Below are 72089 nucleotides of genomic sequence, written 5' to 3'. Positions count from 1 at the left end.
GTCATTCCATGAAAAGCGGCGTATGGCCCCCAAGTAAAAGAATGCTTTTGCCCTAAACGAGAAAACAATGGGCGGAACTAAATAAAATGGAATTTTGAAAAGGGATCTGAGGTTATCACAGATAAGACGTCAAAAGACAAATTTAAAAAAGCAGGCAACATATCCTAAGGGTGATTATACAGTATTCAAGTAGGAATACTGGAACCACCCAAATTGAAAAAGGCCAAATACAAGAAACTATAAATACCATCATATATGTATACACGAACGATCTTCAAGGATCGAAAATATAACATTGATTAAATGTACGGGGAGACTTTTTACAGCCGCCACACGGCACAAATAACACGGATATGACAATGAAATAGTGAAAAACAGAATCCCTAAAGAAAGCCCAACACGGCAAAATTGTAAAATGTTGCAGGCTCGGTTTGATTGAGCCTGTTCATGGACGGTACTGGAAAGTGCAAGTTACCGTCCACGCCCCCTAGCACCGGCGTAAGCAGAATTCAACATTTAAAAAGATAAAAATTTCAAATAAAAGTATTTAACAATTAAATGGTAATTGAATAGTATCAGGGGCGGGTACAGAACAGGGTTTCCTGTGGGCTGACATATGTGTGGAAGATTTTGACATAAACAAAAGAAATACAATGCAACAGGCGAAACGTGTGCATGTTTGAAGATAGGCCCAGCATCTTGTTCATGTGAAAAAAAGTTTTACAGCTCATCTTAAGAGTGGCAATGTACTTTTTTTATATGTGTGTATACTACTGTTTTTGTAAATATTGATAGGAATATTAAGACTGGAATTAAGAAAAAAATATGTGATTGGGTAGGCCTGGGAGGGGTGTCCCCTTCCATAGACGGAGAAAATTTTGAAATATGAGGTTGAAATGGTGGTATTTCCATGACTTTCTTGTGCTGTTCATGGTACCTTTTAGATGGATTAACATCACATTGTATTTTGTATAGTTTAGTGTTTGCAGGGTCTTTCATTCCCCTGTTGTTAAGTAGTAAGCATTTACAAAATAACAGCACACTTACCAATGTATGCGCGACCGTTGATAAAATTAATTTCAAGCACTCAATCAATTTACTCATCTAAATAGTAGACGATTTTCCTAAATAAAGTGTGATTAACATACTGCCTTTCTATTGTACAAACAAAATTCAAACACTAATTTTCAATCAGATTTTATTCCATCAATGAATCCATTATAGATTATGACTAAAAAGGTCAGCACAGTTTAGATTTGATTTAAAGAAATATAACTGTCATAAAAAGTCATTAAAAGCAAATGACCAGTCATTTCATCTAAATAAAAATCTTAGTAAAACTAGTAATTAAAACGTGATTTCTTTTTAAAACTCGCCACCTTTGTAATATACAAATCATAATTTCAATTTCTTAATTATAGGACTTTCCCAAAGAAAATGGAAAAACAAAGATTGTTAGATATGGTGTACTTTGTAACACATCTATTTGACACTATCTGTGACTATTAATTTCATTAGACCTTGGGAAAGTAATCAACCAATCAATTATGCAGTTTAAATATTGAAGTCATTCAAGCATGTTGATAAATAAAGATCTCTGCCAAGCCCCCAGGCAGGGGATTAACAACTGGATGGCAGCAATAAATGTTTTGGTAAGGGAGTACACTACAGCCAATAAAGTTTGAAACTGACAAAAATATATTCCAGCCCAGCCTGTAAACGTATCTTTGGGCCAAGCTGGGGTGGGGGGGCTGAAGCCCGGGCCTGAATCCGCCACTGAGTATTTTCGTATCATTATCTTGATTGAGATCAAACAGTGAAACAAATTTAATAGAATGAATTGATGTAAACGCATTTTAATTGAATTGAATCAATGACGGAGGTAACAGTGAATTATATTCAGCGGTTTGTTATGTGTACACTTGAGATCACAGGTCCCTCACCGCTGTAGGTTCGATCCTCACTCGGGTCGAAATCTTTCATGTGAGGAAGCCATCCTGCTGGCTTACGGAAGGTCGGTGTTTCTACCCAGGTGCCCGCTCGTGTCTGAAATAATGCCCGGCGGGGCACCTGGGGTCTTCCTCCACCAATTATAGCCGGAAAAAAATTGACGAAAAAATCTCGGCGGGACGCTCTAGGATGGCCCGACTTGAGTGTACGGTCGCCCATATGGGCATTCCGGCGGCGACCTTAAATAAACGCATTAAAAGAGTCTACATTTAATTAATTGGTAACTAACTTCCAACTCACAAAATAAACCATTCTTTGTAGAGAAAGATATAAAATGGTATACAGATAAAAAAAATTACAAGCAATCAGCACCATAAGTTAAAATTTCATTTTGACGGATAAAATCATTGGGCAGTAAGCATGCATCAATTAAAAGAAACACACTACATTTATTACATTGACACTTTTAAGTGATTCATTAAAAATGTTAAAAAATAATGTTCAATTTCAGTTAAGCCAAATATATACCAGTCAAAATTCTATACTTCAAATAAAAGTTCCTAGGGTTCAACAACAACCGAACAGCTACGACTGTGGATTGTTTGCAATAGCACATGCGGTGGAATTTTGTTACAATAATGGTCAAATCAATACTAGTGTATCTTTTACTGTAGAGGAAATGCGCAAACATTTGGTTTATTGTTTAGAAAATGGTAAATTTTATCCATTCCCAAAAGAAATTTAAAAAACACACACAGCTGCATACACCGGCATCCCTAAATTATTTAAAATTAAAACTTTCTAAATGTAAAAAATCAGTAAGTGAATAAAAAGATGAATAAATCAATACATAAATGGGGGCAAAAATAAATATAAGATGAAAAAGTTTGAAATAACAAAATAAGTATAGTTAACTTAATAGATAAATATATAAAAATAATTTCAAAGATATTAATTAATTGACTTTGATGCTCTTGTTTGTTTGGTTCTTGTCTTTTGCATTGTATTGTAATTGAATATTTCGTTATATTATTAAAACATTATGATAGTCATTATCACGTTACATTGCGTTTTTTGTTTACATTTTGTAAATGATAAAATACATTTATAATGTTATTTTCAACTCAACTCAACTCAGTTGAGTTGTATAATGTTATATTAAATGTATATTATATAATGTATGTATGTCATTATTTATAATTGCATTTTGTGCATAATGTTGATGTATATAATTATGTTCTGTGTTGTTGTTAAAATTATAAATGATTGACGATATTTCATGCCGATTTTGCCAAAAGAATTAAGCAACAGTCTTCTCTTTTAAATTATAACAGATTTAATTTATACTTTTTTATGTTCATCAATGTAATATCGTGATTATCAATGGCAACGGACATATACAATAATTTATAATCCATTTGTGTAACACATGATCAACACCACACTAATTTATTGTCCCTTATTATGTAACCAACATCACACTTGTTTATTGTCCCTTATTATGTTGCTCAGTATTGTATTGATTTGTTTTTTCTTTATGTGTAATTGTAAAATATGTGACCTAAAATTATATTTCAAAATGCTTGTTATAACGATGTACCCATGTGTGTACAAGTTATGAAATAAACTCTGTTCTGTTCTGTTCAGTAATCGCTTTTAGGGAAGTCCTCATTATTAAATATCTTAAGATACCTGTTCACACTTAATTAAAATATGACACTGATTAAATTACCATGTTAAGCATAATTGTTTTGATATACAGTAATTCTAATATCTGTTTTAATATGTCTTTTCCTTCATTTTTATAAAAATGTTTTCCTTTTTTTGTGTTTTATGTGCTATTTTATAACTGAGTTATTACGTTTATTACTATTTTTTATTATTATATAAATTTTAAAAATTAAATTGTTATGTTGACCGACGATTATGAAAATTATCTGAAATTAACTGGAAAAAGTCAGAAAATTATTATTAATCGTTCAATATATTATATTCATAATTCTTAAACCATTTATTTATTTTATTTGAAAAATAATCAATTATATAATTCATAAAATGTACTTTTTAACTTACAATCTCTTTACTTAACGCGAATAGAAAATTAAATCAAAATGCTGCAGCACTGAATGCGACGGACATGCAACCGGAGAGACATTAAGGCTTCTTTTAGAAAAAAAAAACAAAAACAAAACACAAAATATATAACAGAGAAAATTTGTTCCATACAAGTTCGAGATTTGTAGAGCAATATATTTTGTGTCCCAAATTGATATAATTCAGATTTTCTACTTTCAAGCACTTAAATACAGAATGAAATTTATGCCTAAAAACTCTGGTCAAACTTGTAAATCAGTGTCCTTATCGATTTATTCTAAGAAATGATATGTAAATAGAAAAAAAACTATCAACGAAATATTTCTAGAATAAATCCAGGCAAATAAACTTCAAACATAACACATTATACATTTGAGAATGCTATTTAGAATTGCTTCGTGTTATATCATAGTGGGCATACAGTCAATAAAATATAAGTCATTTGTATTTTTATTTCTCTTGGATATGTCTCATTAAAAAAAAAATTGGTTAAAATCATCAGCAATTAATAGTGTATTTCTTAGATTTTTTTATTTACAAGGTAAAGATGTAGAGGCCAGAGCACATCGTTTTTATTTTAATTTAAATGTCACTTAAGCACTACAGTGTTTAGTTGTCCTTTTCAACTTCACACTAAATTCCATTTTCAACTTGTTTGCTTCTTACAATTGTATAGAATTTCTTAAAGTATTGCATGTAATCCGCTGGTTTATTAATTACATGTTTAATGTGTACTTCCTAATCGCCTGTCCAAAAATCAGAACCGGTGAAGCAGAATCTATTTTTAGAATAGCGAAGGTTAACTCATATCATGACCTAGTAAAATATGTAAACAAACCACAAGAATCGGAAGTAGAACTGATATTATAACTTCCTTACCATGAAAGACTACATGGCGGTAAAGTGTCTTACATGCATTTTCAAAAATAGATATTTATACTAGCCATTGTACTGTATCTAATATATTAATCACTGCTGAATATTCAGCTAAACCCGCGGTATGAGTCACGAAAATAGTTCTTCTTTTATTAATGCGCGAGTTATCCTTGAGTCAGGAAAACTTTTGATTTGTTAATAATAATGTTTTGTATAATGTAGAAATATTTATTTCCTACTAATAATGTCTTGGAACTCAGAGGTTACACCTTTATTGTAGTATAATTTGCTGTCCTACTTTTTCGACAGCGGTAAATCGTTTCAGCAGTAATTTGCATATTGCGCAATAATACTACGGGACTACAACGTTTTTATCAATAATATACGTTCATATTTTAACTTGGATAACTTAATTTGAAATTGAAAAGGCTAAATATGGAAGACATTAAGATATCCAGACAAAGTATGGGAGTTTTGAAGGATCAAATTCATGAACTATTTCTTGGGCTGTTAATTGGTTTAGGACACATTGCGCGAGTGCAGCCAACGAAATCCCATGTGTAGATGACTTAGCTCTGAACGCGCCTGAGGGCGCGTTCGTCGCAATAAAATGATTGATCAATACCATAAAAACGTACCTTTTTATTCAATGATTGTATGTATTTATTGTTTTTATCATACATAAATAAAATGAAAATGTTATTATTATTTTTAGAATTGAAAGTTTATGTATAGTTATAATAATAGATCTAATAAATAAATAAATTTGAGAAATGATCTGTGTTAATTAATTATTGTAACCAAGTGACAAACATTCAATTTTGGAGAAAAAACTTATTTATTTGTCACGATATCAAATAAAATATCTACTCCTAAACCGGGAGAGAGCGGACAATAAACGTGTGATACTATTCGACGGTCTCTAGTAAAATCCGGTGAAAATAGACCGGGAGAGACTGGGATTTACCGATAGGAGACCACCGGAGAATAGTACAGATGAACGTAAAGACTCCAAAGGCCGACAAAGACCAAAAAGACCAATAAATACTACAAAGAGGGCACAAACACAAGACTGCATTTCTATTTTTTAAAAGTGAAAATTTTATTTAGTGAGTGTGTCCGACTGTTAGAGATTGTTATCGGTTCTATGATATTAAGGTTCTACTACTATAGTAAACGTCTAGAATATATATACAGTAACATAGATGAAAACAATATGAAACCAGAGAGACATTCATTTCTCAAATAACAATAGTCAATGAGATAAACTACGAATTAATCTTTGAATTTCTAGGTAGGTTTTCATAAAAGATTTAGTAGATGCAAGTGGAAAAAATACTCACTGGATTTCAGTATCTTAACACTTATATGCTTTATTATCACAGTAGTTTTTGCATTATCACTGAAAAGGGAACAAGAAAAACATAAGATGACTAAAAATATTATATAATTAGGCGTACATATGCACTCAGTAATATAAAAAATATAAAAACTCACTTCGATGTTGTGCAGCCCAAAGATGGCTTTTAACAAAGGTTTTATATACAGTTGGATTTGATATACATTTTACATTCTCTGATCTTTAATACCATTGTAGAAAAAAGTGCCATTACATGTCTTATTACAATGAGGAATTGAAAATTTAACTTATTTGATCTAATGTTGTATTTATGTATATCAGACATCCGAACAAAGTTTGTTTTCATATAAGTTGGACACTTATTATAAAAAAATCTTATGCATATGATCAAGTCTTCGTTGTTTTACTCTATTTTCAATATTAAACATGTTAACATCTGTAAAATCAGAAGGAGTTATGTTAGTTCTTGAATGGTAATCTTTTATAAACCCTATGACTTTGTTTTGAGCTACTTGCAGTTTCTTTTTCAGACTTTGATTTAAACTTTCGTAACAAGATGAACAAAACTAGTCAAAATGACATTGGATTCAAGCAGAACAAAGCAGTTTTTTACAGTTAAAAGATAGACATTTACTATTTCTGTACAACAATTTAAGCTTAGTGTTTTCTTTAGATATAACTGTATTAACGATTTCTTCTCCAGACAGAGCATTTTCAATTTTCAAACCAAGATATTTGACTTCTATAATCTGACCAATACAAACAATGTTAAACTTATTAATCTTTCTAAGATTTTTCCTTGGACCAACAATCATACATTCAGTTTTTCCTAATTGGAGAGACAGTTTATTATCAACCATTCAATCTGAACAAGATTCTAGAGCATTACATAATTTATGTGAAATAAAATCAGGATCATGATGAGAAAAAGTATAGTGCAGTCATCAGCATATAAAATAAGCTTACACTCAGAATCAATACTGCATATGGTGATCATATCATTTACATAGCATAAAAAGAGCAATGGACCTAAAATACTTCCCTAAGCAACACCACGATTTGCTATTGATTGAGATGAAGAAACCTCTCCAATATGTACAACTTGTTTTCTGTTACTAAGATAAGATCTAAACCAGTTTGTATTTTTAATTCCCATAAGGTGAAGTTTTCCACAAAGAATATTATGATCAACAGTATCAAATGCCTTTTGCAAATCTATCATAATAATTCCAGTAAATAAGCCTTTAGACCTATTCAGTCTGATACAATCTAACAAATGTATAAGACAAGTATCAGTTGAATGTGAACTTCTTCTGAAACCAGATATTTGTTCATACAATAAATTATTTTTTAATTGATTATATACAGCTCTTCCTAAAATCTTAGATATATTATTTAATATACTAACAGGCCTATAATTGCCCACATAAAGTTTACTATTTTAGCTCGGCTATTCGATAAGAATAAGAAGAGCTATTGTAGTCACCCGAGCGTCGGCGTCGGCGTCGGCGTAACCACTTATGTTAAAGTTTTTGTAATACCTCAAATATTTTCAAAGTCCATTGACATGTGACTTTGAAACTTTGCACACATGTTCACCATCATAACCCCAACCTATTGACAGGAGGAGATAACTGTATCAAGCATTTTGACAAAATTATGCATCTTTTTCGACTAAGAATTTACGTTAAAGTTTTTGTAATACCTCAAATATTTTCAAAGTCCATTGACATATGGCTTTGAAACTTTGCACACTTGTTCACCATCATGACCAACCTATTGACAGGAGGAGGTAACTGTATCAAGCATTTGACAGAATAATGCCCCTTTTTCCACTTAGAATTTACATTTAAGTTTGCATTCCACCTCAGATATTTTCATATTCTATTGACATCTGGCTTTGAAACAAGTTGAAATTTTATACTCTTCTTTGAGAGCATAATAGGACTCTCTTCAATGCCTTTAACTGTAACATGGATTTAAAGAAAACATTTGCCCTTTTGTTAACTTTTGTTTTAAATCGCCCGGACAACATTTTATCTGATAGACATGTTTATTACGAAAGCAACAGGTAATTTAAGATAGCTAGCTCCATATTTTAAAAAATCTTGCAGGTATTCCATCCAGACCTGTACTTTTACAAACATTTAAACTACAAAGTTCTTTAAATACAAAATTTTTAGACACAGTTTTAAAAAGAATGTTTCACTATGTGAGTTGCAATTGGAGTAAAACTGTTTAATAATAGTGGAATCAAGAGTAAATTAATTCTTTCCAGTTGGCAGTGTTTCTACAAGTTTGCTGCAACAGTTGTAAAAAAAATTGTTAAAATGATTTGCAACAAATTCGTTAAAATGATTTGCAACAGAGACTGTGACTCGTGTGAATTTTCACCGTTAATATTTAAAACAATTTTTGTATCAGATTTCTGTTGATTTTTATATCCGAGGGATTTAAAATTCTGACAAAGCCTTTTGGGATAAAATTTGTTTTCTCCAATTTTATTAGAAAATATTCAGATTTAGCTTTTCTGATTTGCCTTTGTACATTATTTCACTAAAACTTTCAAAATCTTCCTTGCAGCCATTTTTCTTAAATTTAAATAGGTAAGAATCTCTTTGTCTAGTCAGTTCAAAAATTTCAGAAGACATCCAAGGTTCAGAAGATTGTTTAAGTTTGATTTCTTTTATATATTTCTATCTTTAGGTAGAATGTATCATTTCATTTTATATTTACGTAGAATATATCATAGATCTAAATGAATTGGATTTTTCTTCTATCTAATAAGTGATTTTTCCCAAAACTGTTTGTCAAAGATTTATTTCAAAATATCCAATTAAAATGTCATGTTTTAAATTATTTCCATTGTCTACAGTTTTGGGTGATATTTCAGAGGAGGTTTCTAGTTAAGACCATGCAGTGTCATATGATCATCTCCAAAAATGCAAGCATGGAAGGAGATGTGTCACAATATTTAAACTTACAACTTAATCTGAAGATGTTGACACATCTCTCCTACTTCCAACAGTAAATTTGCCATATGAATATATGATAAATGTCAGTATATGGGATTACAACATTTTTAATTGACTGTGTAAAAAGAATATAAATATACATAGTGGTCAAATATAATGATTTAAAAAATAGTTGTCTTACCATAAATTTAATGTATTCATTATTCACAAGATCAAATTTATTGGCAGATGCTTTGCGATTACGCGTGACAGTTTTAAAAGTATTAGCATAATCATATGTTGCTTTACTAGAAGTCGCAGAAAATTCAAATACCGTGATATCATAGAACCTTTTCTCCACCAACGGATTAAATATAAAGTAGAGAAACGTATATACTTATAACTATAAAACTCTATTATGATTGTGTAAATGTATCTCCTAAGTAAGTACACGAAACGTATTTTAATTTAATAAGCTTCCTCGATTTTATATTCGATATTTATATTAAACGAATGTCTGACTGTGCAAATTTGTGAAACTTATATGATGTCCCGTATCACGAGTTAAAAAAAAGTGCTGAAACTCGCTGATGCCCTTCCCAATAAGTCCTGCACATGTTTTCCTTGAATTTTCAGTGCTCTAGGTACATAAAAACACGAGTTTAGTCGAAATATAGAATAGCTTTCACAAAAGATCGAAATTTAAGGAAGGCAATCATTAGAGACACACTCAAATTGAGTGACATTGGTTGCTAAATCTTTTTTTCCCGGGAGTTTATGTACAGTCTTTCCTGTTGTGATCTTGATTTAAAGATATCTGTGATATATAATTTACTTTTCGGTATTCTTAGAATGTGTCATAATATGATTGAAATTTTTTTCTTTGCTCATGTTCCATGTTGAGTATATCTGTTGTCCTTTTTACCGACCCATTACATTAAAACAAAGCATGGTAGAGATATAGGACTATTTATCGATGACGACTACGAAATGTATAATGGAATAAGCATTTTAAAATTAGATTTTGGAAACTGCTTGATGTACATAATGTCACAAAAGGTATACTAAGTTTTTAGGCATAACATGTTATAAAAAGCATTTTGCCATAACCAAAACAGAGTTATTCTGGTTAAAAGGTATTTGTACTACCTGAATTGAACGTCATATAAATCTCTTTTTTCTTTTACTTGTACATTGAGCGCGTACAAGACTGCGCCCACCAGTGCTTTCAGTCTTACAGGCACTTATTGATTGACGGCATTGCCATCTGGATTTTTTTCACGGTCGTACAACATATTGTGTTGGAAGGCAGCGTTTCCATGTTTATATAAGTTTAAGTACACACGCACGCACACACACACACGCGCGCACACACACGCACACACGCGCGCGCGCACCAACACACACACATACACACACAAAACTAACATAAAATGCACAAATTAAAAAATACTAAAAGATATTTAATATTTGTAATGTAATTATAACCTCAAATGTATGTATAGTCTGCAATAACCTCGGACATATACTTACTAGAAGATACAATAAAATTAAACTGAAAGCAATAATAAAGATTTTTGTGAATTGGAAGTTATCATAAAGTATACTAAACTATATACTACATGTATTTATTTACTTCCTTTACATAAGATAAAAAAGAAAGAAAAAGACACGAAGACTGAGATCTAGTCAAACAACAGCAATTAACCTTTTCTAGTAAGTAGATCTTTACAAAGCTTTTGAAATGTCCAATCTTTGATTATTTTATTATATTGCGACCACAAAATTCTTAAAAATTGTAACCGAAAGTACACGATAAAATGTGCATGTTTCTTAGATTTCATGCTTTTAAGTAATTTATGGCGTATGTTTAGTGAAATGATTACAATTTTCCTGCCACGCGATCGTGTTATCTTCAATTTCCAGTGACATGTTTACAGGCATACAATTGCCATCTTCAATTTTCAATGACAATTTTATCAGAATACAAAATATATATGGAGGTCTAGACAAAGTTATTAGACGTGGAAGATCATGATTTTAGAACTGTTTTTACAGAGAAATATTATAGTTTAATTTATTTATTTTTTGCTATTTGTGCATCTCCAATAAAGTCATTTTTGACGAGTTGCATAAGTCGCTATCATTATTTTACACTTTTAAACATTTATTTAATAAAGAAATTATAAAACAAACAATGCAGTTTGTAAATATTTATATACAAGGTCGTAAAATATTTTTCCAAAATTTTCATCAGTTATTTAAAATTGTTATAATATATAAAGATTGATTGAGCAAATCATTTTTTCAAACAGTTGTTGAACTTGCACTTTAATCCTGCACCGTCCATGAACAGGCTCAATCAAACCAAGCTTGCAACAGATTAACTTTCAGATTAACCTTCAACTAAATATTTTAATAGAGAAATATGCCATACAGAACAAAACGCAACAATTATTTTTTAATAAGCATGCGTAATTAACAGTCTACGATATAAAAATGCTCATTGAATATGAGTTTCGATCTATTTTTAGACTGGGAAAATCAAATTCAGCCACTTCACCCAGGCAATATATTTTTTATAAAAAGTTCCGTTGAAAACTGTTTGGACCAATGAGATTGCAGCTATATTTAGAACATATAATAAACACAAAAATGTTTTGGGTATATTGCCGTATTGGTAGTGAAGAGAGTGTGTTATTGCACTATTTGAAGTTATTCAGGTAGAAAATTTTCACTGCGAAATAGGGTGTAAAGCTTTGTGTGATATAATATTACATATCTTTTAAGGCAAAAAATGAAAACTCATAGTGTTCATTGTATTTTTGAAACATATCTTGTACAACGAGCGTTATTGTCAGAAACGTCTTAAATCAACACATTTTTGAAAAACTTAAATGTTTTGAGTTATTCACATAGTTGTTGTGATGTATGGTAAGATGAATAATTCACACCATTTTTTTATATATCTAAACTGTTTATTGGTAATTCCCTAATGTATAAAAGATGCGAGTACAGGAATTATTTTGCAGCAAAGTACATTGCGCAATGATGAGGACATTAATTTCATTTACAAATGTGTTAATTGTTTATTAATGTAATCGGTCGCTCGCATGTTATGTCTGTGTAGGCGGACTGCCCCAAAATCACACATTGTTAAGCAATACAAGTGAGAAATGTTAACTAATGTACGATTGATTTAAATTGATTTAAATCATGATCTTATGGATAATGTCCTGAACGTCAGAAATATAAAATTGAAATTAGGTAAAACAAATAACTTCAGATAAAATATTTTATCAAACAGCTTTTATTTGTTTCTAAAAATAGATCAATGGTCTTATTAATGAAACATAGTCTATGTAATGAAGTTCGTCTGTTTCGAAATAACCACTTCTAATGAATTTGTTTCAACTCAATATACATATAGCACGAAGTTGATACTCTAAATGAATCACCAAATGTACATTTATCTTATATATTACAGGCGGTGTATTTATGAAAGGAGCGACAGCTGTTCACAAATGATAATGGAAATATAGCTGCATGTACAGATTGTTTTGTCATTATGTTCATGTTGATATAAAAACCTATATTTTGTTTTACATATCACGATTTAACATCGCCATGGCATAATTATTGTTTTTCGTATTTTTCGTAGAAAAAAAAAAACAAACTGTTGTTGATATAGAATCGCCTATTATGGAACGCATGCACATGAGTCCAGTGGTAAATTAATATTTGATTTGTATAACCCATTGAATTAAGGTCGATTTTCAGAAGAAATGTTTATAGCCAGTACATGATGGGTGTAACAAATAACGGGTCATTTGAGGAGATTTTATCAACGTCTTCAAAAATGGAAAAGAGTAAATCTTTATTTTCATATGTGTTAATTGGATACGTACTCATGAAACAAAAAAATAAGAAACAGAAGATACAGAATGAAAGTTAATTTTATCTCCAATTGTACCAATTTCTGTTGAATCGCATACAAACTGTTGACAAATAATGAATACGAGACACAAGATATCTTCTATCATTATGCCTTAGCAGTCTAAAGTATAATCGAGTTTGATTGTTCAGTGACATTTATAGAGGTCGTTTGCACTTTTGTGTGTGTGTGTTTGGCATCACTCGTGGATGTGACATCATTTTATGTATTTACCGGTTGGTGGCATCTTTACCGCCATACCTGAAGTCAAACATAGTGAAATTAAATATCTATATCAGACATTTGCAGTGGATGGATATATTCATATATTTTTCAATTTTGACGAAATCGTTAGATATTTTATTTGTTTATGCTTGGCCTCAAACGAAAGGACAACAGGCTCATAGTCATTGTAATTCACTTGCCATAATTAGACGGTATGCTAATAATTTTGAGCTAAAACTTATTTAGTTATAATCAGACTTGAATATATCCGTTAATTTCTTGATCTTATTAATAATGATCTCACTGATTCTACAGTCAAAGTGGCTTTAACATTTTATTTGAAATAATTTACAAAGGTGGTCAGGAAAATAAACAATAGTTCATGAGCTATTTACCTTTCTGTATGAACATCTTGATTTTTTTTCGTTTTCTATAATTTTCAAGCAAAGCAATGCATTTTTTACTATACTAGGTATTAATATGATATTATGGTAACAGACGAAATTAGAAAAGGCTTAATGATGTTTTTGTTGATGTTTTTTGTCATTGTATTTAGATGCGAATCTATTACATGTCAGGAGAAATAGGGAGATCAATTAAAACAATGTTGTACAGAAAAGTGCTTGGAACATTCAATAATTTTTAAATTGCACTTTCTTTTACATGTTTAAGATTTATTGACATCAGATATGTATAAACTTAATGAATTATTTCATACTTTAGTTTTTAAAATAGTGAGTCAAAATACAACGAAAAAAAATAAAACTAAAAAACGGTTGACTTAGATCATAGTCAATTTTGTTTGTGTATTTTTGTCAAAACACTATACATATAAGCATATTGAATTCAACATTTCATAAATATTTAGAAAAATTGTATAATCTTCGAACACGATAACAAAATATCATGATAAATCTCTATTTCAAACAAGCTTTCAAGATTGGTTTTTGATGTTACAAATTATCTCGAATCATTTTATTTTCTAATCCCTTACGGACAAATCTGTTCCATGGCACATGCTTTTCTAATGGCGTATCTATTGTTTCCGAAAATACTAGTGATGTTAGTACAATTAAATCGCTCCAAAGGGAATTTAAAAGACCACTATCGACTTTATTTTACTTTACTTTACTTTTTGAAATGATAAATTATGTCGCCGCCGTCATTATATGAGAGACCTGACATTCACATTGTCATGAAAGCTATATATTTTATATGCTTGAAGATTCCCGAGATACCAGTGTGACAACTTTGTCTATTCCGAGCAATTGAAAATATGTGATTTCTCCAGAATATGACATTATTCAATTAACAGTTCAGTTTCAGAAACTTTTTCGGAATGACTCCAGACATTAATGTTATTGCCTCACATTTCATTTTCATTTCGTATGTGGAGAAATATTTCCTAAGATAAAGCAAGACAAATAAATGTTCTCTTCTAAGTTTTAATCATAATGGTATTATTGATGAATCCGTTTCTTAAAACAGAAATGAAACAAACATTAGAATGATTTATTCATTTTGTAGGATTAAACAATTAGAAAAAGCGTTTCCAATTGCCATAACATATTTTGTTCAATTCAATACTCATACAATGATGGATGTAACAAAAACTGAAGACGCCATTTAGACAATAACGGGTTAATCTTTCCTGAGTAGACAATGTTTTCATATGAACAGTTGATAATTAGATCCTATTCGGACCGCCTCATGAATTTTTCACGGAGGAAAACATCGTTATTAGAGTTCCTATTGACATTATCTAAGAAACAGACGTAAATATGCCTAAGTGAAACATATGGACTATTTGAGCTTATTCGTGGTTTATTATTCAAATGGAGTAATGGTTTCTTATATTAAAATAGTTTGTAATTAAGTATTGTTTATCACGTGAATAAAAGGGAAAAGTATTAAGAAAGACACATTAATACATACTGTATTCGGCTGATTTACAATGAGTTTTCCATCTCTTATTTTAGCAACGGCCTCCGGAGAAAGGTCTGCAGCTAAGGAATGTGCTAAATGGGAAAATGAACAGTTATGTGCTGAAATAGACAGCTTAGGGCGTGAAATTAAAAAGCTCAAACAAATTGTTGACCATTTGTCACGAGACTATGAAGATTCTAAAGGATATGATCCACTTAGACGGTATGAGAAATTAAAAGGAATGATTAAAAGGACAATAATGCATTTAAGACTAAATCCAGAGGGACCAAATACGGTTCAAAATATTGGTGTTGGAGGATTAGTCCAAGGATGCAAGGACTTCAGCCATCAAGCCGAAAGTGCCAGGCGAAGAGAAAACAAATATGCCAGTTAGTTTACTTTGATATACTCTTGTCCTTACTAAATTGTGATATGTTAAGATATAATTCTTAAACTAATTAATGTTTTACCACAAATTTATCAATATTCAATAATCTAAACTTAATATTTTACAACATAATACTGCATAAGAATGTGTAGGACGTTTTCATATTTTCATAAAGGACTTGTCTTATTAACTTTAACATTTGACATTGGCGATTTTGAATGTCCTATAGAAATATTCTTATTAAGCATTTGTCTGGAATCAATGAAATCTAAAGTCGTTGTAAATAAAATTTATGTATTTTTATTTACTATCAAAAGCCATTTCCGAGACGTGAACTTGTTCTTATATAAAAGACTGCTTCTTACACATTTTCATGAAATATAGCCAATAACACGACAGTCAATTACTTTTACGTCATCAAAATAGACACGAGGATCAGCTATCGGTTGATAAAACGTAGTTTATATTCATGTTTATATGAACACCAAAGAACGATTGTACTATATCGATGGGAAACATGCTTATATTTCTACAGCCAAAAGTAGTTATTAACACAGTTGCTGCTCTATTATATACTCTAGATGAAGGCTTATAATTCACAATTGATGACTTATTTCACCACCCATTTAATAACATATCATTAGATCTAAAAACTTTGGTCTTTGCAAACCAATATCATCGGTATTGTTACTTATGTTTGAAATTAGTTTCAGTTTTATGGAATAATGGTCATAAATAAACTAACTTGTGTTTATATATCTTAATTAAATTATAGGAGTGTTGTGGTTATTATTACAAACTATTTAAAGCACGGAAGGGCACCTAAGCTCTTCCTCCACCAGTAAAGCTGGAACGTCGCGATATGACCTTTACTGTGTCGATGTGACATAAAACCCAAAACAAACAAATAAACTATTTATGATTTAAATTATTCTGAATATTAATGTTGTGCTAAATACAAGTCTTTACACATTCAAATGTTCACATGATTTGGAAAATTTTACAGAACAAAAGAGTTTATCAATTAAGGCAATAAGGAATCCCACAATTTGGTTCAGACTGCAGACATTCAAACGTCCATTACAAAATGTATCAATGTCATTGCTTATTGGTAGCTTGTACAATACGTGGAGTCCAATCAATAAAAAAATCTCGATTAATACAACGCTATCAAGTTTCTTTAATAAGCTCAGTGTCTTATCTTTTGTAAGTCATTACTAAACCTGACGTGTCCTTATATGTCGGACTGAGACAAAATAACGGTATGTTTATATCAGATTGTTCACATCAAAAGGTTAGGATATACAAATATGCGTGATGCATAAACTCTTAGAAGGACATTAGCAAACTAGCAAAGGATAGTATTCAGATTTATCAGATCTGTACAATTTCTAAAAACTTTCTTTGATAGATAATCAATACGTGTAGTTAAAGCAACATTTCCTATGCAGAAAAAAAATGTTTCGTTTGTTCACGTTGTCCAAAATAACTTGAAACAGATTCATTCTTTGAAATAAATGAAGTTAGAAAAAAACTTACAAAGTTTGTTGGCAAGAATGGTAAACTCATAAATTGTAGTTTGCATGTACAAAAAACCCGTTAATATTCATACAAATTTTGTTGTAAAATTGTTTTACAATGTGCAAGTACATGTATCATTATGCAGTGGCTTGTAATATTTCCACAATAAATGATCAATGCAAGTGCCATTCAAATCCGCGTTATATTCTTTATTTTAGAGATGTCAAGACAAGAGTTACAAGATGAAAATATCCTTTTTTCAGATCAAGTTCGAGAACTACGTCGTAAATGTTCTATTATACGTGGCATTATTGATACACTTTACAAACATTATGAAATGTCAAAAAGAGCTCCTGTTAATCAGCGATATAACATGCTTAAAGTTATGATAAAGAAAGTTATACATGAAGAATTGATATAGTTGATGATCCAATTTTATGTCATATCTCTTGAGAATGTCAGTGTCGTTATTAAACAATTCATTCTAAGATTACAATCAAACAAACATGCCGAGAGATTTATGTGTATGTTGCTGAATTGTACTTTAAATATTACCAATATATTGTGAATATAATTAACTTAAATTTTGAAGTAGTTTTGTAAATGACGTTTTAATTAAATAGTGTATATGTGTACATATGTTATCTTGTCTGGGGTTATTCATTTTATATGAATATGTAATAAATTGCAAGAAGAACACAACCCAGTTGCAATTATGATATACTTTTGTTTCAAAGCTGTACAGACAAAGTGTACCAAGGAAATATGTTTAGATATAATAGTGTACAACAAGAATAAGTTTATAAAAAAAAAACGTTAATAAGGTGATGCCTTGGAAAAAACCCATAAATTCCATGTAAAATTGTAACAGGACTTTAGTAAAACTACCCCGGGACATATATTTCAAGATATTTGTCCATAGGGAATTAAAAATTGTGACTGGATGTCGACAAAAAGCAATGCAGATGCACGATAATGCGAACGTAAATATATTGGCAATGATAGAATATTTTAAAATACTCATTGATAATAAATTGAACAGGCAAAACATGCATGGTACCATTAAGTATTGCAGATATGACTTACATATTATTTTGAGTTTTAGTCCTTGTGTATATCGTGCTTTTATCAGGTTATTATGTAGTGTGTTTATAGATTGATTTATGAATGCATCATTAAAAACATTATTTGCATGCTCTTCAACATGTGTTAGTTCAGTTTATATCACTTATCTTGATCAATTGTTAAATATTTAACAAAAGCTACCGGGATTTTGATATTGCCTGTAAAATAGATGTAAATATTCTTACAAGTATTTCTTATATAATCTAATTTATATTTCGTCCATTTTTTGCTTTGGTCAAATTGCTTCGTAATTTAGTTCAATAAAGAATTCATATACCTTAACCAGACATTTCTATTAAACTAGCTTAAAGATCCTGTATGTTGTAATTAAGGAGGTGATAACATTTAAGTGAAATTGTTTATATGTATATAATTATTCTTTTAAAACAATTTCCAAACATCCAAGAATATGTTAAATGTGTGCTGCAAATTTTATTCGCGTTAAAAGTAATCATTAAAATCTATGCGTTCATTTGTTATTGATAAATTTGGCTTAGGCTTTATCGAAAATAGATTTCTAATAACCTCCTTTTATTTACATGAAATGTAAATTCGGTAATATCTTTACAAATAATACTTTTTTGAACTTACAACATTGATAAACCCTTAAAGAACATACAATACAATTAACAAAAATAAATGTAATTAAAGCAATAATGAGGATTATGTGAATTGGAAATTATCTGCTGATATCTATTCAAACATTTTCTAGTAATTAGGTTTCATACACTTTATGTTTTTTAAGTTATTTAAAGCGTATGTGCACTGTAATAATTATAGTTTTTCTGCAACGCGATTGCGTTATCTTCAATAACCTGTGACATGTTTACAATCACACAATTGCCATCTTCAATTTGCAATGACAATTTTATTAGAATACAAATTATATACATGTATGGAGATCTAGACAATGTTATAAGACGTGGAAGATAATTATCTTAGAAGTTTGTCTGTTGTTTTTTTTCAAACACTATAAAGTTGATATTTGATTCATTAGTTATAAACAACTACAGTTTTTACAAAGAAGTCTTATAGTTTTCTTTTATTTCTGCTTTTTTTGCGAATTTCACAAATGTCATTTTTGACGAGTTGCATACTAAGCTATCATTATTTTACAGTTTCAAACCTTTATTTAATACAAGATTATAACAAACAATGCAGTTTGTATTTATTCATTTAAAAGGTCGTTAAAATATTTCAAAAATTTGCAAGCCAAATATTACATCAGCTATTTATAATTTTTATAAAATATAAAGATTGTTTAAGCAAATCATTTCTTCTTTAATTCTTTTCAAGCAAAACATAGAACTTAAAAGTGACATGAAACAGCCGTTGAACTTGCACTTTCCTGTACCGTCCATGAACAGGCTCAATCAAACCGAGCCTGCAACATATTTTCTTTTGCCGTGTTTAGCTTTTTAGGTATTCTGTTTTTCTCTATTTTGTCGTCAGTCATTACGTCAAATCTTGTCTTATTTTGTAAGGAAATTATTTCGACCTGTTAATAAAAGAGATTTCTTTAATTCTTAAATCTAAAATCTGTTGTCACTCCACTCATATTTTTGGACAAAAATTAATTGTGTATATTGCGCATGTTCGTGGTGATGGTCAATATACTCAAATATGTATTGAGTATATTGCCAAATGCTCGTAACGATGGGCAATATATTTTATTTGTAGTGAAGATGGTTTGATATGCCACTGTTTGAAGTTATTAAGGTAGACAAATAGGGTGTAAATCTATAAATCAATGTTCGTGTTTGATATTATAAATTATAATATATCTTTCAAGACATAAATGAAAACTCATTGTGTTCCCTGTATTTTTAAACAAATCTAGTACAGCGAGCCTTATTGTCAAAAACGTCTTCAATCAACACAGATTAGAAGAGCCTACATGTTTCTAGTAATTCACATAGTTGTCATGATTTATGGTAAGATGAATAATTCACAACGATTCTTTTTTAAATCTAAACTCTTTTATTGGTAATTTCCTTAAGTACTAAAAGATGCGATTAAAGGAATTATTTCGCAACAAAGTACATTGTGCAATTATAAGGACATTAATCTTCTTTACAAATGTGTTAACTGTTTATTAATGCAATCGGTCGATCGCATGTAATGCCTACGTAGGCGGACTGTGCCAATATCGCACATTGTTTAGCAATACAATAGCCTTATATTTTGCTTCATAGCAAAGAGACAAGTATAAAATTCAAATTAGGAAAAACAAATAATTTCAGATAATACATTTTGTCAAAAAGCTTTTATTTGTTTCAATATTCTTACTTATGATACATAGTCTATGTAAAGTAGTTCGTCTGTTTCGAAATAACCACTTCAAATGTACGCTTATTTACGTATAACAGTATATGTTATACACACGATGCCTTCAAAGAATTAAAGAAACAAATCACGTCCGAGGTCCTACGGCCAAATATTGTCCCGCGAAATGTTAAACAACATTAAAACGTTCAGTCCAGTTGAAGAAATATGACATTTCAGATATGTTCAACATAGCCAATACATACTAAACTTAACATTGAATAGGTTTCTGTTAACTTCATATTTCACCCAATATTGTAAGACATTGACCTGCTCTCTGACCGTTTCTAACAATCTAACCTTAATACAAGCATCGTTTAATTAAACGTATAAATATATTTATTTCAACTCAATATACATAGAGCAGGAAGCTGATACTGTAAATGAATCACCTCATGTACATTCATGTTATTTATTATAGACGGTGTATTGATGAAAGGAGCGACAGCTGTTTACATATGATGATGGAAATATAGCTGCAGGTACACGGTTGTTTTGTCATTATATTCAGGTTGATATAAAACCTGTATTTTGTTCTACATATCACGAGGTAACATCGTTATGGCATAAAATTAGTTTGTCTTAGAAATCAAAACTGTTGTTGATATAGAATCGCCTATTATGGAATGCATACACGAGTCCGGTGCTAAAGTAATATTTGATTTGAATAACCAGTTGATTAAAGGTTAATTTTCAGAAGAAATGTTTATAGACAGTACAGGATGGGTGTGATAAATAGTGGGTTTCATCTGTACAATATCAAGGAAAACGTCATTTGAGAATATTTTATGATGACCAACGTCTTCAAAAATGGAAAGGAGTGAATCTTTATTTTCATTATGTGTTAATTGGATACGTACTCGTGTAACAAACAAAGAAGAAACAGAAGATACAGAATGTAAGTTAATTTTATTTCCAATTGTACCGAATTCAGTTGAAACGCATAGAAACAATTGAAAAATAATAAATACAAGATACAAGATATCTTCTATCATTATGCCTTAGTAGTCTAAAGTAAAAGCGTGTTTGATTGTTTAGTGGCATTTATAGAGGTTGTTTGCTTTTTTGGTTGTGTGTGTTTGACCTCACTCGTGTATGTGACATCATTTTATGTATTAACCGGTTGGTGGCATCTTTACCTCCATACCTAAAGTCAAATATAGTGAAAGTTAATATCTATATCAGGCATTAGCAATGGATGCATTTCTCAATCAAACATCTTGATATTTTTTCGTTTTCTATAATTTCCTAAATACAAGCAATGTAATGTTATTGATATGATATTATGGTAACAGATGAAATAAAAAAAGGCTTAATGATGTGTTTATTGATGTTTTTGACATTGTATTTATATGCGAATCTACTTCATGTCAGGAGAAATTACAAGATCAAGTAAAATAATGTTGTACAGAATAGTGCTTGGAACATTCAATAATTTTTAAATTGCACTTTCTTTTACATGTTTAAGATTTATTGACATCAATTATGAATAAACTTTATAAATTATTTCATATTTTAGTTTTTAAGTTATTGAGTCAAAATACAACGAAAATTATTAAACTAAAAACGGTTGACTTAGATCATAGTCAATTTTGTTTGTGTATTTTTGTGAAGAAATCATACATTTAAGCATATTGAATTCAACACTTCATAAATATTTATAAATTGTATAAATCTTCGAACACGATTACAAAATATCATAATAAATCTCTTTTTCAAACAAACCTTCAAGATTGGTTTTTGATGTTACAAATTATCTCGAATCATTTTATTTTCCAAACCCTTACGGACAAATCTGTTCCATGGCACATGCTTTTCTAATGGCGTATCTATTGTTTCCCCACATACAAGTGACGTTAGTACAATCAAATCGCTCCAAAGGGATTTTAAAAGACCACTATCGACTTTATTCCCCTGTACAAATTTACTTTTTGTGATGATAAATTATGTCGCCGCCGTCAATATATGAGAGAACTGACATATTACATGAAAGCAATATATTTTATATGCTTGAAGATTCCCGAGGTACCAGTGTGACGACTTTGTCTATTCCGAGCAATTGAAAATATGGGATTTCTCCAGAATATGACATTACTCAATTAACAGACAATTCAGTTTCAGAAACATTTTCGGAATGGCTCCAGACATTAATGTTATTGCCTCACATTTCATTTTCATTTCGTTTGGGAGAAATATGTCTTAAGATAAAGCAAGACAAATAAATGTTCTCTTCTAAGTTTTAATCATAATGGTATTATTGATGAATCCGTTTCTTAAAACAGAAATGGAAAAACTGACGAATGATTTATTCATTTTGTAGGATTAAACAATTAGAAATCGCGTTTCCAATTGCCATAACGTATTTCTTTCAATCTAATACAACACATACCATGATGGATGTAACAAAAACTGAAGACGCCATTTAGACAATAACGGATTAATCTTTCCGCAGTAGACAATGTTTTTCATATGAACAGTTGGTAATTAGATCCTATTCGGACCGCCTCATGAATTGTTCACGGAGGAAAACATCGTTATTAGAGTTCCTTTTGACTTTATCTAAGAAACAGACGTAAGTTGCTTTGCAAAAATATGCCTAAGTGAAACATATGGACTATTTGAGCTTATTCGTGGTTCATTATTCAAATGGAGTGATGGTTTCTTATATTTATATATTTTATAATTAAGTATTTTTACCACGTGAATAAAAGGGAAAATATTAAGAAAGACACATTAATATATACTATAATATTCGATTGGAATACAATGAGTTTTCCATCTCTTATTTTAGCAACGGCTTCCGGAGAAAGGTCTGCAGCCAAGGAAGATGCTAAACGGGAAAATGAACAGTTATGTGCTGAAATAGACAGCTTAGGGCGTGAAATTAAAAAGCTCAAACAAATTGTTGACCATTTGTCACGAGACTATGAAGATTCTAAAGGATATGATCCACTAAGACGGTATGAAAAATTAAAAGGAATGATTAAAAGGACAATAATGCATTTAAGACTAAATCCAGACGAGCCAAACACGGTTCAAAATATTGGTATTGGAGGATTAGTCCAAGGATGCAAGGACTTCAGCCATCAAGCCGAAAGTGCCAGGCGAAGAGAAGACAAATATGCCAGTAAGTTTACTTTTATATATTTTTGTCCTTATAAAATTGTGATACGTTAAGATATGAATCTTAAACTAATTAATGTTTTATCACAAATTTATCAATATTCAAGAATCTTAAGGTAATATTTTACAACACATACTGCGTACGAATTTGTAGGACGTTTTCATATTTTCATAAAGGACTTGTCTTAGAAACTTTAACATTTAATTACTAATCTAAACATTGGCGATTTTCAATGTTCTATAGAAATTTTGTTATTCAACATTTGACTGGAAACAATGAAATCTAAAGTCGTTGTAAATAAAATCTATTTTTTTATTTACTATCAAAAGCCATTTCCGCGACGTGAACATGTCCTTATATACATCACATCTCACATTAAAATTAAAACTGCCCTCACTTCGCATATGATTTGGATTTCATAGACTGCTTCTCACACATTTTAATGAAATATAGCCAATGAAACAAAAGCCAATTACTTTAACGTTATAAAATAAACACGAGAATTAGCTATCACGTCGTATATATTCATGTATTATATTAAATATTAAAGAAGGACTGTACTATATCGATGGGAAACATGCTTATATTTCTACATCAAAAGTAGTTATTACCACAGTTGCTGCTCTATTATATACTCTAGATTAATGCTTATAATTCACAACTGATGACTTCATTCCCCACCCATTTTATAACATGTCACTAGATCTAAAACCTTTGGTCTTTGCAAACCAATATCATCGGTATTGTTACTTATGTTTGAATGAAATAAGTTTCAGTTTTATGGAATAATGGTCATTTATAAACTAACTTTTGTGTATATATCTTAATTAAATCATAGGATGTGTTGTGGTTAATATTACAAACTGTTTATGGTTTGAATTATTCGGAATAAAAATGCTGTGCTTAATACAAGTCATTACACATTCAAATGTTCACGTGATTTGGAAAGTTTTACAGAACAAAAATGTTTATCAATAAAGGCAATAAGAAATTTCACAATTTGGTTCAGACTGCAGACATTCCAACGTCCCGTTACAAAATGTATCAATGTCATTGCTTATTGGTAGCTTGTACAATACGTGGAGTCCAATAAATAAGAAATTCTCGATTAATACAACGCTATCAAGTTTCTTTAATAAGCTCAGTGTCTTATCGTTTGTAAGCCATTACTAAACCTGACGTTTTCTTATCACTCGGACTAAGACAAGATAATGGTATGTGTATATCAGACGATTTCACTGGCAAAAGGTTAGGATATACAAATATGCGTGCTGCTTAAACTCTTACAAGGAGACTAGAAAACTAGCAAATGTTGCACTATGAAAAAAGATTTTATTTAGATTTATCAGATGTGTACAATTTCTAATAAACTTACTTTGATAGATGATAAATACGTGTAGTAAAAGCAACATTTCCTATGCAGAAAGGATGTTTCGTTTGTTCATGTTTTCCACAATAACTTGAACCACATTCATTCTTTGAAATAAATGAAGTAAGAAAAAAACTTACACAGTATGTTGGCAAGAATGGTAAATTCATAAATTGTGCTTGCATGTATAAAAAACGTTAATATTCATACAATGGAAATTGTGATGTATAATTGCTTTTTAAATGTACAATACATGTATCATAATATAATTGAGTGCAATATTTCCACAATATATGATGTATGTATATACCGTTTACACCCGCTTTATATTCTTTATTTCAGAGATGTCAAGACAAGAGTTACAAGATGAAAATATCCAGCTTTCAGATCAAGTTCGAGAACTACGTCGTAAATGTTCTATTATACGTGACATTATTGATACACTTCACAAACACTATGAAATGTCAAAAAGAGCTCCTGTTATGCAGCGATATAACATGCTTAAAGTAATGATAAAGAAAGTTATACATGACGAATTGATATAGTTGATGAACCAAGTTTTATGACATAACTCTTTAGTATGTCGCTGTATTTATAAAAAAATTCATTCCAAGATTTCAATACAACAAACATGCCGCGGGATTCATGTGTACATTGCTGAATTGTACTTTAAGTATAACGTGTCGATGAGAAGAATATCTGTGTCAGAACAATCGTCTTACTATCCTTTACAAAACATAAGCAAAAGCCGTTGTTTTGGTTGCAAATCATTTATTAGCTAACACTGACATTGAGACAATGACATGCAATATTTGACAGATAATTCACTAATCAGTATTTCAAACATTTTGGCAAATCGGCAAATTCAGCTGCTGCTTAGAACTGGCCGATGCATTAATTGAACAGCCACAATGTTTAGCTTCATAAAGGGACGAAATGTTTGCATATCAATTAAAGAGAGAAGAGAGGAGCTGATAAATTCAAGTAAATAATAATCTTTATAAAGGAAATAATAACCATCTGCTATCTGAATATGTTCAGAGGATCTTAAAATAAAACACATATCAGCGGATTCGTTTCTACTCCCTGTGCTTGGAAACCTGGATAATGTGTTCTTTATTTGTTTCGATTCCTGGATTTTATGACACAATGAACGTTTCCATTGGATGTTGTGTAGCTATATTCATTGTGTTAACGGAATAATTCGTGTTTTGTCGAATAGTGCATAAATAAAGGGTCCCGTTAATGCCACATAAACCTTTGGCCCGACACTTCTTCATAATGTGTAGATTTGTTTATGTAAAAATTATGTGTTTTATGTATGAAATAAAATTTTACTAAATTTAACTTAATACCGGGTAGTATGTTTTCTTTTTTCTGTAAAGAGTGATTAAATAGAAAAAAAACCTTCTAGCAAATTATCAGAACAAGTTTGATTTGTTGGTTAGAATTATTGATATGATAGTTGTTTTGAAACGAGCACAGATGATTCAGAATATCAATTTCAACAAACCTTGTTTTCGTAATTACTGTATGCGTGTGATATTAACTTATTTGTTTGTCTACATAAATATAATAAAAGATAAAAATAACCAATTTGTTGTGAATATAATTAATTTTAATTTTGAAGTAGTTTTTGTAAATGACGTTTTAATTAAATATTGTATATGTATAGATATGTTTCCTGGTTCGGCATTATTTTGCATATGAATATGTAATACATTGCAAAAATTATACAACCTATGTACCACCTTAAAGGGCAATTAAGCTATTCAGACATTGTCTGCTTTCGGTTTCGGTAGTGCACATCATATTAAATTATAGTTTTTAGATATTTTGAGATATAATATTGTTTACATGAAACAGTTTATAAAACAAAATATAAAAATATATAAGGTGATTGTCTGCAAAAACATATATTCCATATAAATTTATCAAAATTTTAGTATAATTATCCTGGTTCATATATTTCATAATATTTGTGCATACAAAATCCAAAATTATTATTGGCTGTCGCTCACTGGATTGTTTTGTCGAAACGGTAAATATATTTTCAATGTAAAAAAGTTTGAAATAAATTATTTCAACTGGTAACATTTAATATTCCAGATATAACTTACCTATTATCTTGAGTTTTCATCATTGTGTGTACCGTGCTTGTATCAGGTCATTCTTTAGTGTAATGCATCATAAAATATAATTTGCACGCTTACAGCTGCTCTTCAAAATTCGTTATTTCACTTTATATCACTCCATCTTGATCTATTGTTGAATATTAAATAAAATCTCCTGGGATTACGATATTGCCTGTAAAATTGATGTAAACATTTATTAATCTATTGTATTGCTAATTAAATTTTATTGTATATTTCATACACACTTAAATTTAATAAAATTTCAAATTGCATGGCAATTCAATTCCATAAAGAATTAATATACTTTAACCAGACATGTCTTATGATTAAAGTCTCTATTAATAACTGGTTGCTGACAACATTATTGCAATTACAAAGAACTGCAAAGACAAGTATATTTTAATTCAACTCAATTTGTCATTTAAAGTAAGTTTTTAATGCTTACCCGATGCTAGGGGACACAAAGGGTAACTTCTATATACTTTTACATATTACTGAAGTAAGTCATTTGTGAGGAGACATATTTAATCATGAAAGAAAATTAATGAACATTATGACGAAAGTAAGAGATCTTGAAGCAATTTAAGTCGGTTTAACATTTGTTTTGTTTTTTTACGAGTGAAAAAAAAGCACAACAGATTTTAAATTTGAATGCAACTTTATTCAATTTATTTCATATCTTAATCATCGCCTGTTTGAATTGACCAAGATCGAAGTAATAATGTTACAAAGAAGCTGGTTCCAAAGCATAACACAATGTGTGGGTTGGGGCGCTGGATAACGAGAATATGAAATTTTATAAATTCCATGTTTCTTATATTATCCTCAGAGAGAGAGAGAGAGAGAGAGAGAGAGGGAGAGAGAGAGAGAGAGAGAGGGAGAGGGGGAGAGAGAGAGAGAGAGAGAGAGAGAGTAAGTTTTCACTACATAATTAATCTAAAATAGTGAAAAACACAACCTAAAGAACGCCAAAAACGGCAAAGCTGAAAATATTGCAGGCTCGGGTTGATTGAGACTTTATCAATTATTTGAATACAATGTGTGTATGTGTAGGAACTCAAAACTGTGAAGTTATGCTTCATCTGAGGGCAAAATATTGACCTGAAAAGTAATTATGTGACATTAATTGATACTTTGTGTTTATATTTCTTTTGATTAATTCTTGGGTTTTATTTGCGTAAGATGTTATTTTTTTAGATTGTTGTGCTGTAATTAAAATCTGTTCACAATTTGTCATTTCTTTTTAATTTACTCGTTCTTTTGCCCATGAAATGTTTTCATATTTACCAATTTAAATGTTGAAATACTATTTCTATAAAACATCTTCCATAAATTGTATCATTTATCTTTGTATTCGTGTGTTTGCGCGCTAGTGTGTGTCAGTGTGTGTGCGTGTGTGATTGCGAGCATGTGTGTGCAAAACAGAACTGGTTATTTATCAGGGAATCAGGGACGAAAGTGTATAAGCGGCCAGGTAGCTCAGTTGGTGGTATTCAAATCTGAATTCCAAGTTGTCCTGTATTCGAATCGCGGTCTTCCTGTGAAATGCTTAAGTCGGTGCTAGGGGAATTGGACGGTAACTTGCAGCCTGTTACATTTTCAATTTTGTCGTTGTATGCCTTCTTTAGATATTTCGCTTTTCTCTATTATATGGCGACTATATGGCGACTATATAGGTTAATGCCTTCAGGGTCATTACAAAATATTGGCTATACCCGTAAAAAAATAATGACAAATTATAACCCAGCGGATGGGACCGTACACAGGATATAACTGTGTTATGAATGAAAAGAAAATCGAACAAAAATAACAAAAGATAAGAAAAACATCGATTTCTCGGTTCATATAACATTAAATTGTCCTGTGATTGATTTTATATTTTCCTTACTGCATTACTTTGTAAGACACGTTATGAAATGTCTTTACCTTTTACAAGAAAAAATAATATTATCTATTTAGTAATAACACATGTTAAATAACACATTAAAATGTATTTGAAATGCGTAACAGAAATAAGACAATAACAATTCTTTGACATGCAGTCTATTTAGTGTATGTAACCAATAGTAAAAGTAATTAGACTAAAAAGACAATGATATAATTACGCCAGAAGCAATTTGGGAAAAAGCTTTATGCCAAGTCCTTGCCAAAATCACATCATTTTACTGGAGTTAATTTATGGTCAACCCTAGCTAATACATAATACAATTGCCAAGGGATGTCGAAGAAACGCCAACACATTTCTGTTCACGTTATATGAAATATTGAGAGAGTTTAAACATTGTCGGGAAAATGTATACTTTTGCGTTGTGATAAACAATATCCATATGTGCATTGTAAACATTATATTTTACGGAAGTTTTAGATAGCGCATTGCTTTTGCTTCTGAAAAAATAATGTTTTCTTTTATATTTATTAGAATTGATTAAAATAGTTTAAATTTTGAGATGCTGAAATGTGAAATAAAGTAAATATACTTCAAAACAATTCACATTATAACCATGCATGGAATTTAGCTGCATTGTTATATCGATGTATGCATGACATTAAAAAGGAATATTTATACTAAAATAATTTTGACGTTAATAATTCAGTTTATTTATAATAATAATAATAATAATAATACAAGATTACTAGCTTGTACGAATGTGAATTGGTATCAATGTTTCGTACATTTTATAATAATAATAACCGAATAATCGCATGTTTATCGTATAAATGATTTGTAATCAATCACCCGAGTATGTCGGACTTCGTGCATTTGAACTCGAACCGTGCATAATTGTGCAACAACGCTCCCAAAATACATGTTATCCGGAACTCGACAAATGTGGGTTTTTCCAAGCTACAAACTTTTACCGCATAGCCTCATTGTGCACTACCCATCACAATAGATTAGCCAACCTGCTTCGCTGTTTTTCCATTTATATGATTACCAATTTGCTCAGTGTCAGTGTAAGGCAAATAGGAAAATCTTTTTATGTTTTTGCTTGTCTGAAAAAACACAAACAATATGATTACATAGGAAACAAGTTTATGTATTCCAGACATGGCTTATAGAAATAATCGTGCGTTTCAAAACCAATCAAGCATCCTTTACATAATTTATTGCTGCACTTGTCAGTATTAGAGCAATTATAATCCAAAGCAGGAATTTCGATCGAGTCTAGTAACTTAATTGTATTTGTGAACATTTAAGCAGCCTATGATAAAACTAAACGAAATAGATTTCTACGACTTCAGGTTTCCTATGTTTCAGTGATAATATCAAACAAATGTCCTAAGATATCTTACAATTAGCATGTGCATGTCAATGTTTTACAATGCATACAAAGTTTATAACACAAAATTGTACAACGAAGCTTTAAAAAGAAACTTACTGCATGAAAATAAAATATGTGTATGTATCACACGTTTGCTGAATAATGATAAGAAATTCGATGCTGTTTTGTAGAATTTAGTTAAGATTTTGACTTTAGATTTAGATTAGATATATTGTTCAAATTTATTTGACATGATGCAAGTTTATTAAAAATGTCAACGTTATTTAAATATCAAAGGGTTTGAACCATTTTAGTCTTTTGTATACGATTGTCGTGATATTTGTTTTTAATTAGTCGTCGCTGGTTTAAACTATTAATATGCCCCTGTTTTTTTAGTTTACAATTTGAGAATTAAAAATTCTTGTAATTCTTTTATAAAACTGGCCAGTGCAAACGTTGATTAATATCATTTATTGAGAACTAGGGACAACAATTTAATATGTAGAAGAATTGTAAATGTAATAGAAGAATTGGTTAAAAATATTCAACTAAAAAAATGTATAGTATGTCAGAATAGTTAATGGGTAATAATAGTTAGAGATTAGTTATACGAGTCCTTATACTAGGGTCTCGTGACGTATGACTTTGCCAGGTAACAATGTAACATTATTTAAGTGTAGTTAAAGACAAATTTATTGGCTTCCACGATTATCTTGTATTATTAATTGATATTGAATCATTTAAAGCTGAACTGCCTCATAGTTTCCTCACTTGAAACTTGCAGGTGGCATAAACTTAGAGCCTTATATTATGACGATAGAAAAGTAACAACTGCAAATGGATTCCCTTCCCTTTATACTGAATAATGAAACACATATAATGTTTACTTGTGTATAAAGAGACTAAATTTACCTTGATGATTTGGACTAATGCATTTCGAAAATGAAGAAGAAATTGGAAACTTATCAATGTATATATTTGAAGCAATCTTTTACTTACGAAACACTGTTCTTATTAATAAAAGAAAACAAATGTTGCTTCAAACGGTGAAAGGATGAGTATATTTTTCTACATGTATTTGTTTTCTTGTTTAACATTTGCACATACATTCTAATAGATACTATAGCAGTGCCCCATTTGCATATATGATATTATAAAACAGACCGAAAATGGTTTTGTGTAACGGAATTGTAATAGTAAAAACTCTTTGTTTTTAATTGTATGTGGTACCAAATTTAGGTGCTTAATTACACATGTTTTATGTTGTTGTTATTGGTCATAAGACTGTATAAAATATAAAGAGACTATATATAGTTTTATGTTCTGTGTACTCTTGTATTACATAGACATGTGGTAAATGTTCATGTTAATAATGCTCCACTTATGTTCAGATGCATAATAACAAAAAATATTATCCAAATTCAACTTATGTGCTTACTATGTAAAAGATAAGGACCAGGTCTACCTGGAATTAAATAGAAAATTTGGTTTATTTTGCAAATTATACCTTTATTGAAATTAAAGCGTTAAAAAAACCTTTCAATATTGGGTCATTTTTCAAAATAAAATTAAATAATGAATAATAAAATGAAAAATATTAATAAATAACGTGTTGTACTTTCTGAACTTATTAAAAACATAACCTACTTTACATTATTGAACGCAGACAATGACAGGCAAGTTTTAAGAAAATGTCGGAAATTTTCAAAACATCTGGCAGTGTTATGTAACATGTGGCTGTTAACGTTATGAACTGCACTCGCTTACAATTATATATTTCTTTACATTTAACAGGATGCAGAGGGTGAGGTGACAAATCTTGATAGAAATGTAAAAACACAGCAATAAATAATTTAATTTATTAATCGCTTATACACTAATTTGATCGTATAAAATTGTTTTTCCAACGGTTACATCGTTCACATACCTATTTTTAGAATTGTAATAGAAATTCTGGAAGTGACTCATCAAAAGTATATATATATTGTGCCAACACCATTTATCCATTACATTTCCATAAGAAACCAAAAAAATCATTAATGGAAAATAACCTGACTGTTATCTTATTACTATTTAACATTTGTCCGTTACATTGGTGTCCACAGACCTAACACCTTATCCTGATGAATCATCCACAATGAAATTATTTTAGTCTACTTCATAAGATGAACATACCTACACCTTTGAACTTGCATGTTTTATTTCAAACATTATAAATATATCATAGTGTTCTTTCTTAGAGTTTATCAGACAATGTTGTCATTTTATGGAGTATTTTTGATAGAAACACATTATGTTTCACCATTTACAATATCTTCCAGTCTATTGTCCGAGAGATCGTTTTTTTATCTTGATCCTAAAATATAATAAAAGCTAAACAAAGAAAATAATTTACGTAGACTTAAAAAAAATCATCAATGATGATCATATATACTAACCTTAAGTAATATGTATCATATTATATTATTTTGTGCGCGATATGATTGCATATGAATAACTTTTGTCATTTTTAATGGCACTATTCCCGACGAGCAAACACATGAACCGAATCTAAGAAAAGTATATAGGTATTTTTTAAAAAAATATAAATAATTACAATTAAACATACTTTTTGAGTTGCTGATGCAAATTATGATTATTGTGTCACCATAATTTCATCCCGTTTTTTTTAACGAAGTAGGGGATAATTCATCAATTTTGCGTTGAAGGTACATGAAGTAGGCTTAATTAAATATTAATATTTTATTTATACATTTGTACACTTGGTAGTGCTTTTACATATTAAGACAATTTTCTTTTTTATATAAAAAAGAAAGCAAATTAGCAAATATCCGGAGGCATGCTGTTTAAACAAATGACAATGGTAAACAAGGCATGGCGAACTTTAAAGACATGCGAAAATATTTTTAACAGTGTTAAATAATTAAGACACATGTTAAGAATAGTTTTTAAATGCATATAAACTTTTCTTTTTACCAGTATCGTTTTGAAATCACAAGACACATTTTTGAACTTTGAATATAGTCACAAAGAAAGAAAAAGCTGTCAAATCTAATTATTAGTTTTACAAGTTGCTGACGAGAGTATATAGCCAGAATGACATAAATATGATCCATCCAAGAGTAAATGGTAACTTTAGAGTTCAATATAACAACACCTTTACACTTTGCCAAAATTGTTTTTCATTTTATATTTTTCTTCACACGTACATGTGTAATCAATAACCAACGAATCTTACGGAAAATTCTACATTCTTAAAAACATTGTGACTGAGACTTTGGATTATATTATATTAGTATAGCAGCATATGATCCAAAATGAAAGAAAGGAAAAATCAATTATTATTATATTATGATAACTGTCAATTGCTCAAAAATATTGTTCTACTGCATAATTTTTGAATCATAGCTTGTGTATTTAAGTACATGTTTGTTTGTTGTTTTAATGACTTTTATTCAGAAATGCTTGAATATTTTGTGAGCAATGTTTTATTTTCCCAGATTGTGTTGAATACCTCAAATTTAACCTATATTCATAAATGATTTCTTGTGGCTTTGTTAAGATAGCGATAAGTGAGATTTGATTTATATGAGAAGTAATTTCAATGACTATTAAGACTTTATACTATATAAATTGCTGACAATATTTTATATGTTGGTCTTGATATGCCTCACTTTTTATCGTGTTTAAATGTTAAGTTCTGCTTAAGCCGGTGCTAGGAGACGTGGACAGTAACTTACACTGTCCAGTACCGTCCATGAACAGGCTCAATCAAAACGAGCCTGCAACATTTTTCATTTTGCCGTGTTGGACATTCTTTAGGGATTCTGTTTTCTCTATTAAGTTGATAATGGACAGTTCTAATTTGTTAGCTGGACAGATAACTTTAGAAATTGCACTGGTTAATGATTAGATTTCAATTTGTGTGCGTATTGTACTGTATAACTAAAGATCATTAAGTTAAACAGTTCAATATGAAGTGTTTCATTCCTTAAAATGTCCTTCTTCTATTGTTAAAAATTCAATAATCCAAATCAGTTTGAATACGAAAATTGTGAAATACGCACAAGTTGACCTTATAATATGCAGGCCCGATCAACAAAGTCTTAATACTCGCTGTAGCCTTTTATACTGCGGCAGTCATATTTATCTCCCTTTTGGTCAGATAGATGTGTATCGGTTAATCAACATTAGGTTTCTGAGCCTAGTACATTTGCTCTAAGTTCATCTAATTTTAGCAAACAGATTCTACAAATATTTAAGTTAAGGACAGAAACACATTTGGATCCAAAAAATATATATAAAATTGTATTATATATATAGTATAATATAATAATGTTCAACAATTAGGATGATAATGATCAGGCTAATAAACTTTAGTTGTGACATTTCGGCACAATAAATAATTGAAAAAATAGCAAGAAGAGATATCGACCTGATTGTATCTAAACGAAGTTATGCTTTACTGACATATTCATAGTTTAAGATAATAAGAATAATATCAAAAAATAACAATAACTTAGAGAGGACACTCAAGTTTTACCGTTTATTTTTTTATCATGTCTTAGCATCTTTACAATCAAATCCCCTATTGTCAAAATGAAATATCGCAGAAAGGTTTTTTTTAAATTGAAAGAATATATCGCTTGATATAACATATTATCAGACTGATACGGGTGTTCAATCACAGAACGTCAATAATTATCTATTTTATTCGGTTTACATTTTCAATGTCATAAAACACTTGTAAATCACGATCAACGCCTTATTTAAACCAATGTATTCTTTTGATTTCAAACATATATGTATAGAAATCATCATACTGTTGCTTACAAGTTGAAACTTGTTTATCATTGTTTATTATCATACTGTATATAATTTTTAAGTTTTTTTTTCACTTAATGTTAGACAATTTCAGAGGTCTATTACATTTATATGTAGCTCTTTATGACATTTATATAGCATATATGAAATGTATTAAAATTGAGAAACAAATATAACAACTATTCTAGCATCACAAATCAATAATGTCTGAAGGACAATCTTGTGCGTTTTCTTTCAATTGAGAATTAATTTGTGAAGAAACGGTTCTTTTATATCCAATATTGCCTTTTAACTGTTGTTAAACTGTATATGTTTATTAAATGTAGCTAGATAAAACTGAATATGAACATATATATAATACATACTAATAACACATAAAAACGAATTATTAAATTATAAAAGCATTCATTACAAAAGTAGCTTTGTTGTTTCAGAATAAGTCATACCTAATTAATGTAGTTCAAAATTGACTTTTGTTGAATATAACATATTATTCCAAATGCTGTAAACTCAAGCAATAAGCCATAATTATACTGTACAACGATTATATTGATGCATGTATGTAAATGCACTATCATTTGAAATATAACGACTGCACCAAAAGCATTTTTGTTTTAACAACATCTATATCAATTCATCATGTATAACTTTCTTTATCATTACTTTAAGCATGTTATATCGCCGCATAACAGGAGCTCTTTTTGACATTTCATAGTGTTTGTGAAGTGTATCAATAATGTCACGTATAATAGAACATTTACGACGTAGTTCTCGAACTTGATCTGAAAGCTGGACATTTTCGTCCTGTAGCTCTTGTCTTGACATCTCTGAAACGATAGAAGAATACGGTTAGGCGCAATTATTTTTGCAACACTATGAAATTTGGTTGTAAGAAATTTTATAATATGTTTCTTTAAGTCAATCATGTATTGACAAAAGGAATATATAATAAAACTACATGTATATACCTCTATATTAAAGATAAATTAAAATTGATTTTGGTTACGCTTGCAAAGTACTACTTATTTAAATACATCGCAATTTTGTTTTAATTTTAAAAGTCTTGATTAATGTGAGTGAAAAAAAACCATAGTTACACAGTAAAAATCAGAAGTTTTGCATTGAATTTAACATTTAAGCAAAGGTTTAATTTAGAATAACATGTTCGGTATATACGTATACATTGACGCGTAGTGTTTATTATAGCAAATTTAATATGCAGTAGTTATAATGGAACACGTCTGTAACATGAAATGATTTCTTGGCTTAAAGTACTCTAACTTAATACGAAATGGCATTTAAATTTCCCACAAGGATAAATTTTGCTTCACTAACATTCAATGAAGATATAATATAACGAAGTACAATCATGCAAGACTTTCCCAATGTTTCAATAAAATGGAAAATGCCATTTCGTCTCTCCCACTCACGTTGAATTCACAAGTATATCATTACATCAATTTGTATTATGTGTTATCTTCAGTTTTGCTTACTGCAATCGCAAAGCTTACTCCTCATTAAAATAAATAACTGCTCAGAAACAAGTGATAATCCGCTATATGGCCTTAATGGTGATATTCTCAAAAAATTTCTTCAAATATAGTTTAAAAAAATAGTCTTTGTCGAAATCATAACTGCTTTTGATGGATATGAAAACATCAATCTTTTTAACAATTATGTATGGTTTTTATATATATGCCCGACACTTAAACTATTTGTTGTATAGGACAAATATGTACCAAAAGTTTGCTGACGAATCAATATTAATTCATTTCTTCTATTTGTCAAAATTCGATCAAATTTTAATATTTCAACCATAATCATATATTTTCGATTATATTTATATTTGGTATAAAAATGTTTTTAATCTAGTTAAATTTCTTTTAAGTACTTGTTGATAATTGGTTTTATTATGTATTTTGTATAATTTCCGATCAATCAGATAGAATGCTTTATCATAGAATTATAAAAACAAAACCGTTATATAAAAGTTTATGCAAAAGTATAAAAGTGTCCAACAAAAATTTTTAATTTAAAAAACTGTGATGTAGCTAAAAGACGTGCACAATATGTTAATACAGTAAGAAAACGCTAATAACATAAAATAAGAAAGTAACATTTACTAGAATATTTGTTTTCTCTTCTCCTGGCACTTTCGGCTTGATGGCTGAAGTCCTTGCATCCTTGGACTAATCCTCCAACACCAATATTTTGAACCGTGTTTGGCTCGTCTGGATTTAGTCTTAAATGCATTATTGTCCTTTTAATCATTCCTTTTAATTTTTCATACCGTCTTAGTGGATCATATCCTTTAGAATCTTCATAGTCTCTTGACAAATGGTCAACAATTTGTTTGAGCTTTTTAATTTCACGCCCAAAGCTGTCTATTTCAGCACATAACTGTTCATTTTCCCGTTTAGCGTCGTCCTTGGCTGCAGACCTCTCTCCGGAAGCTGTTGCTAAAATAAGAGATGGAAAACTCATTTTAACTTATTTAATAGAAATAATTATATATTCTCATATCCAAAGAAATATATATAACACTTCTGTATTGAATAGCACTGAAAGCCCGATAACGTTCCTAAAACAGTGTAAATGTTACGAATTTTGCAAATTTACACACACTTATTGATATTGTTCGACGCGGAGCTACGCTGCAATTTCCGTCTAATCTCAAGGTAAATGTCTCGAGAAATACTGGTTATAGTGTTTACCCTGGTGACAATTCATGAGGCAGTCCGAGATAGATGTAATTACAAACACGTTCTAAGACGACCGTTTATTCTCTCTAGAGATTAATCATTTGTTGTTTTGATAGATTTTATTGTGCTTATAATAATCGGTCACACTCTTGTCATAACAGTACCGAATTGTTCCAAGTTGCGTTGCTTTTATAGATTTGCAAATTATTCCAACTAAAATGTTATCTTAACTTTCAAACGTTAAGTGTGTTTTTACTTTTGATATGATTTATCAAAATAAGATAGAATCCATGAACATACGATTTATCAAATGATTTTAGCCGATTAATTTGCTATTTTCTCTACTGATCGATATGAAGCAATATTTCCCTTCAAAATGAATATAAAAAAATGTGAAAATGTCTGAAGGAATTCTGAAAATGCTGCAAAGCACAACCGTTCTTAAATTGAATAACATCATATTGTGGAGAAAATCCCATATTTTCAATTGGAAGTAATACATAAAGAAGTCGCCATGGGATTATCGAGATCCTGAGGCCCATAAAACATTCTGGTACTTGTGTAAAATGTCAGGTTTAGACTAATATAATTATTGTGGGGAAGCAGTTTACCATATAAAAGCAGATGTTCATAAGAAATTTAAGTTGTTAATCGATGATTCTTTAGTCCACAGGGACAAATTTTATGGAAATAACATCGCTTAGATGTAATTGAAATGATTCTGTTTTTTTAAAGTGTGCCCAATGCGAATGATTACTTAATAGATACAAATTTCGAACATTACAAAAAAAAGAAGAATTTTATTGGTATTAAAATTGAAACGAAAACAAAAAATAAAGAACTAAATTCAATCAAGTCTTGTTTATAAAAATGATATATCATATTCAGTTTCTTGGGTAATATGCAATAAATGGACAAAGATCAACAATAAAATATATTGTAAAGGTACATATTTAACGTTTGCAATATATAATCACCAGCTGAAACAAGTAAAATGAATTACAAATGCCCAATTTATTAGCTCTCTAATGTGAATGACAGAATGTGAAAATTTGAGATTTATCATACATATGTTTTTGGTGCATATTTTAATCAGTTATACGAAGGTGCTTCAATAAATTCGTAAACTAATTCAATAGCGTGAAAATGATTTAATTCAAGTACCTAAAATGATTACTTCTTCTCAAAGTAACGTCCCATGCACGATTTACACTTGTCCCATCTCTCGACCCATGACTCTAACACCTGTTGTAGCCCGTCACAACATGTGTTGTAGCCCGTCACGTGAAATCTCCCGCAGCTGTCTGTCCACGGTACACCTCAGTTCCTTTCTTGACTCAAATTTCGTACCACGAAAGTTGGAAACAGCCAGAAGTCACAAATTGCTAGATCCGGGATGTAGGGTGGGTGCGGTAACAGTTCGATGTCGAGATTTTCTAGTGTATCCATGACAACGTGGCTTGAATGGCTCGGCACGTTGTCGTGATATACCTAATATGAATCCGGACGCGCTTTCTCCTTATTGCCGCCACGAGTTCCGTTCTAAGTTATGTTGCATAATAGTTCCCAGTGACTGTCGTTTTAGGAGGAACAAAGTGGTTTAGCACTATGCAACACCGTGTGTATCACAAAATATAATGACCCTAACCTTCCCGGCTGACTTGGAAATTATCGCTTTTGTAAGGGAAGGCGAGGAAGGATACTTCCAGACAGAACTCTGACGTTTGCTTTCCAATTCAAAAAAGTGAAATCATGTTTCATCACATGTTATCACTCGATTTAGAATGATAGATATCATCACTCGATCATATTTTGTGATATGCTGGCTTCATAACCTTTGATCCCCTATTTTACTTGGGGGAACATATGCTGCTTTTCATGGAATGACACTTGCGTGTCACATTGAAGGTTCCATGATTATCGCCATATGAACACATCTGCGGATGTTTTAAAATTCAAAATTGTACCAGTTCATGTTGAATTCTGCTTAAGCCGGTGCTAGGGGCGTTGACGGTAGTTTGCACTTGACAGTACCGTCCATGAACAGGCTCAATCAAACCGAGCCTGCAACATTTTCAATTTTGGCGTGTTGGGCTTTCTTTAGGGATTCTTATTTGCTCTATTTTAGAAAGTTATCGCCTTTTTCACGATACTGCAGACACATTTTCACACTTACCCCCATCTGCTCCGGCGTCAACAAACGAGGCACACATCTTGCTGAAACGCGGGGCATTCCTAATCTATCAGTCATAATGCATTGAGCTGTACCATATGACATAGCGAACTTATTTGCTACGTGCTCCACACTCTATCTCGAAGTATGTACTCCTGTATGGCAGCCACTGTTTCTTCATCTGTTACAGTCACTGGTCTACCTGCACGACTGTCGTCTTCAGTTGCCTCTCTACCGTCTTTAAACCGCTTCATCCACTTTGAAATGGCACCTTTTCACAGAGCAGCCTCTCCGTTAACTCTTTGCAAATCTTCACGAATGTCGGAAAAGACTTTCCGAGTTATGTGCGCTGTTCATTGACGCTGTGTGACGCCATTTTCGAACGGATGCCCGTAACATGACGTCATTAACGGTTTATGACGTCATATAAGTGATGAGCGTTAAAAAAAAGGTTTGTGGTAACAGTAGTATCAGATTTTAACTTTGAAAATCAAAAATTGTGTCTTCATCTGACATGTGTAAAATAGTACTTCATATTCAAACCGACGCAGTAGTTTTGACGCTATTGAATTAGTATACGAATTTTTTATGCACCCTCGTAGTAGTCAATGTCATAATTTTGATTTTCACATATAGGATGTTTATCCATTACATGACATTGATAAAATGAAGATGAGTAGAGCTTAAACTTGCATTGCATGCTGTATCCACATGTTGTGTTAAATTGTTTTCTTAACCAAAAGTTGAAAACAAGGAAAGAAGCAAACAAAAATATTATTATTTCCAACACTATGCGCATCTTGTATATCTCCGAAGCATATGTAATACAAAAACAATCTAGTAGCCTTTAAAATAAACATAACGTTAGATATTTAGACTTATAAATATTTTATTTCTTGCTTACGCAATATTCAATATTCGAACTTTACATTAAACAGCTCTTTTGACTGGACTTATTTAATCCTATATCAACAAGTAACGTTGGAATGCCATCCTAAATGCATTTAATGAGGCTTTCAAATAATAATTTCGTGCACACGATTTTTGGTACACCCTCAAATGACTTAGTATTTAGTCTTGAACAATAGTGCTGGTGCTGTTTTAGAGACATTGATTCTGAACAATATAAGATTTCAATATAAATATGCTAAGCTGAGTCGCTGAGAGTGAATGTTTATATACCATAAGATTCGACATTTTCCTTCCAGTTTTAATTGAAAGAGTTAATAATGTTGCGTGAATTGATAAATTCATACCATTATTTTTGAACATATAAATATAATTACAAATTAAATAAAACGGCACGAAATATTACATTTATGATGACAAAGACCACAGCGTATTTCAATAAATATTTTCTTGAAATATGTATGAAATATATTTGAAACGTTTGATCTTTGAAATTGTTACGCTATTACACGTGTTACACAAATAGAATGTTTGGTTAGGCAGAATAAAAACAAGATCAGAATATTTGAATATTATCAAGGCAAATGTGTAAAGAAAAAATGCTTCCAGAATTGGCAACGACACATCAATTAATTTTCCTCGCAAGAGTTTTAGGCTAAGTTTATTATAGATAAATTTATACAGCTTCATCAATCCGACCATCAATACTGGAATAATAAAGGAAGACAATATATACTGAGAATTAATAGTCAATAAATCATTATATGGTTCCATATCTATATCAGATTTTCGAATTCCTGAGGCATGACACTAGATCCAGCTAAATGATAAAAGTAAATTGATTCAGAATATATCGGAATGATGGAGTGATTGTAGAGAACAGATGTCAAATAGAGGTGAAGAGAGGGGTAGGTCTGTTCTATCACATTTGATTTTATATTGGCTATTCTGCGGCCAGGATTTCCACAAATCATTACAATTTCTGGTTTGTTTTTGCAAACACACCGCGTTAATAATTCCAAACATTTTCTGTTACAATGGCAGAGAGACGAACAGACTGAAGTACAGACAGTTAGACAGTAAAGCAAGTCCTTGCATGTCGGTTTCGGCAGTTATGTGGCAATTGAATTCGCGTAACACAGGTTACACAATGATTAAATTGTACTTTCTTTGATTAAAATATACCTTTAATATTGGGTAAATATAAAGATTCTTATACGTTTGAAAATGATAATTTATAAAACCAATATTTTTCTACAATAAGAAGATACATAGGAAAAAACTTTCTTTATATTTCTGTGGTCAGTTGACTTACCAATGTGATACTTTAATGTTTTATATGGATGCAATAACAATTAACAAATGTCCTCGAGCAATGACCATTATCAAAGAAAAGGTCAAATATAGAGATATGAAATGTTGTTTTTTAATATCTTAAGGCAAACGTGCTGCTTATCTGTGACAACATAACTGAAATCTACAGTCCAAATTAAATTAATAACACATAAAATTCCTAATACGATATGCTCCAATTGGACGTTATTTACTTATACAAATATAACAATAAAGGGTGATACATCTGTATTTAATATTTAGTTCGTAATGAGCGACTGAGAAACGTATAGTTAGTTTTTGATTTATAATTGTGTGAGTTTGTGTGTGTGGTAAATAAGTTCTTAAATCGAATTCAATTTTTTATTCTATAAAATTTAAATTAACTGAACAATTAACATTGAAGGTAGAGAACGTATTGAAGATAAACAAGAAATGTTATTAGTCAATTAGCTAATTGCATCTGCTTGATCAATCAGATTGAGACATTTACCATTAAACAAAAATTAATTTCTGTCTTTAATATGAGGTGAATTGCTCTCTAGGTGAATATATGTATACTTGCATTAAGATCGCCTGATTTAGCAGTATTTCACCAACGGTTGGATAAAAGCAAAATAGCATTAATTTAGACAAATAAACTGTTATGTAATGATATTTTAACATTTGTTTTGTACACTTAAAGAATCAAAATGCTGGAAAAGATCTGAAGATTAATGAATGTTTTGATCTCGTTTACATTTTTGTTTAACTATCTTCCCACAATGATGCGTGCATTTTACCAAACAACGATTATGCCTGTTTTAAGATAATGACATTTACAAGTTTCAGGCAGCTAACATGCTGTGCACAAACATCAACAGCAGATATTCCAGTTAACTGCTCTATTTGTTAACAATTTTAATGCATTTCATGTAAAACCGCATGGTGAGTTGTTTTCATTTTTTATAAAAGAAATTGATATTGCGTCAGTATACTTCTAAAATTAAGCCATGAATGTTAGCATATCGTAGAAAATATGCTAAACATGTACTTTAAGAAATAAAAGTTTTAAAGTATTTGAATCCATAAAGTATAGTGTTTAAGAAAAACAATAAAATGATATTTGCGCGTGATAGCAATAACATTTCAAAAAAAATAACAGTTTGGAAGACTTACTTTGCCAATGTACTACGGTAAAAAGTTGTGTGAATATTTTCCCGCGTTTTCCAAGTCTCCAACTCATTGCTTTTGGCGTTTGCAGTTTCTGTACTCAAATCAGATGAGTGACTTATTCCATTCTAAGCACACCATGTTGAATTACATCTAAAATTAAATCACACGTTTCTAAAAATATGTAATCACAGAAAATAAAATAAAAGTAAAGATAATTTTCTCTTTTTTATATAATGAAACTTATAGATACTTCATTTTCATATCTTCTGCTTCTAGTACTTTATTCAGGTAAATATATCTTATGTCAAAGTTATAACTTCATAGAGAGCATGTCACTTTACAAATTATAGTGTCACTTAAATTATTTCTTTCAAAGCGCACGATGTCATGTGAAATAATTAATCAATAGTACTATAGCATGCCTGCGGTAACATTTTGATCTACAGACATAAGCCTGGAATAAACTTCTATCTCCATGAGAATATCAATCATGTTAAAATAGCTGACGGTTTCCTTTTACCATACCAGATTTTGGCAAATTCAACCAATATTTTTACGCAGTTAAGAAAAATGAAAACTATCTAAAAATGTTAAAGTATTTAATACGTTTAAAAGTAAATGTGTTTCGTTTTTCTATCTTGCTTCGTAATTTTTTTGTAAAAATGGTACAAATATGCCATGGCAAATTGGATTTTGCAATGGCAAATTGTTATTATACCATGGCAACTTTTTCGTAAGTAAATGACCTCTACTGCTGCTCTCATATAAAAAAATAAGCTTACTTATCAGAAATTGTAAAACATTCACATCATTTTAAAATATTTAAAAATAATTGAATACATATAAATAATTTTGAAAAACAAATAGAGGATTTTATAGAAAAAACTTGAATTTTCTGTTTATTATATACATTTTTCTCTTTTTTGCGATAAAATTTGAAAGACTTTCCCTTAAATTTTGTGTACTGGCAGAATTTAAAAGAAAGTAGTCCGGCAAGACACCAGTGAAAATACGGAAAATATGTTTCACTGCAGTGAAAAATAAATTTTTACAGTGAAAATACGGAAAATGAAAATACGCATTTTATTTCATCAATATTTCTCAATATTTCATTTATAAGTATATAATAATAGCAGATATTATTATCAATTGCAGATATATCACAATATTATGTTTTCTCAGTTCAACCGTCTGAATTTTAATGTTTTATGTATTTAAAAAAGGATAAATGGCAACACTTTATAGACCAATGAATGTACTTATATTTATAGTAACTTAACAATACAAATGTGCATGAAGAATATGACAAATTTGCTTACACATTTTATTTAAATTACCAGGTACAGTTTAAATTTCAAATTGCTAAATAAACATGTAAATTTACATAAATAAGTAGTAAATATTTTCTTATAAGAATATCTCAATTATTTATTTTTCATTTGTTTTGGTTTTTAAATCAATACCGAGGCGTAGTTTTAGTATATTACTGCAGTCCTCAGACACTGACAATTAAGTGTAAGACTTTTGATCTTATTGTAACAACAAAGTATTAGCAAGACATCTGTAAGAGCAAAGCTAGTTTAATGCCTGGAGTTATAGGATAAAATACACTTCGTATTAATGGTATAAAAACGAAAGAAAAAAGATAAACAATAAAAGTTACGATACAAAAAAGACTATCCTGTACATGTTGTAATTTCTTGAATGACGCCGGAAAACATATGCAGTTAGAACTAATTTTATCAAATAACTAAAAAGAAAATATTATCAAGAATAGATCCGTAGTTCGTTTTCGTATTATCCTGTGCCTTGACGTAGTGTATTAAATCCATGTCACTCCAGTTACCGTCTTTCCAGGGAAAATCGACGTTTTGTTTATTTTACAAATATTTCCATCTTGAAATGACTAGTCAACCATTTTCTTTCTTTTTCTTGTCGTGAAAATAAACTTATTCCGCGCCAAAGCCAAAACTGTTAAATACTTATAAGTGTAAGGGTATACTTAATAAAAAATCAATTTTGATATTATTCAATATATCCAAATAAAATATATTGTCTTCTCATCGTCTTACTATTAAAGACTTTTTAAAAAGTGATCATCAAGCAGTCATACCTTTTCTCAGAGCCACTTATCCACTCTACTAATCAGTATATATCTGATGTTATGTATTTCCCGACACCATTGAATTAGCAGATTATCGGATCACTTCAAATATATTTCTTTCACCCTATATTTTGTCATCTGCTAAAGATTAATCAATAGAACTCTATCATGCCGCCGGAAATTTTGATCTAGAGATATCAATTGTGTGGGTCTAGCTTGGAAATTTAGATTTCTTCACATTGACAAAATGGGTACTACATAAAATGGAGATCTATATATACATTTGTAGATACAATTTTGTCTTTTTATTAATTATAAATATTAACTTGCTGATAACATTCATGGAAAAATCTTACTTTTTACAAACATTTTAGACGGCAATGTATATAGCAATTAAGTGAAAATAGACATCAATCCAAGCATAGTTGATAAAATTATTCAAAAACAGATTTAACACGTTTTTATTTGTTGAAAAATGACAAGGACAACAAAAATCCAAATAACATTCTGTGAAAGAAATTTGATTTCAGCGGGAAAAAATGTCAAGTTAATGACAAACATGTTATTTTAATGGAATGGACGTCTTTATTATGTAATTGAAATCTTGAAATCTGATTCGTGAAGTTCAATCACTCAGAATTTACTGTAAACAATCAGATGTTAAAAATGTCAAAACTTTAAATCCACTTGTTTTATGCTACACACAAAACAAAAAATCGGTAACTTTGCATTATATAGAAAAAACGTCTTTATGTTACCAATATTTTAAACTGTTTAAAATATCTAGTATAAAAGAAACATTATTTAACAGTTGGCTATATATAGGGCTTTGTACACATGTACATTTGTATACATGTCTCTTCGATAAGTGTGATATTATGCCCCTTTCTTAAAAAAAGCATATATCGTAACTATGTAAATAATGTCTATTATAATTGATCACACAACTGCTATGAGAACTGCCCGATGACACGTGTCTAATAATTAAGTTATGCCCAAAATAATCAACCTAGTTTATCAGAACAGAACAGATATTTTTACAGACTTATACGTTTGTTCATCGCCTTCTTAACAAACATTTGATTAGACATAGGCACATGGCAAGTGAAAATACACAAGTTATAAACAACTTTTTAAAATTAATAAACAATTATTTTAGAGGACACACATTATGCAAGAAGAAAATAACAATTCAATTATGTAGAGAATTAATGATTGTGTTTATCCATGATAAAGATTATTGGATATTACTTAAATAAAAACAGTTTTATTTTGCACAAATGGTTCTAACGTAACATTTGTTACCCCATACTGTATTGCTTGACAAAACGTCAACTTATTCAAAACATCATAACAACAAAGTTTATTTATGTTTATAAAAAACAATCAAATAAATTAATCAAAATATCATGAAATATTAACAGAAACGAGGGTCAATATTCGCCAAGTTTGATTTGTCGTATTGCAGACAAAGATAACAGGAAAATGTAATTGACTTAAAGATTACAGCAACAATAAGTGGACAAATGTCAACAGACAAATCACATAAAATAATTATAAGTCCTAGCTTAGACAAGTAAAAACATTTCCCACTCTTTATCTTTAAAAGAATAAACATTGCCTACTTTACGTGAAGACATCTCCAAATATAAAACTTATAAAGATAAAAACATCCTTCTCCAAATTTATTTTTATTACAAAAAGAACGACCTTCAAATCTTTTACATTTAAATTACAGTATGCCTTAGAAATCAATATTTTTTAATTCTTTATAAATGTCAAACATGTGTTTGATAATGTTTAAATAATAGAGTTAGAGAGCATGTTAGTAACAAAGTAGTATTTTGACTGCCATACAAAACAATAATTCAGATGGGCAACAGGTATAAAGTTACATAAGTAACAAAAATTAAAACGGCCTTATTTACGTATTGTATGTTTGTGTCATACACCAGTACTAGAATATGTGACAGTTTGACAGATGAAGAGCCATGTGTAATAAATAAAATTAAGTTTATGTCAAGAAAGTAACTGCCATTAACGAAGCACTCTCGAATTTTTATTTGCTGTCCAATAAAGATACTTTAACGTCGTCGCTGCTTTGTAAATCGACACTGAAATAATTTCTTTTCTGATTAAATAATAGCAGACAGACGACACATTGAAAGTAGTTTTATTGGCTACTAAATATATACATACAGTGTGTCAAGCGATGTTCTTTTATCATGCCAGAAGTGTTCGCATTATTTGTTTCACGTTGTAAAATGTGTATCATTCATGGCCATTGTCATTTTGTCCAACTGAAAGCCGCACAAATAAGTGGCAAGTAAAATAACATCTCTGTGGCAAATAAGCGCTTCCATATTTCATGGATGATGGAGAAATAATTATGTTTCTATTCAGCAATGCTAAAGTCACGGTAACATGTTGATATGTAGAAGATGACAATTGAAGTGTAACGTTCGCGGAACGCGGCCCGCAAAAAAAAACATGTCACATTTGACTTCCGGAAAGACATCCATCAGAACACTGAACAAAAGCAAGAGCTGAAGGATTATAATCACAATTTTACCTAAGTAAAATATTAACCTCAATATCTCCGTAAACCATAGTTCCGGCCTGAGATTTTTATCAAGATTGACCTTTAAACATTGCAGACAATCGGACCAACATATGGATTGCAAAATTATTTCCCTTTTTGTGAAACCTACGATAGAATAAAAATGTTCTAATGACTAGTTATAACAATATTGATGATAAACTTTCATTATTGTTGGAAGAAATGTTTCATTCTTATCGACTATGTCTTCCTTTTAATAAGGTTTGTATTAATTACAGTAAAATTAATGCCATGCAGAATAAACGACATATTATAAAGGACAAAACATGTATGTGATATAAGAATATCAAAAGATATAAATCAAATGTAAAGGTTAAATAGTAATATTAGACGATAAGGATTAATCTTGTCAGACAGTAAAATCGTGAGAAATGTTTGTGATTAAATCAGACGGAAATGTAATAAGAATGCCGTCGTCTTTCTAAAAGACAAATGAAAGATTGTTATAGGTCAATAAGTGCAAAAGTGTCAGCGTTTCAAAACAAGATTAAATATAACTGATAATAAATAGTTTAAACAATATTTTATTTCTGTCGTATATAAATACATTGGCAATATAATCAAATACTAAAAGTATTGGGAAGAAAGCTGAAATTAATTCCGAGTAATATAATTGATTTTTACAAGCTGATAGCTTATCAATTTTTATCGGCACATTTAAGCCGTGCTATAAAAAAACAGATACATGTTTTATCGTGTTGCCCAAAAAAGTAAAAAAAAAACTTATACTTTTCTTAAAAAACAAATTACTCCACCCCTGACACTTTGAAAGTTTAGTAGATCTGGAATTGCGCTTTTTTCTCTCGGCTTGATTTTATTTTGTTTTGTAAAAGACCCAACAGAACATAAGTAGATATTTACAATGAAGTATCCCTATGATCCAGATTGCTTACTGCAATTTTGTCCTTTATGCCCCGGTCACATATTCACGGATTATGCCACGGAAGAGCTACGGTCTAATCGTTCACGGATTACTACGGAAATGTGAAATTTCGTAGTCCCCTACGGTTCCAGTACGGGCACACAACGGTATAAGTACGGAGTCCGACGGATTTACCACCAAAAGCCCACGGAGAGACACGGATTGTTACGGACCGACACGGTTTAATACGGAGCGACACGAATCAGGACGGACGCACTACGGATACACTACGGTCTGCTACGGTATAAGCACGGGTTAGTACGAATAAGTACGGTCTGATACGGAGAAGAACGAATTGATACGGAGAAGAACAAATTGCCACGGATCTATACGGACCTAATACATCCGTCCACAACCTACTGCATGCTCATTTTCAAAATGCCTCAAAGAAAAGAACACCTGGAAAACGAATTGCAGAGTTGAATGATTTTGGCGGAGAGGATTAGGCCTGATCGCGTCCGACAGCCGAGACACATCAGGTCCGATTAAAGTGAATTTCTTCCTCAACAATTTCGGCCGAGAGAGCCTCATACTAAACATGAAGGGGTATTCGTAAAAGCCCATTTCTAGTCCACCATCTCGTCTGTCTTCTCTTACCTGATTAGATATGGACTAGTAATCGTAAAAGAAAAATGTTGATCAATACTGCTTCTCTTATAATTTAAAATTTGCTGTTCATTTTGCAATTACATTAATTATCGTGAATGTTTATGTTTTAAATATATGTAAAAAGCTTGTTAATTAATCTTCTTAATTATCACTCAAGGGCCAGTGTCCAAGGCTTATGAGACACTTCGTTTTATGTACATATTTACTCAAATTTCACGATCCAATGTTTCGTCGTGCTAGTATAATAAGGTCCTAAGTGCCATTATGTAACATTGCGGGAAATCGAGCTTAAAAATTAAGTTAACAGAAAAATGTTACTGGACCATGTCATGATGGAGATTTTTTTGAATGAATCATTAATATGTTCTATCATAACTTGCAAACAAAGACTTTACACGATATCTTTAGAGATATTTTCTAAAACCGGATATTTCATTTTGAGATAGAGCTTTTTGCTTATTTGTACTTGCCGGAAGCTTAGAATTATGTTGCACCCGGAGATAGAGCGTTTTAAAACTGCCCAGGATAGTATGAACTAGGATATAGGATATTTTAAAACTAATAAATATGTTCAATTCTAATGAAAACAAATAGGATTAGTATGGTATTTGTATAAACAAACTTAAAATTCTGGTCAATAATAAACTTTGTAAAATGTTATAATTCGATTACTTATGAATTGTAGTACGATATTAATATATTTTACCTCTATGCATGTCATCAAGCAGTTCGACCACTGCCTCCGGATTCTGAGGCATTTCAATATAAAGTTGCAGCCAGTAAATGGCAATTATCATTTATTGAATGTTCCCGCAAATATGTTTTTAACAAGAAGGTAGTACCCTTGAAAAAGTACATGATACCTGATTCATCCGTACTAAACAGTGGTGGGCCGTACAATTCCGTACCATTCCGTGTTGCAACGTAATAAACCGTATAAGACCGTGCTAATCCCTGCCTCTCCGTAGTACAACGTATTACGGCCGTGGCTTTCCGTGACAATGCCGTATTAATTCGTATTAAAACCGTAGCTTATACGTAGGGTAACTGTACAAATACGTAGTTCTCCGTACCAAACCATGGAAATCCTTGACAAGTTGGTGGGCTACGAATCAGTACGGACTAGTACGGTTTTCGTACGGACCAGTAAGTATCGGTACGTTTTTATACGGACTAGCAGGGATACGCTACGGTGGCTTTTTCCGTAGCAAATTTTTGTGCATGTTCAAAAATTGTCAAGGATCGCTACGGATATACCAGGACTACTACGGTTGATTACGGTTACAATACGGAGAGCTACTGATCAGTACGGGTAGCTACGGACGATGCCGGAATTAATCCGTGGCTCTTCCGTGGGCGTATTCCGTGAATATGTGACCGGGGTATTAAATAACGAATTCAAAGTCCATAATTATCCTACCAACTACTTTCAATCTCCGGAAATTCATTGCAGCAATTGTAATCTGACACAAATTTCTAGCATTCGACATTTTGTTTTCCTGAATAATATTTAGGACTATATGCCGCTTTTCACGGTGCCACTAACTTGTTATATTGAACGGTACGTGATAACCATTTGCGGATATTTCTAAATTCATGTTTAATGTTTGATTCTGCTTATGCCGGTGCTGGTAAGGGGAGTTGGCTCGGTAAATTGCACCTTCCAGTATTGCTCATAAACAAGTTTAATAAATCCGAGCCAGCAACATTTTCAGTTGTCACGTTTTTGGACTTTCTCTAAGTATATTTTCAATTGTTTTGCTCAGTTCTCTAACAGTCATCTGGTTACACAAAGTAAGTTACTTTAAACAGTAGTTTAAAAGAAAATCTTCTAGGTACTCTTGTTCATTGTGTATGTATTGAATCAATGATGTCAAAGAGCAATTATTCTGTATTGTCCTTGAGATTTATAGTTTGTATTAGACAACGTCACAAATACCTACAGGACACTGTTCAGTTTTTGCTGCTGCGTGTCAACCGACGTTAAACAACAATGTTATGTACAAACCCTGTAATGTTGTTATCGCTTTAGACAGACGATAAACTAAAACACAGGAAACAGTAAACAACTTATAGTCAGACGGTAATTGGCAAACATGATAGTGCAATAGCAATTTTATACGTTCCTTGGTCATATATCGAAGCTTCAAGATATTAGAACATGTGCTTATAAATGATTTGCCGTAAATAATGGCGTCTTTTATGATTATAAATGTTACTTCATGTTATTCTATTATAAGCATGATTTTATAATATGCATTCTGGAATAATTACTAGTGTTGGTTCTTGCTCTCGTGTTTACGCGAGTATTTGTTAAGAATCTTTTAACATTTGCCAATTTTAGGGAGTTTTATATAAGACCAATGAAAAATGAAAATCTGTACTATTTCAATTGAGTTCTTGTGATAACTGTCACTGTCACTGTACTACACTTCATTATAATTTACAACGTTATTGAATAATAAAAAACGCTAAAACGTGCCGTGATGTAGCGCAAGAAACACAATGGCAGTAATAAACATTTATCACAAGTTATAAATAGTACACGTTATAAAAACAACTTATTTTGAAAGGGTACAATATTTAGTTACGTAACATATTAAAGTATAAGCATATCCTGACTGAAGGTATAAGATTAGACAATTCAAAACATATTTGATATTGTTTATGTTGTTCAATATGCGAGGGCCATCCGGAAATGAAGTCAATTTGTGAAATAAAGCCTCAAAACTTTGCACATAACTAAATTAACTCTTTCCGCGTAAGTGCATGCAATAATAACAATAGTTACGTCATTTTAGACGACGTCATTTTAATTAACGTCATGGTGAACGATGTGTTCGCGCAATCACGAGAAAAAATAAATGCGTATATTAAGATAGAGATTCGGCTCGGAAGGAAAACGACTGAAATATTTAATGCGCCAAGAAGATTGACCCGACATATGCAGTTGGATTTACCTCTTATATGTACATGGGTCAAGGATTTTAAAAATGGACGGCAAAAGCCTTACAACAGACTGTCCTCCTGTACTGAATGCCGGTGACAATAAGAGACGCTTATAACAACGAAATTGTTGCTCAAATTCTAAACTTTGATAGACGATTTACATTCGAGGAAATTGCTTATGAAACGGGGATAAGTTAGAGTTCCGTTCATGTTAATCTGACGCAGAATTTGGACATGAGAAAGATCGTCGCACACTCTCAAAAACTAAATAAGGAATAATGTGATCAAATTTGCACTGAATTGTTGAATAGATAAATATTCAGAGGAGGATGAAATGTTGCTGAATAGAGTAGTTTTTATCGACAAAACATTGATCCGGTCATTTTAGCCAGAATTTAAACGCCTAAGGTCTAAATGGCATACTCCAAACTCGCCAAGATCTTTGAAATGTCGCCGCAGTATGAAAGATCTAATAATCTTCGCTTATGAAATTAACGTCAAATTGACAAAACGCTGAGTTCCACGTGAAAGTAGGGTTAATAAAGAGTAGAGTACTGTGAGTGGTATTTGACTAAAAATCTTCTACTAGCGATACGCCGCAAACGACCGGGACTTCTACAGATGAAGCCATTTATTTTGCATGACAACGCCACGCCACACTGCCTGGATTGGAGTCGACCATAGCAGCTGCGGAAGATTTTATTGAGGGATATGAAGAAATTTTGTGAGTAGTTTTACGAGAATAAAGCTCTCATTCATTTCTGGATGATCCTCGTAAAAACTGTTCACATCAAAATATCATTTTTGTAATAACTAGTTTCCGCTAATTCCATATGAAAAGCAAAAATGGTATGACTGAATCATAACAAATACTTTCTGGTGAGAACAACATATTCAACAAAATGGAATACTTGACTATAAATAATGTAGCTCGGTTTTAGAGTTAAAAAGATGGATCAAAATAAGTAATAGAAAGAGCATCAAAACACGAGGCTATCTAATTTGTAAGAGGGGGCGTATCTCCCGAGTATAAATCAGATTGCCTCGTGTTTTGATGCTCTTTCTTTTTTGTATCATAGTCAAACATAAAAACACGTTCCCTGTTGTCACAATATGAAACCCAAGAAAAAAGTAACCAATGAACGAGCATCTGAATATGATATTCATGTCGCTTTCACTCTCTCTGCCGCAACAATATGTAAACCCCAGCGAAAATGAATCAATCAATGAGCATGCTCTGGAGTGAGGGTAACTAATATTCGCACTCCAGTTAACGCACTGTGCATGTATATGTATACGATTTAACTCTGACACATTTGCAACAGAAAGGTCTCCAAACTATGATACAATAAATAATATTACACTCAAAGTATTTGAATTATATCATGTAGCATACTTATCAGTTTATTGAATACTCTTGTTAGAGTTTGTATCCTTCATACAAATTGTCCATAACCTCATAACTTGACATCTTGACATGTGATCAGTATGAAGAATGATCCCCTGGCCTATCTTATTATTTTTTGCTATATTGATTGATTACACTTTTCGTCCATAATATATCTGGCATCTTGATGGAACATTATTGGCACGGTTCTCAAAGCTTAGATTCCCATGTTTTTGTAACTTTTTTTCATATTGTGTAACATAAACGCTTAAAAACAATTGTGTTCGATAGTCGATCTTATCACATAGACACTAATTTGTAATTATCCCATTGATTAATACCAATCGTGTATGCTTCCTGTTCTAAAAATGTTTCCTTATCATATTATCAGGTTTACATTAAGTGCAAACACTTAAATCAATTTACACCGATTATAATTAAAGGTGTGAGTTTCAGTTACATATAGTATTTGCACAGTGTATGGCATATTTTATCTAAATATTGCTTGATCTTTGAATATGATAAAAGACATTTTTTAAGCAAAGCAAAAGGGGGCTACCGAGATTGTTTTGGAGTTATAGACCGTTGAACTTGTCTATAATACAATTTTACGCGCAAACAAACGGTGAAAAATTAACTGAGAACAAAAGCTTTAATTTATGTAGGAATATTTTTAACATGTTGTCAACACTGTAGTGTTACGTCAAAGTTATAGTAGCTGATTTGTTTGTTCTCAATTACTGAGATTAAACGATAATGATACAGTCGTAATATTAAGCTATTGTCTACTTCTTTACATTACAATTAAATACAACAGAACGTTCTTCATGCATATTTCTTGTCTACAGAAAAACGCTTCTGGCATAACTGTCGACATTTTTCTCTAAAATTTTCACCCTAACTGTATCCATTCTAAAGAGTTTTAAAATGAAACGGGTTTTGAAAATGATATTCGTTGAAATATATGACATTATCATTAGTTCAAAACAGTAATATTAAATATTCGCTAGTCATTCAACTTGAAAAATCTTTCACTTTTCATTAATATCAACATAACTTGCGAGATTAGATAATGATCCATACTAATGTGTGACTGCTTGAGATGGCATGATATGAAATAACCATTGCCATTTTCACGTTATTTTCACACACCATTTAGCACACATCGTCATATTATTTTTCTATGCATAGTTGCGTCAAACGCATTCAGCAAAATCAATTCATAAGGGGATATATTGTTTCAACATCATAAAATTAAAATCTCATATAAAGTATACCAAAGTACGGGTAATGGGCTTCTAAATTGTAATTAGTGTATAAAGAAATCCTTATAATTGTGACCAGTCCTAACGGAATATAAGTCATACACAAAACAAAATGATCAGGACACATTCTTAATCACTCCAAAATGATAAAAAAAATTTGTTCAATTTAAATTTGCCCTGACAATGAAGACATTAATTAACGAGAATTCACAAATCTTTGCTTTTTTAACATGAACAGAAAAACAGTCAACAGATAATTATTGTGGCACATCATGTATAAAAACAATCCAACAATTCCCAAATGTTTTCTTTAAAATACGATTGTTATTTTTGTTTCCATAGAAAGCTCGAATATCGGCTGACGATCGCAAAATATAGACCTGGCAAGTAACTGGAAAATTGCCCAGTTGACCAGTTGATATACCAAAATGTAACGGTGCTAAATTCTAATCATTTATGCGAATTCAAGAATTTCTATAATTTGCATAATTTTAACAAACTACATGGGAACATAAAACTTATTTAGAATTCAGAAATATATACTAACTTTAGCTGAGAAAATTCAATGCGGCGGTTGAAATTCCAGAAGTTCAAAAGAAACATGCTCGCTATAAGTAAATATAATATTTCTACCATTTTTATGACAAACACAATCCTACATTCGCCTTTTCAAAGAAAATAAAATAGAGAAAAAAAAGAAAAAAAGTGCAAGTTACCGTCCAAGCCCCCCTAGCACCGGCTTAACTTATTTCTGTTTCATAACAACATTATAACGTTTGTCAAGTTTATATGACAGAAGTAACACATTTGACAAACATGTTATTTTGTGTATTATTCCGATTATCTTACAATAAACTGAGCATGGAGGTAACGTGAAGCATCCTTTAATTCATTAATAATTAAGGAACTAATGGTTTTAAATGTCTATTTTACAATTTTTGGATCTCAGTCTAAATAGTCTTTTTAATACATTCTGAATCATAGTTTGTAGTAAATATGAAATGCGTGTCTATTTAGTGATGTATTTCTTGTGATTTGTTATAAAAGAGTCGCTGTAATGATTTAGCAAAGTTGAAAATAACTGTTTATATAATATTTTAATATTCCGTATTTAATTCTTCTTTGTCTTATTTTATATTAGTGAACTTCTTGCATGATAAGTACTGCAGTAATGTAACTCTATTGGAAGAATATATTCGCATTTTGTAAACATCCAGATAACTAAATCTCAGAAGAGATCAATATGTGTAGTATTTAAAACATCAAATTAAGATTTATGACATAATTCTGCACTAGTCAGAATACTTAATATCTATGAAATATATAGCATAATTATGTTGTATTTTTTCATACTTATTCAAATATTTTTTCTTTTCATCATAACATCTCTTTTTTATGATCCGTAACGTTAATTAGTGTATTGATTTGTGTTCTGGCGCCTTTATGCTTACTTATCTGGTAATCTTACGAATCAATTTAGATTTCACAAAGACTTAATTTTATTAAGGCTCAGAATGATTAAGTTTATGCAATACATTATTTTCATTACCTTTCAATAGATTTCCCTTTAAGCTAATGAATCATTAATTACCATACTACTGTACTATTAACGCAGCAATTAGAACTATCTAAAAAGGCATGTTTTTAATGTTGAGTCACAAAAACATTCCCACGTTAGTTATTTTGATGTTTTTATTTTATTTTGCTGCCGTTTATACTTGTCTGTAAATGACATAGACTGAAGGTTAGTTGAATGACAAGTATATTAATACATAGCTGAAATAAAATAAACAAATATTTCGTATCTGTCAATTAATGTTTAGGTATTTCAGGGTTACTTTCTTACGAAAAAGAAAACAAACATATTATTTAAAATTGTTAGGTAATATGTCGTATACATGTTATATACTTGATTTTATAACCCGTTTTTATCATTATTACAGAATATTTTTACATAGTTATAATTTTTACACACCTAATAAAATACTGATACGTCACACCAACCTCAAAATCTTCACTTTAATATACTACGACTGAAAGGGTTTTCAACTGCTTTAAAGCTACATTATCAAGTTTTTGGTACTAGAAAACTTCTTGAGGGAGTCAGAAAACAAAATACATTAAACATCCAAAAGATGATATTTACGAGCTTCATACGGAATGTGCTATTTTCCCCATGACGAACAAGAGGCGTATTTATAAAATGTTTATTGAGAGGATCTTTTATACGAATTTAAAAGGTTATATAAAAATTCATCAACTTCGATCAATTAATTTATTTATAAGTAACATACGCTTAAGGCAAATACAATCGGATATTTTGTATTGTCTAAGTATTAAGTAATCTGTCATTGACAGCATTTAATATCATTCGAAATTAAATAAGTAAAATATGTCTCTTCCAGACAAAACGAGCGCTCCATGATAGATAAGTTATAAGAAAATTAAATAATAAACGCGTTGGGAAATCTATTAAAGTATTGAAAGACACGCGCGAAGCCTATTACTAGTTTAAATCAGCTGCGGTCTGTTTTTGAATCGTTTGACGTACTCGTATAGTAACCTCCTTTTTTAACTTCACCACTGTCAAATCTAAAAGTATGGGTTCTTTTCCTTGCATGATAGTATTTGCAAGATAAATTTTTAATTTATTGATTATTTGAACATGTTATACTTAAATTCAAAAATGATTTATTTCTTTGAATCTGTTTTTATTATTATTATTATTATTAAAATGAATAGAGCTTTTTGACGGTACATTAAGAGGTCGCAATACATATTGTATTTTCATATTTTCGTTCAGTGTGTTAACGAAAATTAGGGATCATAAACGCTTTCATCATAATCCTAATACAAAGACTAATTTCCTCGTAAATGTAGACCGAGTTTCATGTACACTGTAATAAAAGATAAAATACTGCGATAAAAGAAATCTAATGTTGAAGAAATGAATCTTTTCGGCTAATATATATTTTTACTCGTATGTTAGGCAATCTGTAACTTATTGATGTTTCTTTGGGCTAACTAAAACATAAACATGGAAACTTTAAAACAAACAAGTCCAAATGTCAAAATGATTGTTATATATATACGTATAAACATATATGTTAGAATATATATACCTGAATATACATATTTTGTAACATGCTTCGCTGCCAGATATATTGGAAGCTATCATGTATATATAATATTCATTTATAAGTCCATTTTGGGCAGAGCTGTACTGTTTATGTACACAAAGCTTCTGTTATTCTTCCAAAATTAACAATTTCCAAACGTTTTCTTTGAAAAACGATCGTATTTTTGGTTTCCGTAGAAATCTCGAACACCGACCGACGATCCGCAAAATATTTATCACAGGTAAATGGAACAATTAACTAGTAACTGTTCATAAACTAAAGTTGATATACTGAAATGTAACGGTGCAAAATTTCAAACATGTTTTTAGAAAATTCAATTCAGTATTTGCATAAGTTTAACAATTATGATTACTGAGATATCTTAAATAAGTTAATAACATGGGAACATAATTCATATTTAGAATGCAGAATATACACTAACTTTAGCTGAGAAATATCAGTGCGGTGGTTGAAATTCCAGAAGTTCAAAAGAAACATGCTTGCTCTCAGTAAATATTATTACCATACTTATTTATGACAAACACAATTCTGTTTTCACCATTTCAGAGAATAAAACCTCTCATTTATGTTTCATGACAACATTATAATGTTTGCCAAGTTTATATGACAGAAGTAACACATTTGAAAATCATGATATTTTTGTGTATTTTTCCGGTTATAATACAATATAAGTGCAAATAGAGATACATTGAGCATGGAAATAACGTTAAGCATCCTCTTATTCATTCATTACTTTAGAAAGTAATGTTTTATTTAAATTTCTATTTACAATTATTGGATCTCAGTATATATAGTCTTTAAAATACTTACTGAATCATAGTTTGTAGTTAGTGTGAAAAGCGTTATTTTTTATTAGTGAACCTTTTGCATGATAAGTACTGTAGTAATGTAACAGTTACTATATTTGAATTCGTAAACATCCATATAAAGAAATCTCAGAATGGATCAATGTGAAGTATTCAAAACATCAAATTGAGATTAATGACATAATTCTGCAATAGCCAGAACACTTGCAATATCTATGAAATATATAGCATTTGTTGTGAACTTTTTCATAACCATTTCAAAAAAAAGTTTTTTTGTTTTTTTTTTATCATAACATCTCTTTTTTATGATCCGTAACGTTAATTAGTGTATTGATTTGTGTTCTAGTGCCTTTATGCTTACTGATCTGGTAATCTAACGAATCAATTTAGATTTCACAAAGACTTAATTTTATTGAGGCTCAGAATGATTAAGTTCGTATAATACATTATTTTCATTACCTTTCAATAGGTTTCCCTTAAAACTATTGAATCATTAAGTACCATACTACTGTACTATTTACGCAGCAATTAGAACTATATAAAAAGGCATTTTTTTGTATAATGTTGAGTCGAAAAAATCATTTCTAACGTTAGTTATTTTGATCTTTTTATTTTATTTTGCTGCTGTTTATGCTTTAGACTGAAGGTTAGTTGAATGACAAGTGTAACAATACATAAATGAAATAAAATATAAAAGTAATTCTTATGTTTGATGATAAGGTATTTCTGGGTTACGTTCGAAAAAGGACAAAAACAAATCATTTACAATTTGCAGGTAATATGTTGTTAATACATGTATAATACTTGATTTTATGTCCCGTTTCCTTCAGTGTAACAGAATATTTTACCCAGCAATACTTTTATCACACCTGTAAATTACAGAAATTGGAAACAAAGTGATCCCGAAAGCATTAATCACAACAAATTAAAAGAGAATTGCAGCCTCGGTTTGATTGAGTCTGTACATGAGGGAAATGAATACGTGTAAAATCCCTCACGCCCCCTTGCACCGGCTTGAGCGGTACTCAATTCTCAACACTTAATAGTGCTGGCATCAATGATCCTGAAGAACCAGAAAAATATAACAACAGGTCTGATTTTGTATTTAAATAAGACAAACGTGAAGTGAATCATATAGTGGAGTTATAATCCGGTGATATATATGTTACAGACCTTACTGAACTTAAAATCATAAGACAATTTGAAAGTTATACCTATTGTGACACTCACTTTCTACATATGTACATTTGTTAAGCCCACAACACATTGCCTTCTCATGGTGGTTATGAATCCAATTTATATTGAAAGTCAAGGTTATGATCCTAAAAAAAAACAACTCGAATTGCACCTAAAAGATACACTTAAATCATTTCCTTGCCTGGGTTTTTCATGCGACTCAAAGAAAAAAGTATAACACAATATGTCCCGTCAAAATTGCAGAGTTGGATGCATAACATGTCCGAAGATTAGGAGTAAATATATTAGGAGGGAATATGAAAAACAGAAGTAACATATATCTCGTATAACCTCCATTATCTATAAACATCTGCGAATGAAAAAATACAATGCAGCCATACGATTAAATAATGAAAAAGATCTAAAATTCTACACATTTTAACAATTACGCTTAAATGATTAATATCTTCTCTGGAAGTATAAAATAATACTTTTTATAATATCTTGAAATTTCACATTAATCACACAGTATTTTTATTTGAACAATAAATAGATTTGCAAAGACTTTGTTAAAACATAATTAATGAAATAGCAATATTTTCAATAACAATTAAATTGGCCATGTCAGTAAAGATATATTGCTTTAAATAGTTATGAAATAGTCGTTTTTCAAGCGTGTTAAACCAAGTAAAGTGGTACTACATGAAACAAATTAATTAAAAAGCATTTAAAAGCTTTAACAAAATTAATGAGCTAATTTAGGTATGTCTGTACCACTTTCCTCTAACGACCTGAAAGATAATTGTGTCTTTACAAATGCTTATCATTTGATAGTCACTAAGGTTACTTTATACTTTTCCGCTCTTCTATAAGGGTAGAATTAAAATTGTGTTCATAGCAAATTCGGAGTTATTTGGTTTTAAGAAATGAATTTTTCTTATTAAAATTGATTTTCTAGTTTACATTCCATGTAAAACATGTCGGATGTTTTAAAATGACGTCCATATGGATTATTTTTTAATTTTATTAACTTGAATGCCTCATGGCTCTTATAAATAAAGTGTTTTGCTTAATTAAGTTGGCGTCATGGTATTTTGAATGGGGATGTAAATTCATACACTGTTTAACGACAGAAAATATAATATGCAAGAAACATATTAAACACTTCTTATACAGAGGATAATATCCAGATACTCTTGTCTGAACCAACAACCATTGTAAATTGCTTATAATCGTGGCCAATGATGTCAAAGGACCAATACGCAAATAATAATGAGTAACTAACCGAGTATACAGAAACAGAAATGTAGTCACGGACCATGTACATGGTAGTCTATAAAATCGTCTGACAGCTTTTAATCTATAGCTCATACCTCCAAAATCATGAATATGGCACTTGACAGTTAACGGAATTAGGAAAACAATGAAACGCATCAGAGTGTTTAAATCCTTGCAATGACTACAATGTAAGACGATCATTTCTTTGAATTATAAATATTTAAAATGTAGTTATATAGAGCAATATGTACTTTGATTGTTGATTATTGCCAAACCTCTTTTGCGGTAATGTATCACGTTTATTAAGTTTTAATTAACTTATTAATAATTAATAATTATTATCTTTAAAATAATAAGCTTTATAAGAATATCAATTTATATGACCTGTGGATCTTCCAAGCTAGTTTCTCTCTCTACATATGATTAGAAAGGCTAGCATGTGAATATTAATTTTATTGCGACTTCTAAAATGATATATTAGTATATGTAAGTTTTTTAAATTATTGTCATAATTTATATAAGGGCAATTAATGGCATAGCATTGATAATTCGTATCATTTTAATCCTTAAAGTCACACGCACTAACTTGTTGCATATCTGTACAAATAATCCACTAAACATCCTTTAACGTGTATATGACCCAAAAGATATATTTTCAGAGCCAACAGTTTTGTTTTGAATATTTCCAAGAAGCACTTAAAGATACAAATATCAAATCAGATATCGCTTCATTATCAATATCGTTAACTCTGAGGCGCAATTGCCATTGCAAGTTGTTTGACATTTCATAGGTTTTTTTCACACCATGCGTAGGAAAATGTATGTTTCATTCCTTATAGAACATGATTTTGTGATTGTCTATGAGCAGTATGACATTTGATATTTTGAAATTATGGAATAAATTGATTTATACAAATGAACAATTAAAATATTACAAGGGAAAAACATTTAAGCTGATACGTTTAGTGTGGGAGAGTGTATTGAACGTTGTGATAAGAAAGTATATGTATATGTGATATGAATGCACCTGATGTTTAATGCAAAAGGTCAAGCATCTATGACAAAACTGCTAAGTTTATAAAACAAAAGAGTGTGAATAGGATTCCATTAATCGGTTTATGGAAAGGCTAATACATTTAACTACAAATAAATACTAAAAAATGTTATGTTTAATCAAATTATTTGTAATTCAGGCGATTTGTTTTCAATTTCGAATGAATTGCTTTGTTCAAAATATATTTGAAAAACTAATGATTAATATCATTAGGAATATGAATTTAGTAAAAATGTCATAATTAATCGTGTCATTTTTCAGAAACACTTTCAGTGTTTCCCACCTAACTAGAGGTTTACTGGTACGAAACCAGGGTAATCCTCGCATGTATCAGTGCTACACACTGAGCATGTAAAAGAACCAAGGAATCTTTTCCATAAGAGCTAGGGACTGGTTCCCGGATTCCCTTGTATCTCAAAGCTGTCTCTAGATTCTGCTGAGGTAAGGACCCTACTGGAAATAAGTGCTTGCACTTGCGTAGGTTATCCTTGACCGCCAGGTCTAAAGAAAATCAATCAATCATGTGTGATATATTACTTCGTCGTGTTATGGAATGCAATATTAGAAAGAGTTCATTTAAAAAAACAACAAAAACATCTAAACAATGATTTACTTTCGTGGAAAATAACTATAAACATAATTTAAAAATGTATGAATTCGTATAATTGTCTTTTTTTTCTAAAGTAAAATTGGCAGCATGTGACGTAGTAACTAACCAAGAATAAGAAGGATTGTATACTGGTGAAATTGTGAAACTTTGGGACGAAGAAAAAGAAAGGAGATAATCAAAACGTTAATCATATCCAAATTATAATAAATATATTTATCATCCCGATAATTTGACACAGTGGAAGAGACTACAGTGGTTATCGGATGGTACTGATGACCAATCCATGTAACAATGTTATCTTCAAAGAAATAAAATATACATTATTACCCGAACCTTATGTAGTAGTTGTAAATGTCTAAAATACTTAAGAGATATCAATAATGAATGTTAAGAACAAAAAAGCAAAATTTAAAATTTTGGTTTTATTGATTGTGAATGGTGTGTGCAATATGTATTTCAGTCAGTTATACAATACAAAGTCAGTACCTGCTTAAATCAAATTCGATAATTCCACAAGAATCGGTTCAAGCTACGTAACAGAAAACATAGATAAAACGTATTATTGTAGAGAATTATTGTAGAGAAAAAAGATTGCGCACGACCAACGAACATTTGACTTTGAGTTCTCAATTATAAGAGACAGTTCCGGAGATAATTTAATGATCGCAGAGGATGGAGAATTTTGGATGATATGAACAAATAATACAGACGTTATTGTGACAGGTTAAGTAGAAGTTCGAGACGGTACAGTTAGAAGAGCGTTAGCAATTCCTGTTATTTTATATATAATGTAATTGGTGCGGAGAATCTATCACGCTTTTATTGACGATTTTTAAAACTCATCGGGATTAATTGTCTAAATTTTCTGTTGTTTGCCTTGTATTGTCAGGCCCTTGAAGGTGTCGTGGCGTTCTAACTTGTGTTCACTTTATCGGTAAGTACCCAACCCATCCATCAATATTTATCCCTCCACCCCTTCGTAAATATTCTACAGCCTCTTTCTCTTTCAAATTTACATTTATGCCTGTACTTTAAGCTCACTCTTGTTTTATTATTGAACCCTTCTTTGTCCGGTTTGTCTGCTCCTGCCGTTTAAGTTTTTCTGAGTAATATGGGTCATGCATTTCATTAACGCGGTACTATTTATATAATATGCGGTTTATAAACCATTACTGCTAACGCCAGGTAAATAACTTTCAGAAATAGAACAACTAAACGACAATGACCTTCGACGGAAAGAAATTCTTCAAAATGATTTTGTACTGATATGAATGAAGCAAAATACATGTTAATATATGGAGACCTTATTATCTGTTTTAGCAAAGGAGCATTAAACTTGTTAAACAGGGATGTTTCTACTTTGAACAATTTGAAGCCTATGTTAAGTAACATACGTAATATGTTTTAATTATCATATAATCATTATCATATTTATATTTATTGCAAGAAAGACAAAGCAAATAAAATTCACCATATTCATATAAATGTAAACGAATGGTAAATTTATTCATTATCCCGCATGTACAGACTCAATCAAACCGAGTCTGCAATTCGTAAGTAATTTTCTTGTGATTAATGCTTCCGAGGGATCACTTTGTTTCCAATTTTTTTTCCAATATTTTGCCACAAGTCGAAATTTACTATTTTGTTAATTGATTTTTTTTCCAAGCACATTATTAAAGCATCTGATTTCTTTTTTTTTTTTGCTGATGTATCGTGTGTTTTGTGTATGTTTGTTGTAGTTTTCTTTTTTGTTTCTTTATATATTTTTTTATCTTTAATGTCTTAAACGTTCCAATACGAGACCGGGTTATGCTTGGAACGGTCATATATATCCATTTGAATTATTATGTAATAAAAAATGTTTAGAATCATCGAAACCCTATTTCCATGTCAAACTAAACTAATATATAAATCTATGTATTGGTTCGTAGTCCCATTAATCAATTCCATTTGTCTTATTGTCTACCTATATAATTGATTTGGCAGTAGAACAAAATCGGTCTTGTAAAACTGCTTTCCATTTCTGTCTTTTATCAATTAAAAACATGCTATCAGTAAGAATTTTGAAGTACAGATTATCTTAAAACCTATTTGCATGTCTGTAATAAAAAACCAATATCAGATGACGTCTGATTGAAAAATAAAAGTAATTTAATCGTGTAAACCGTGGGGTATCATTGATATTGTCTACAGCACACAATATCTTATCTGTGAAGTAAAATAATATTTTGTCGTTACGGAATATATAATGGTATTGTTTAATGACGCTGAATGATTTATCATCGAGTTAAGAAAATGATAAATTTATGGTATTTTAAAACATATATAAAATCTCTTTTATTGTAACTGGTCATTAATTTATTGAAAGCTAGTGATTTGTAAAATGGTCATGAATTGAAATGTTAGAGAGCTGCAAAATTGAAACCGTTACAATGTCAGTTTCATTGAGCCTGTCATAAACGACAGTTGTTACAGTTATGATGCCATCGACTCTCCTTAGCAAAGAACTAAACTGTTTTAGTGCATAGTAAGACAGGTTGTTGTCAAATATAGGCTACAAAAAATTGTTTTGTCTAACAAAAATGCTAATAATAATGTACTTTGAGTATGCTAAACTTACAATTCATAATATTGAAGTTTGTTTACCTAACCTTATTCATACAATTATTTCTTCCTTAATCCGGCACAAAAGTGACCTTTACTGGCAATAAAATGCCTATAACTATATTATTAAAGTTCGATGAAGACATTAAACGTAGTATACATGTTTTTGACAGTGGTGAAGCACTTCATATTAATGACATATACAGATCAATGGTCATAATATATATGATTGTGTAATTACGATGTAGATCAGCTTTTATATCCTATCACGGAATTTTTAATACATCAAACAGACTACGTGACAGATATCCCAGGTGAATTACTTCAGAAAAACAGATAACGTTATATACTTGAATACATATAACTGTACATGATCGAAACATGTAGGTTATAGATAACGATAGAACAGCTCAAAATCACAAGTATTTTATCAAAAACGTTTTTGCACCAATTGATTCCAAAGCTAAACATGGTTTTCGTGTGTAACTACAATGTGACATTTTTGACAAATAATGCACCTAAGCTCGCCTCATATCAACAATACAAAATTATCACTGATTCCATATATTTTTTCAAATCTAAATACGTGTAACGACAGTAAAATTAATATTATGTTTCGAGATCTTTTCCATAGTATGTACGAAAAGAACGACTTCTGGGTTGTTTAGGGTTTGTGCATTGTGTGCATTTTTTTTACATACTTTATATTTCACAATAATAAATTGGTGTTTCGAATAAAACAATTCTTGGCCAGTTGCATATACAAAGTATGTAAGGATTTTGTTCTATTTCCAATTTGGGCAGGTTTATTCGAGTATATAAAAGGTGTTGCTTCTATATCAACTGTATATTTTAAACCATAGGTAATTGTAACATATAGAAATATTATGAAAACATAATATCAGCCGAGGTCATGCTCCTTAAATGGTACCTAAGTTATTAATTTATCGCAATTCTAATTTTGTAATTAATTATTTCAATTTGAAATTTTCTTGATAGGTAAGGCACTAAATGTAGTTAATAAATCAATATTGTCAAAATATTATCAATAAGTCAAAATTGTCGGACGTTTTTGTTTTGACAGCAGTTTATTTTGTTCTTCTCAAAGATGAAACTATCTAAATAATCTTAAGAATAAAAATGTAGCAATAGCCTTTTTTACTTATTTGTTTTGTCTCTTTCTCTCGATGACACTTTCTGTTGTTTAACTGATTTTTAGTGATGAAATGGTGTTGACTCATTATCAATTCAGCGTAATATGTATGGAAAGAATATTCTGAAAACTCTGTAATTAAATTACTCATCAACAATCTGAATATATTTGTAACATTGTAATACCTGGTAAATAAGAGGAACTTTTTTGCCAATGTCTTTGCATAGTTAATTAAGAATATTGACAATATGTAAAATTGGGACAAAAATACATTCAGCAGCACGAAATAATAGTCTGGTAACAATGTAAAAAAATTATCTTTCCGTTATCACGGTTTCTTTTAATTATTCAGTATCGTGTAAGATGTGTTCTAAATCTGTTCATTTCATAAGATTGAGAATACTAAATTTGACTGATCTTTCATATGTTTGTTGCATTACTGGGATTGTTTTTTTTTTCTAAAGTACATACACTATTCGAAATCATTTGATTACTATTTTATGTACGTCACTCTCATTCATATCATCAATTGTTGCTTTTAAAGTGATATACAAGTAATCCTTTTATTAAAATAATAAGTTTTCATTGTATCTTATATATACTCAATCAATGCAAACTGTTTATAAGAGTTAGTTGTACAGACAGAGAAACTTTCTTGAAAAAGAAATATGAATGTTATATATCAGTTCAATAAGCCTCTTGGATGAATTTGATGATGATTTAAATCATTTCGGGAAAAGAACAAATACAATGGGTATTGAATTTACTTGATACTTTTCTTTCAAGTTTTCTATTTGATTTTGTTAATGTGCTGGAATTAATTTAGTCCGTATTCTTAAAGAAAAAAATATAGAACGACATTGACTGCACATAAAAGAAGTAACACAATAATGGCGTCAGTCTATCATGAATTTGTGCTTCATTATTAACATTTTTTACACAGATGGTTCCCACGTATTAACATTTGTTGTTACCCCATAACAAAAAGTCCACTTTTTCGAAATATCATTAAACTGTATTAGTGTTTATAAAAATCATTCAAATAAATTAATCAAAATATCATAAAATATTAACAGATTCGTGGGTCAATATTCGCCAACTTTGATTTCTCGTATTGCAGACAAAGATAACAGGGAAGTATAATTTTCTTAAAGGTTACAGCAACAATAAGTGGACAAATGTCAACAGACAAATCACATAAAATAATTATAAGTCCTAGCTCAGACAAGTAAAAACATTCCCCACTCTTTATCTTTTAAAGAAGAATGATTGCCTACTTTACGTGAAGACATCTCCAATAACAAAACTTATAAAGATAAAAACATCCTTCTCAAAATTTAGTTTTCATAACAAAACAAACGACCTTCAAATCTTTACAGCTTGATAGATGTAAAGCCATGTGTAATAAATAAAATTAAGATTATGTCAAGAAAGTTACTGTCAGTAACGAAGCACTCTCGAATTTGTATTTGATGTCCAATATAGATACTTTTATGTCGTCGCTGCTTTGTAATATTTTTTTTCTGATTAAATAATAGCAGATAGGCGACACATGGATAGTAGCAAAATATCTTTTTATTTGGCTACTAAATATATACATGTAGAGTGTCAAGCGATATTCTCCTATCATGCCAGAAGTATTCGCATTTTTTGTTTCACGTTGTAAAAAGTGTATCATAAATGTCATTTTGTTCAACTGAAAGCCACACAAATAAGTGGCAAGTGAAATAATATCTCTGTGGCAAATAAACGCTTCCATATTTCTTGGATGATGGAGATATATGTTTTAATTCAGCAATGCTAGCACGTTGATATGTAGAAGAGCAAATTTAAAGTGTAACGTTCGCGGAATGCGACCCCAACAAAACCATGTCACATTTGACTTCCTTCAAGACATTTATCAGAACAAAAGCAAGAGCTGAAGGATAAGTATCGCAATTCTACCATGAGTGAACCATAGTTCCGGTCTGAGATTGTTATCAAGATTCACCTTAAACATTGCAGACAATCGAAACACAGATGGACTGCAAAATTATGGTCCATCTTTGTGAAACCTTCAAAAGAATAAAAAAAGTTCTAATAACTAGTTATTACAATGTTGATGATAAACTTTCATTATTGTCGGAAGAAATGTCTTTTTTTTATCGGCTAGTATGTCTTCTATTTACTCCATATATATCATATATTTGGGCTTGCATTGATTAAAGTAAAATAATGTAATGCAGAATAAACGACATAAAATTACAAAGGACATGCAGTGCTTTAAGAATATCAAAAGATATAAATCAAATGTAAATGTTAAATAGTAATACTAGACGATAAGAATTAATTTTGTCAGACAGTAAAGTCGTGATAAATTTTCGTGATAAATCAGACGGAAGTGTAATAAGAATGCCGTCGTCTTTTCTAAAAGACAAATGAAAGGATTTAAGCTAGTATGTCTCTCCAAATTGTTATAAGTCAATAAGTGCAAAAGTGTCAGCGTTTCAAAACAAGATAACATATACCTTTCAATAAATAGTTTAAACAATATTTTATTTCTATCGTATATAAATACATTAGCAATATAATCAAGTACTGAAAGTATTGAAAAGAAAGCTGAAAATAATTCCGAGTAATATTGATTTTAACAAGCTGATGTCTTATCAGTTTTATCGTCACATTTAAGCCGTGCTCGATAAAATTTGTATCAAAAGAGAGTTACATGTTTTACCATGTTACTCAATTAAAGTAAAAAAAAATGTTTTTTCTGAAAAAAAAGAAGAAAATAATCCAAAGCCTGACACTTTGAAAGTTTAGTAGATCTGGAATTGCGGCTTGATTTCATTTTGTTTCGTAAAAGACCCAACAATAATAAGTACTTGTAGATATTTACAATGAAGCATCCCTATGACCTAGATTGCTTACTTTAAATAAAGAATTCAAAGTCCATCATTATCCTACCAACTACTTTCAATCTCCGGAAATTCAATGCACCAATTGTAATCTGACACAAATTACTACCATTCGACATTTTTTCCTGAATAATATGCTGCTTTTCATTGTGCCACTAACGTGTTATATTGAACGGTCCGTGATAACCATTTGCGGATATTTCTTAATTTATGTTTAATTATGCCGGTGCTGGTGAGGAGAGTAGGCACGGTAGTTTTCACCTCCTAGTATTCCTCATGAACAAGCACTTTAAAAAATCCGAGCCTGCAACATTTTTAGTTGGCACGTGTTTGGACGTTCTCTATGTATACTATTTCTTGTGTTGCTCAGTTTTTTAACAGTCATCTGGTTACACATATTAACTTTAAACAGTAGTTTAAAAGAAAATCTTCTAATTACATCTGTCCATTGTGTATGTATTAAATCAATGATGATAAAGGGCAGTTATTTGGTATGTCCTTAAAGTCAGAACGGTACAAATCAATGATGTCAATGTAAGTATATTGTCTCTATATAAGGAGATTAATAGTTTGTATTAGGCAACGCCATAACTACATACAGCACACGCGTCTCAACCGACGTTAAACAACAATGTTGTGTACACACCCTGAAATGTTGTAATCGTTTTAGACAAACGATAAACCAATACACAGGAAACAGTAAACAACTTTTAGCCAGACGGTAATTGGCAAACATGATAGTGCAATAGCAATTTTATACGTTCCTTGGTCATATATCGAAGCTTCAAGATATCAGCATGTGTGCTTATAAATGATTTGCCGTAAATAATGGCGTCTTTTATAACTATACGTATTACTTCATGTCAGCTATTATAAGGATGATTATATAATATGCATTCAAGAACTATTAACATTGTTGGTTTCTGCTCTTCTGTTTACGCGAGTATTTGTTAAGAAGCTCGGGATCCTTTTTTCTGATTTTTAGAAAAGGAATTTGAAATAAAATCAATGAAAATGAAAAATTGTACTTTTCATTTATAAAGATATTACATTATGATTAAATTATGTATATGGCACATCATATAAGATTGGTATTCAGTCCTGATAAATATTATTTCTGCAATTCAGATGAAACTATTGTTAGAGACTTTATTTTAAATGTTTTATAAACAAGATGATAAATGAGTAAACATCCATTATGCTTCAGAAATGCTATCATATTTATTTCTCAAAAACTATCTATTTTTGTTATCTTGTTACAGGTTTCAAAAAATGCGCATTGGCCATATAGATGAACTATCTGTGCTTCTTTTGCTATGTTGGCAATTACTAGTATGGTTAAAGTATAGTAAATAGGTATTTTGTATTGAAGCCAGAATACTAGAATGTTAACATTTTGCTACCTCTTAAACACATCACTACACATTCAACGCTATTTTCTTCAGCTGTTAAACATCTAACATGTTCTGAATTAATTAAAAACGAAATTGTTCTCAACTCTGACAGACGGTTTACATGCGAGGAAATTGCTTATGAAACTGGGATAATTAAACGTTCCGAACATGTTATTCTGACGCATGATTCAGACATGAGAAAGATCGCCGCATGGTAGGTGCCACACGCACTCTCAAAAACTATACAAAAGAAAAACGTGTTCAAATTTGCACTGAATTGTTGAATAGATAGATTTTTTAGAGGAGGTTTAAATTATGCTGAATAGAGTAGCTGCTAAAGACAAAACATTAATCCGGTCATTTTAACCAGAATTAAAAAGACCAAAGCTCTGAATGACAAAAACTCGCAATGTTCTATGAAATATCTCCACAGTATGAACTGTTCAAAGATGTTAAT

General features: G+C 30.5%; 3 protein-coding genes across 4 annotated transcripts; 2 read left to right on the top strand and 1 right to left on the bottom strand.

Moving 5' to 3' along the window:
• Window positions 1-15254: 15254 nt before the first annotated feature.
• On the top strand, window positions 15255-15713 carry LOC132716855 (uncharacterized). Its single transcript, XM_060700186.1, has one exon. The coding sequence runs from the start codon at window positions 15348-15350 to the stop codon at window positions 15711-15713; it is 366 nt and encodes a 121-aa protein (XP_060556169.1). The 5' UTR covers window positions 15255-15347.
• Window positions 15714-21122: 5409 nt separating this feature from the next.
• LOC132716869 (uncharacterized) lies at window positions 21123-27445 on the top strand. Of its 2 annotated transcripts, XM_060700198.1 has the most exons (3): window positions 21123-21576; window positions 23470-23805; window positions 25514-27441. In XM_060700198.1, exons 1-3 carry the CDS (start codon window positions 21489-21491, stop codon window positions 25714-25716), a joined length of 627 nt encoding a protein of 208 aa, XP_060556181.1. In that variant the 5' UTR covers window positions 21123-21488; the 3' UTR covers window positions 25717-27441. The 2 variants fall into 2 exon arrangements, with proteins under 2 accessions (XP_060556181.1, XP_060556182.1); XM_060700199.1 differs by lacking the exon at window positions 21123-21576 and having other exon boundaries at window positions 23430-23805; window positions 25514-27445.
• A 7660-nt stretch (window positions 27446-35105) lies between these two features.
• Window positions 35106-43980, bottom strand: LOC132716858 (uncharacterized). The gene is made up of 3 exons (XM_060700188.1): window positions 43668-43980; window positions 37517-37852; window positions 35106-36220 (listed from the first exon to the last, which is right to left on the bottom strand). Exons 1-3 carry the CDS (start codon window positions 43732-43734, stop codon window positions 36018-36020), a joined length of 606 nt encoding a protein of 201 aa, XP_060556171.1. The 5' UTR covers window positions 43735-43980; the 3' UTR covers window positions 35106-36017.
• Window positions 43981-72089: the final 28109 nt, after the last annotated feature.

This window comes from Ruditapes philippinarum, unplaced genomic scaffold, assembly GCF_026571515.1.
Source record: "Ruditapes philippinarum isolate M1 unplaced genomic scaffold, ASM2657151v2 ctg318_1_1_1_1, whole genome shotgun sequence".
Lineage (NCBI taxonomy): Eukaryota > Metazoa > Mollusca > Bivalvia > Venerida > Veneridae > Ruditapes > Ruditapes philippinarum.
Note: the sequence above shows the minus strand (reverse complement) of the source record. Positions and strands in the feature narration are given on the sequence as shown.

Excerpts from the sequence above, each read along its gene's own strand:
- LOC132716855 (XM_060700186.1), top strand. The coding sequence starts at position 15,348 with ATGAGTTTTCCATCTCTTATTTTAGCAACGGCCTCCGGAGAAAGGTCT.
- LOC132716869 (XM_060700198.1), top strand. The coding sequence starts at position 21,489 with ATGGAAAGGAGTGAATCTTTATTTTCATTATGTGTTAATTGGATACGT. Across the intron at positions 21,577-23,469 it reads AGAAACAGAAGATACAGAAT|CAACGGCTTCCGGAGAAAGG; the intron begins GTAAGTTAATTT and ends CTCTTATTTTAG. Across the intron at positions 23,806-25,513 it reads AAGAGAAGACAAATATGCCA|AGATGTCAAGACAAGAGTTA; the intron begins GTAAGTTTACTT and ends TCTTTATTTCAG.
- LOC132716858 (XM_060700188.1), bottom strand. The coding sequence starts at position 43,734 with ATGAGTTGGAGACTTGGAAAACGCGGGAAAATATTCACACAACTTTTT. Across the intron at positions 37,853-43,667 it reads TACCGTAGTACATTGGCAAA|CAACAGCTTCCGGAGAGAGG; the intron begins GTAAGTCTTCCA and ends CTCTTATTTTAG. Across the intron at positions 36,221-37,516 it reads AAGAGAAAACAAATATTCTA|AGATGTCAAGACAAGAGCTA; the intron begins GTAAATGTTACT and ends CTATCGTTTCAG.